Source organism: Coptis chinensis, chromosome 9 (assembly GCF_015680905.1).
Source record: "Coptis chinensis isolate HL-2020 chromosome 9, ASM1568090v1, whole genome shotgun sequence".
NCBI classification, from domain to species: Eukaryota; Viridiplantae; Streptophyta; class Magnoliopsida; order Ranunculales; family Ranunculaceae; genus Coptis; species Coptis chinensis.
Genome location: NC_141464.1, coordinates 52,088,034 through 52,160,122, shown reverse-complemented (window position 1 = coordinate 52,160,122; position 72,089 = coordinate 52,088,034). Strand labels below are relative to the sequence as shown.

Here is a 72,089-nt window from a genome sequence, read left to right as displayed (position 1 = left end):
CCGTCGTAGTTGTTGAGTTCCACTTCTACGAACATAAGGTTGTCATCGGGGACCAAAATGTTCATACCATTCAACGAACTAGTAAGTCTAGCAAATGAAATAAAAATAACATGAATAGGAGAACCTGGTGGTGTTGTCATTTCTATTCTGAAATAAAAACACACCTTGTTATTCATTAAAATAGAAACAAATTCTGAAATAAAAAAATTCACTCACAAAATAATATGTGAACTTGCTACTGTTTGAGAAAGAATGGGCGTCGAAAGTACCTTTTCCGTAAGAGACAGAACCAAATTCCCGTTCTCAATATGCAAAAGTTACTAAACATAAGACTTCTAGGAATAGGACAAACCCTTTGAATATTGTTTCGTATCTTTAGAAACTATTTGGTTTGAAAGTCAGGAGAAAACAATTCTCTAATAGGTACAAAACCTTTTAGTATTTGAAATTGTCAATTTAGCATATGCACTTCGTACTTTCTGACTTTTGGTTATGACACATGTCATTCATTGAGTAAGTCTAGCGGTTAGGACATTAGACTCTCTGAATTTGTACCATGAACCGTCTTATTCACAACAGTTGCCCCGTAAAAGTTTAAACAGTTTATTGCCAACAGGTGTGGTACCACTTCCAAGTGTTGTGGCTTTTCACTTTAATTATACTTAATTGTACTTGCCAACATGTGTGGTCCCATGGTCTAGCGGCTATGACATTAGACTCTGAATCTAGTAACCCGAGTTCACGTCTCTTTTTACCAATAAACCCGCTTCACACATTTATGTCTAAACTTCCATTGTACCGACCAAGGTGATACCAGCAAAATAAACTTTAAAATGTCCAAACTTTATGTCCAAGTGTTTATGTACACAATAGTCATGTACAAATAACTTTGCATCTGTCTGTGGAACGTTGCACCCCTTCACATCTTTTCTACAAGTTATTGAAAATTAATATTTTCTGCCGCATCTCAATCTTTTCACTTTTCTCGTACCAACAGAAACTTAGATTCCGCTCAAAATTGTTAGTGCATTTGTACTAAACAATAAGTATAGCCAAAATTAATTCAACCAAATTAATTCAAGGAAAAAAAATTTTGTCTTAAGTTTGTAGGAAACTTATTCCAAAAATATACTTAATGTTAAGTAAACAAGAAAATCAAATTGATATAACAAATATATCATGAACAAACCTTTAATTCAACAAACAAACAAACCTTTTAGTTCAACTAATGAACTTAATTTACCAATGATTAAATCCGAGCCTAGTGATGATCACTATGTCCTTAAGACAGATTTCCCCCCTCACGATGCTTGAAGGTTGATGGGAAACTGTCTCCCAAGATAGAACGGATTTCCTTCTATAGAAAGCTAGCACTTCAATTCTATAGAATCAGCGAACACAACATAGTATTTGACTAAGAATAGAGGGAGAAGAGAAAGATCAAAACTCTGTGTGATATGGTGTTTTTTTTTTCTCTCCAAATTCATCCACTATTTATAGGTGAGTGGTGCCTTTTCGAAACAACACAGTGACTCTTGGAAAAAAGTAAGCAACTCTTTGAAAAGTCACATGTTTCAAAAAGACACACCATTTCGGCATAAAATACTGTTTCGAACCAGTGCCTATTTCGAAAGGTCACACCTTTTTGGCATGATGCACTGTTTCGAACCAGTGCACATTTCGAAAGGTCGCACCTTTTCGGCATAATGCACTGTTTCGAACTAGTGCACCATTTCAAAAAGGTTTTTCTCACTTTACGTACTGTTTCAAGAGAAACCCATTTTATCTCAAGTGGGGTAACTTGAGAGACAAATAACTCATTCATATCTCAATGGATTTGTACAAATCTATTTTTCTTTCGATCCAATCCGATTTGAAATTGATCATGTAGTTAAGTTGCAACATATACACATCTAACTTTCTATTTCATATCTATTCTATCTAACTCTACTAAAGCGTTGTCCTTTCCTGTTTTCTCAGTGTTCCACATCACCATTTAATTTCTGTTTTTCAAAATAAAAAATAACCGCAAAGTATAAAACAAAACAAAATAGATCACCATTTCGCTCTCCTCAATTTCTTTTTCAAGCGTTGCAACGCTTAAGAGAAAACTTCTCAATCCCCATCTCTGTAAATGATGTGCTATGAAAAAGACAATAGATTTATTTATAGCAAAGGAACATCAGCAAGTTTTCAAGTACATATTTTCTTAATTCCATTATTTCTATAGATATTAACTCACCGAAATGGCCAAACTATATGTTTGAACGTCTTCATTGACTCTGTTAACAGAATATGTCATCTTCAACACTCAACATCAGGATTTGTTTGTCTTATTCTCCTGATTCTTATAGTTTCGCATTCTCTCTGTTCGGTGAAATGCTAATCATTATTTTGAATGATTTTCTTTTTCTTCGCCATTCATGTCGACTTGCAGAATGAAGATATTATTTTGAAATCATTTGAGTTCTCTACAAATACAATATACTCATTGGCCTTTTTGCCATCGTTAGATTTCTCCTCAGAAGAATGGTAAATGCCCCCTCCTGGCTCCCGCCCTTTCTTTTTTACTTTCTAATTATTCATTAAAGGAAATTTATTGGTTACAAAACCATTGGCTATAAGTTTACTTCTTTCTCCTAATTCCTTACTCAATTTTTGCATTTTCTTACGCTATACTCAGAATACAATTGATTTGCTTTAGTATATACTCTGACTTCTTATCATCCCTTCATATAATGGTGGTTTCCTTATTTCTATAGCGCATTTGAGTTAATTCTTTTATGTTAATTTCTTTGTCAGTTTTATCATTTGATATTTGTGTTTCAATATTTGTTTCTGAATCCAGGTTGCTTCAAGCAGCAACGATCTATGTTATAAGGGAGGAGGCAAAAAAGTCAAGATTCATTTGAAAAAGTATCCTTGGGTAGAGTCTCAACAAAAAAAATTCTTCAGGCACAAATGATTACTGTTACAAGGGAGGAGGCCAGAAAGTCAAAGATTTCTTCACAAAAGTATTCTTAGGCAAAGATACAACAAGAGGAAGATTGAGTGTCTACATAATCAGTTCTTAAATAAAAGGTTGAGGCCAAGTTTGTATTATTCTACGCCTGTGGTTTGTTTACATTCACATATTGTTGTTCATACGCACGGATGGTACAACTACACCAACCACAAGCTAGACACATGGTTGCACCTTTGCAAATGAGGAAGTTAATGTGTCTTTGCGAGATGAACAATTTCATGGATATTCACAGAATAGTGAAAGGGACTCAAGTATGGAGAATGGGTTTTGTACTTTTTTCACAATGAATTTTATATATAGGTAACATATAAATAACTATAATATTTATTTTCATTATAGGCCATCTGTTGGGGACGCACTATTTGGGAACAACGGATCAAACATGTTGTCATTGTGGAGCATTTGCTTGGTATGAAGAAAGGAACCAAAAGGCGAAACGGTCAAGTCGTCCATCTTTTTCGATCTGTTGCCAAGCAGGAAAAGTACAGCTACCGTTACTAAGAGACCCAACTCACTTTTTGGGTAAGCTTTTACAATATGGCAGGGGAAGAAGGACGCAGGAATTCAGGAGAAATATTCGCGCTTGCAATATGATATTTGCCTTTATGCAGGTGCCAACTAGCAAAGTCGGTAAAACCTTTGGGTGATGATACCATAGGTCTGGGGCTCGAACCCTGCCAGCATCAAAAAGTTACTGATCTCATTTAAAACAGGCTTGCCAATCAATATATATATATATATATATATATATATATATATATCAATGGGCGGGGAGGTTGATAGGAAGATAAATAAAGGCGGGGACCCTATGCCTTTAGGCTAAAAGGGCAGAATTATAGGCTTGGACACTTGGTACTTTACTACCAAGTGAAGAATATAAACCCAAGTTCGCACAGTTATACATACGTGATACACAGAATGAGGTACATAACAGACTGAATTCATTCAGAAGAGATGATAGTGAAGGCAACTTAGATCCTGAAATTGTTGAAGGTCTTATAAAGGTATTCGATGACAACAATCATCTTGCACAAACTCTTAGAACGACACGAGATAGGTTTCAACAGTGTGATTTTTTGGATGTTAGGTTGCAAATTATTGGAAGTCGTTGGAAGGATGCAAGGCAATATAATTGTCCATCTTTGTCTTAGGCTGCTGCTATTATGGTGGGAAACGGTTTAGAATACAATGACGGTCGGGATATTATTGTTGATAGAAAGGATACCGGCTTGAAAAGAATAAGTGTTTTGTATCCAAGTTTTATGGCTATGCAATATCCAGTACCGTTTCCTTATGTGGAGGATGGGTTTGGTCAAACTCCCCTATCGTAACACTGGAGGAGGAAGGACTTCTAAGCGTAAAAGTAGCATGAGAGAATTCTATGTATATAGGATTCAATAGAGGTTTAACGAAGGTCAGACGTTGATTTGTGGAGGTCGGTTGTTTCAACAATATGTAGTAGATGCTATACAGTGGATGCTTATGCTTGCATTGAAGAAGATCGCTTATTTTGGTATATATATAATCAATCCAAAGTCAGAGAAAAGCTATACAGTAAGCTGATGGATGCAGTTGTTATAGGAGACACTACAGCCGCGGAAGAGAATCATCTTGCCTTCAACATTTACAGGTGGCCACGGTATAAGTTACAAAACTATTAGGATGCCATTGCCATTTGTAGGTGGGTAGGCACACCATATATTTTTATTACATTTAATTGCAATCCAAATTGGCGTGAAATAAGAGTAAAATAAGAGAGGGGTTGAAACGTATAGGCGGACATAAGGTAGAAGATAGACCATATGTTGTTGCACGTGTTTTCAAGATGAAACTGGATGCTCTTATGAAAGGCTTAAAGCAGGGTCGGTGCTTTGGTTGGGTTATTGCAGGTATTACATAATTTCTCTTTTATATATTTACTACACTCGCACTTCTTAAGATAGCATGCTATATTAATAGTAGAATTTATTTTCATGTTGTGGTATACACAGTAGAATTTCAGAAGAGGGGACTGCCGCATGCGCACATCCTATTGTTTCTTCATCGTGATGATAAGACAACTACCATTGCAGATATTGATAACATAATTTTAGCATAACTACCTGATAATACAACTGATCCAGTGGGATATGAACATGTTCAGTTCATGATGCATGGGCCATGTAGATTATTGAAGAGTGATGCACCTTGCACGGTAAAGGGAAAATGTACTAAGCATTTTCCAAAGAAATTTTGTAACTTCTTTTGATGATGTCGGGTTTGCTCTTTATAAAAGAAGAAACGATTTGAGAACAACTACAAAGAGTAGGGTTCAGTTGAACAACGATTTCGTAGTGCCCTATAATAGAGACTAGGTCATAAAATTTGATGCTCATATCAATGTAGAAATCTGCAACCGGGGGAGATCTGTGCAATATTTATTCAAGCATATAAACAAAGGCAGTGATAGAGCTACAGTTGTGGTTGAAGAGAATTTGCCTAATGTTGTGCCAGCGGAACAGTCTATCGTTCAAGAAGTGGATGAAATCAAAACTTATCTTGACTGTAGATTTGTATATGCTCACGAAACATGTTGGCGAATATTTGATTTTCCGATTCAGTTCCGTGAACCGGTTGTAGAGAAACTTTCCTATCATTTAAAAGGTGAACATATTGTTATCTTCCGTGACAGAGACCACACAGTTGATGTAGTCACAAGGCCAGATGTCGAGAAAACTACGTTTACAGAGTGGATGTATATTAACTCTTTGTATGAAGATGGTAGGGAACTCACTTGTGTTGAATTTCCAATCAAATGGGTTTTCCACGAGGATGGAAAGATATGGACAAGAAGGGAAAGTGGACTAAAAATTGGAAGATTATATTAATGCCCATCCAACATCCGGAGAAAGATTTTATTTTCGTTTGTTATTAAATGTTGTTAGAAGTCCACGGTTCTATGAAGCTAGCTATATTTGAACAATAAATGGTGTGACACATCCTGATTTTAAATCGGCTTGCTTAGCTTTGGGATTGTTAGAAGATGAACAGGAATGGCATGAAACTTTGGTCAAGGCAGGTTCTTGGTCTACAGGCAGTTCTTTGTGTGAATTGTTTGTTATGTTTTTATTATTTTGTAAAGTCACAAATCCAGTTGAACTTTGGAGTAGGCATTGGGAACTGTTGTCAGATGATATTTTGCATAAAGAACGGAGGGAATAAGGGGATCTTTCTTTGCAACTTAGTGAGGCTGAAATAAAAATTTTGGTGTTGAAAAATATTGAAAGAATTCTGAGTGGCCATGGAAAAAAAAATAAAAGACTTTTACATGCCATCACCAAATTATTTAGCCTATCAACAACCGCATAATAGATTGTTGAGAGAGGAACTAAGTTTTGACAGAGATCTTCTTGCATCTGAATTTTCTCAGGGCTTAATACTCAACAAAATATTGTTTTCGATGCTGCCGTTGAAGCTGTTTATTCAAAAAAAGAGACATGTTTTTTGTCTATGGGAGTTGAGGAACAGGAAAAACTTATCTGTAGAAGACAATAATATCAAAGTTACGTTCTGAAGGAGACATAGTTCTGGTGGTGGCGTCCTCGGGGATAGCTTCTCTTCTATTAGTTGGGGAGAACTACACATTCAAGGTTTAAAATTCCGGTCATAGCTGATGACAATTCATGTTGCAACATTCCAGTTAAGTCACAATTAGCTCGCCTAATACAGAAAAGTAGCCTCATAATATGGGATGAAACTCCTTTAAACCATAGAAAATCCTTTGAGGCAGTTGATAGAACTTTAAGAGACTTGCTGCGGGAATAAATCCTAATTCAGAAAATAGGCTTTTTGGCGGGATAACAATTGCTTTCGGTGGAGATTTCAAACAAGCTCTTCCTGTGTTTAGGAATGGAACCCGAGAAGCAATTGTTGGAGCATCTATAAATAGATCCGACATTTGGGAGCAGTGCCGAGTTTATACATTTACCATGAATATGAGATTAAGAGACACCGGAATTGACAGTGTTGGCGCGGAGTTGATGCAAGAGTTAAGAGAATGGATATTGAGACTTGGAGATGGAAAGTTGCTTGCAATTCGGATGTTCGAGGATGAGGATGAACCATGTCATCGTGTGATGGACTGAAAATATTGATCAATAATTCTAACAGTGAGCAACTGGGTTATACAAAAAATATTGTTTACAGAGAGGCTTTCAATAATTTGCCTACAGGTAACGCATTAGATACAATACAATGATTTTTAAATGTTTTGTTTATGAGCTTGACAACCTAACATAGTAATATTTTAATACTACATTCGTGGATTTTTTTTGTTTTACAGGTTCTGGATGTAGTGCCTAACTGCCTACAATGAACAATCACAACCCTCACACTTATGAATACCATTGGGCTTCGTTTGTTTTGTTTGAAATCCCATAATATGTCTCAAAGGTATATAATTCACGTTTTAGATATTGTAATCTTTCTTACAACTTATAGTGAGGCTTTATTTTTCGGTAAATAGCTTGTTGTAATTTAGCTCACCGAATTTATTAGTGATTACTCATTTTAGGAATGTGAGTCCTCAAATACTGAATTTATGTTGCTTGCAGAAACTCTGGGGATTTGATTTCAAATAGTGCAAGAAGACAAATAGTATTGGATTTGATTAAGTGACAGAAGTATTAGAATTTTGGAAAAAGTGAGACCCATATGGAAATCTTGGAAAAAGTGAGACCCATATGGAAATCGGGATGCAAGACACTTATACTCCAATGATGTGGTGTCTTTTTTTGGTTTGTCATACGGTGCAGAACTAAACCTATGGGTTTACATAGGTTATTAGTCACTCATCATCTTGGTTAATTATTATTTTTCACCCAGAAGGCTGAATTTTTTTATTCCTTTGCAGATGGCAGAAACCTTATGATCCTAAGGTGTCACCCTTAGAGTCACCTTTACGATCCTGAAGGTGTTCAATATGATGCGGACCTTGAGATAACTTGCTTTAATGATCTCATTCAAGAGGCTTTGGTCTTGCTTTGTGGGGAAGAGCACGAGCATTTTCTTCGTCTCTATTGTCGCCTTACAATTTTCGTCTAGGGTGTCTATTGAAATTCTATTTATATAATCTGAAAATTTTATTTGTCAAGTTCTATATGTCGTCTAATGCAATATAATTAGAAATCAGGTGACATAGGATCATTGACACAATATAACTCGAGATTGCCAGAAGTTTAATTACCACAAGAGGATTCCAATCATCAGTGAACGAGCGCCTGGTGTTGTATATAAGGCACCCCTCAATTCTGGAAAGGCAGCCGCGATCAAGAGATGCATTGAGATAAACCAACTCAATCCCATCAATGACCACTTCAACAAGGAATTAGCGGCAAATGTGGATCGCTTCTAAAGTTATAATTGATTCGACTTACGTCTTTTTGTTCTGCTGCAGCGCAAGACCACTCCGCCATTGTTTTCACACTTGCAGACACTATACTTTTCACAATCCATTGTTTAAAATATGTGTGGTGCTCCAACATCATTTCTTGGAAGGTAGTGGAATTATAACATCTTTCTTGGTAATTAATGAAGTTGCATTTCCTTTTACCGAATACTTTCAACTATGTTGTCTGGCAGTCTTTACTCTGTAGAACATTTTGACCGATTGACCCAAAATTTAATTTCAAATAGGTTAGTATGAAATATATTCATTAAAAAGTTACTTTGAGATACCATAGTATCCATTGTCTTCATTTCAATCAATACTATATATATCTTTTCAATAATTAATCAATAATACTATATACGCCTATTACTCTTCTGTGCTTACGTAAATGTTTACTCTGCTAATCCAAATAGACTTGTCCGTGCACCGCACGGGTGAAAAGACTAGTACTAACACTAAATCATAATTACATATAGTTTACAACTAAATCAAAATCCATGATATTAACTAAGTCTAGTTTGGCCAGCATTTCGTGTTATGTTTAAGTTATTACTTCATTAACATGTTTGGAACGTTACTTGAATTGTACTTGTTTTGGACAAAAATGAATTAACATATCTTTTTGTTTGATTGGAAATGAAGAGAGCGAGTGAAAGAAGCGTCATTAACATGTTAAAAATGCTTACTGAATCAATGCATTAACAAGTTCAAAATGGTTGATGAATGAATTGCATTAACATTTACAAAAAAAAAAAAAAAATTTTTGATTTGTTGTCCAAATTTTTTCCAATGCCAAAATTTATAATTATTTTCCGAATTTCAAAATTTTCAAATTCATTTGTAAATATGAATAGGAAGGATTTTGAGTTCCAAAAAAAATTGATTTTTTTTCCAAAAGCCTTTGATCCAATCCAAAGTCACCCCAATTGACTTAATTTAATAAGGTCCAATCCAAAGCCTTTGATCCAATTCAAAAGCATGGAAGAAAACCTCTTTATTTTATTATGTGGCTATTAAGTACCTAAAACACGAAATATTTGGATAAATATATGAAATAGGTTCCATTTACTACATTTTTTATACCATAATATTTGGATAAATATATCAATGCATTAACAAGTTCAAAATGGTTGATGAATGAATTGCATTAACATTTACAAAATTGTCGCGAAAAAAAGGGTTTTCCGACTTTTTGGATTTGTTGTCCAAATTTTTTCCAATGCCAAAATTTATAATTATTTTCCGAATTTCAAAATTTTCAAATTCATTTGTAAATATGAATAGGAAGGATTTTGAGTTCCAAAAAAAATTGATTTTTTTTCCAAAAGCCTTTGATCCAATCCAAAGTCACCCCAATTGACTTAATTTAATAAGGTCCAATCCAAAGCCTTTGATCCAATTCAAAAGCATGGAAGAAAACCTCTTTATTTTATTATGTGGCTATTAAGTACCTAAAACACGAAATATTTGGATAAATATATGAAATAGGTTCCATTTACTACATTTTTTATACCATAATATTTGGATAAATATATCAATGCATTAACAAGTTCAAAATGGTTGATGAATGAATTGCATTAACATTTACAAAATTGTCGCGAAAAAAAGGGTTTTCCGACTTTTTGGATTTGTTGTCCAAATTTTTTCCAATGCCAAAATTTATAATTATTTTCCGAATTTCAAAATTTTCAAATTCATTTGTAAATATGAATAGGAAGGATTTTGAGTTCCAAAAAAAATTGAATTTTTTTCCAAAAGCCTTTGATCCAATCCAAAGTCACCCCAATTGACTTAATTCAATAAGGTCCAATCCAAAGCCTTTGATCCAATTCAAAAGCATGGAAGAAAACCTCTTTATTTTATTATGTGGCTATTAAGTACCTAAAACACGAAATATTTGGATAAATATATGAAATAGGTTCCATTTACTACATTTTTTATACCATATTATTTGGATAAATATATCAAATAGGTTCCAAAAAAAACACACACACACACACACACACACACACAAAATGAGTTAATTAAGTGCCAATCATTATAAATACAAACTGGTAAGTTGATCGGGATTCTGCTCTATACTAAACTTCACATAAGAGGTGTAATGTAATGAGTTTCTATGTTAAAGTGTAGCACATAGCAAATGTTAAAGTGAAAAAGGAAAAAAAAAATGTACATAGTGTAAGGCACATATATTGATCACCAATATATTCTTGATATGCGTCGTTGTCGTTGATTAATTAACGTATACATACGTATTAGATCATAGCAACGGGGTAACCCGGCCAAAATGCATGAGTTATACATGGAGCACCAAAGGTCGATCACCTTATCAATGGAGCACTTAATGTCATTTAATATAGCTACCAATGGAGCACTAAAGGTCATCCAAGGGATCAGAGCTACAAAGGACAAGTGGAGTTCCAAGGGCAAAAGGAGGAGACATCTTCTCCATTCTCCACCACCATGGAAACTTCTCCAAGTTCAATCTCTACGGAACTACATTTGACTTGAATCTAGCTAGTTCGTTCAATTCAATGAAAGAACTAGATATATATGTAGGCAACTTCACATAAGAAGTCCAATCAATACTATCAATCAAATCATTTTGGTTATGTAAAGGATAAGCGAATTTTACACATTTACACATAATTCTTTGATTCACATGTTAATAAATAATTCCCATGGGAAACCATGTTGTAACTAAAATGTTCTTCAAACATTAGCAACCAAGAGACTCCAATATCATTTACTATAATCATATATTTTTGTACCGGCCGATTTCACCATGTTGTGGCAAGTTTTGCATTTGAAGATTAAAATCTGGAAACCACTGGGACTAGCACGCACAACAAACCCTTGTCGCCCAAAAATATGAAGAATGCAGCAATACAAATATCCTAGTTCCAAAAATCTTCTCTTGATCGGAGAACACATGAGATTTTATTATTTCATCACAAGAGATAGTGTTAGTATAATACTAGAGATTTTAAAAACTAAACAAACATGACTATTGAACCAAAGATAATCCCCAGTTTGAGCAGTAACATGAAATATAATTATAGCAAGTACTTCAAATGGTTTCAGACTTCTTCACCAAGCAATTATCCAACAGTTATCAGGTGGAATGGTTCTACAAGAGATAGCTTCAAACTTTCATGTTTACGAGGAATCCAATCCAAAATCGTGAGAACCATTAATTCCGCTGCGCGTGGTTTTCACGATTTGTAGAAATATTCATTCTGAAATAACGGTTCCTATAATTGGTATCGGAGCATGTAGATTTGTTGGTAGATGTAGAACTGTTCTAACATGGTTTTGCAGGCATCTAGACCAACTGTTATGGTCAGAATGATTTTTGGAAAGAAATGGGTCGATTTTTGTTTTTATGAAAAATTGATTGGTTTTACAGTTTTTGATTATCAATGGATGTAATTTAAATCACGGTATGTATCGTGTTGTTGTTTTTTATCATTGATGTAATCTATTGTGAGATCAAAAGATCAAAAGATCAAGGATTGGATTGGTCGAGATCTGAAAAACTGAGTTTTTTTTTTCGTGGAGCTGGTCGTATTTGAAGCGCTGGAAGTGAGCCCGCGTGCCTTATCTGAGCATAAGGGGCCTTGGTCACTTTAACGCCAGAAAGAGAGAAATTGGAAGTGACCACGCCAGCGCCTTATCTGAGGCAAAAATGGAGCTGGTCGTCTGCGATCGCTGGAAGATGAGAGCGCCCGCAGCGTCTTATGCGAGCATATTTTGGAGCGTGGTCGCGCCCTTCCACAACGAAAATTTTTTTTTTTTCTTAGTGAGATGAAATCTGTTTGCTGTTCGGGGGTCTATGCGATGATTTCGTGAGGTTTCCAGTGAAGGAAACAAGCCACGATTTCTTAAAAAAAATCGGCCATAACAGGATGGAGCAATGAATATGGGCCATAACAGTTGGGAATTTATTTTCCATTTTATTGTTCATATTTGCTTATTCTATATGCATGTTTTTATTTATGGATGTTTGTTAAAAACTAAGGCCACTAGAATAATAGATAATATGGACATAGACCTGACCAGTAAACAGAAAGATCCTCAGTTCTAAATAACTAAGTGGGAGCAGGAATTTGTTTCGTATAAATCCCACGGTCTCCATTACTGGTTTGTTGGTAATGTAATTATACTTGCGCGTTGGTTTTAGTGTCTTCCTCCATATCGGATGAGTCTAATTTCGGATTACCCGAACAAACTTCTAAAGGACAACTATATGAAGTTATTAATGTATGGATTCACTTCTCCATCTGAAGGGATTCATTACAACTAATGGATTAAGAAGTTGAGTAATGGTATACACTTAGATGCAAGTAATGGTATCCTCCCCATCGAAGTCACTGCTATTATTTGTAGGATTAAAGAAGGTCAGCATTTTAGTTTTACTTGTCTAGATGGCATGTGTCCACTCTAACGAGTGGTGTGCTGTTAAGTTGACGAGAAGTAGAACTAATAGGAAAAACCTTTCTACACGAATGAAGATATGGTAAACGTCCACACTATTGTGGCTTACTACATCTCGGTGTGTAAGGTGCTGACGGGTTAATTAATTGATTTTTAAGTTAACTTCAAAAGTATTTCCACGAATGTAGAATGGTAAACGTCCACACTATCGTGGCTTACTACTTCTCGGTGTGGAGGGTGCTGACGGGTTGATTAATTAATTAATTTTTGTTATTAACTCAAGAAGTTTTTGCCCTATATAATAGTTATTTTATGTGATTCTCAGGTTTTCAAAATGGTTACTTTCAATCCACTAGCAACTATTCTTAAAGAAAATAAACTTCTTGGCCCTAATTACATAGACTGGAAACGTAACTTGGATATCGTGTTGACTGCTGAAGAGTACAAATTTGTACTCAATGAGGAATGCCCACCTAAGCCTAACGATAATGCTGGAGAAGAGGAGAAAACAGCATATAAGAAGTGGAACAAGGCAGATAAGATGTCGCGGTGTTACATTCTGGCATCTATGTCAGGTGTGCTGCAACATAAACATCAGGCCATGACCACGACTTATGATATGATGCTCAATCTCAAGGAACTCTTCGGACACCAGAATAGGGCTGCTAGGCAAACTGCCATGAAAAACTTGATGACCGCAACTATGACTGAAGGGACTCCTGTAAGGGATCATATACTCAGGATGATGGCTTATTTGAATGAGTTGGAGATCCTTGGAGCTGATATCGATGCAGAAACGCAGGTCGATATCATTCTCATGACGCTACCTGAAAAATTTGAACCATTCCGCCTTAACTACAACATGAACAAAAGGTTGTATTCTTTGGCGGAACTTATGACAGAACTTCAGTCAGCTGAAAGTCTCTTTAAGCATAGTTTGTTCAGGTTTATGCTACTGAGAAGGTTTCTACTTCTACGCCTAATGGCGGTAAGAAGAAGAATTATGTTCAGAAGCATAGGAACATGACAAAGAAGGGCATGGGACCTCAAGGAGCTGTGCAAAAGCCTAAGGGCAAGTGCTACAAGTGCAAGCAGTCAGGACACTGGAAGCTAGATTGTCTTCTTCTCAACAAAGAGAATAATGGAGGTATGTCTCATGCACTAGTCGTTTAACATGCTTAGCAGTGTTATCTACCAGTACCTGGTGTGTAGATATGGAAGCCACTAACCATGTCTGCATTTCATTGCAGAGGTTCCAAGAAACTAGAAAACTTAGTGCTAGAGAGATTGCCTTATCTTAGGGGATGCTACGAAAGTAGTAGTTGTTGCAGTGGGAGATGTTTGTTTATCTTTTGGTAGAAATAAGACTATGGTGTTAAAGAATTGTCTTTATGTGCCTAATTTTAGAAAGAACTTGATTTCAGTTTCTATGTTAATGAAGGATGGGTATCCTGTTTCTTTTTAATGACAAGATGGTCATTAAGAAAAATAAACATTTTATCTGTTCTGGTGCATTAGAAGGCAATTTATACATCATTAATCTTATTCCACCCACATTGCATTAAATTATTACCCCGAGTAGTATTATTCTAGAAGTATTGAGAGGAGAGACATTAAAACTACTTCAGTACCAATTGTACAAGAATAGGAACCACAACGTGTCACCAATGACATACAAGAATAAGAGGTGCTTCGTTGTAGTGGGAGGGTTGTTAGACAACCTGATAGGTGGATTGGCTTGGGAATGTCTTTAGACATAACCACTGATAACCAAGATCCTAATCCCTGGACCTACAATGAAGCACTCCAAGATAGAGATGTAGAATCTTGGCAAAAGGCAATGAATTCTGAGATGGAATCTATGGATTTTAATCAGATCTGGGAGCTTGTAGAGCCACCCAATAGTGTAAAACCCATTGGATGCAAGTGGGTCTATAAAATAGATGTCAAGACAGCTTTATTCCTTAATGGAAGTCTTGAGGAAACCATCTATATAGAGCAACCAGAAGGATTCATTGAGAAAGGTCAAGAGCATCTTGTTTTGTACAAGAAATTCGATGGAAACGTAGTGGTATTTCTTGTGCTTTATGTAGATGACATCTTACTTATTGAAAATAATGTGAAAGTGTTGTCAGACATAAGGGTGTGGTTATCAAAGCAATTTGATATGAAGGACTTGGGAGAAGCGGGTCACATTTTTGGGATCAAAATTATAAGAGATCACAAGAAAAGGATGCTGTGCTTATCTCAGGCTACCTATATTGATACTTTGTTGACTCGTTCTAACATGCAAAACTCCAAGAAAGGTTTCTTGCCTTTCAGGCATGGAGTTCCTCTATCAAAGGATATGTGTCCCAAGACACCAAAAGAGATAGAAGACTTGAAAGCGGTTCTTATGCTTCGGCTGTAGGAAGCTTAATGTACGCCATGTTATGGATCCAATTTTGTGAGTGATAGAGGCCAAGTGAGAAAGGAGAGGTTGGTAGATCGTTGCCCACACAACGTCTACTCTATGCATAGGAATACAACAGAAGATCAAGAGGTTGTTGATTTCATAAAGCTTGGATTCTCAGAGTTATCAAGAAGCTGATTTATAGGTATGTTTTCCAATCCAAAATCGTGAGAACCATTAATTCCGCTGTGCGTGGTTTTCACGGTTTGTAGAAATATTCATTTTGAAATAACGGTTCCTACAATATTAACACGAAATATGTTAAGAACATGAGCATACTTGGTTTAATTCTTAATTTGGATGATGATGATTTTGTACACGGTGAATCTTGCGCTAAGGCCAAAATCACAAAGAATCGTCACAAGTCAATTGAAAGAAGTGCAAGTCTTCTAGACTTGGTATACACTGATATATGTGAGCTTGAAGGTGTTATGACTAGAGGTGGTAAAAGATATTTTATTACGTTCATTGATGATTGCTCGAAATTTACATATATTTATTTGCTGAAGATAAAAAGTGGTGTTTTTTTATGCTTTTAAAGCTTATGTACTTGAGGTTCAAAATCAGCATGATAGGAACATTAAAATAATTCAAAGTAATTGAGGGACTGAATATGGTTATGTTGATTTAATCTTTTTCTTGCAATCACATGGTATTATTCATGAAATGACAACTCCTTTTTCACTTGAAATGAATTGAGTAGACGAACGTAAGAATATAACACTTAAATGGATTAATTGTTGCTATGTTGCTTAGTTCTGGAGCACCCTCAAATTTATGGATGAAGCTGTTTTGATTGTATGCTATATATGTGTTGGATAGAATTGCTAATTCTAATACAAATGTTACACTTTATGAGCTATGGAAGAACATGAAGCCTAATTTGAGTTACTTCAGAACATGCAGATGTCTGGCTTTTGTAAAGAAACATGATCCTAAAATCTCAAAGCTTGAGAGTAAGGCTTCTGAGTCTGTCTTTTAAGGCTATGCTATGGATAGCAATGCCTACGTTTTTCTAGATATGAAGAGTAATGTTTTTGTTTATCATCTTATGCTGAGTTTCTTGAAGATAGATTTCCATATTTATCTAGAAATAGTGGGGGTGCTAGTAGGGGTATTATCCTCCAAGGCCCCTAATATTGATGTTTCTGACACTGACATATCTAGATTGCAAGATAGGATCATGGACACAGAAGATGAACCTAGAAGATATAAAAGAGCTTAGGGTCACTAAGGTATTGGGACCCGACTTTGTCACTGTACTTTTGAAGGAGATCCCTCCTCCATTAAAGAAGCTCTCACATCTTTTGATTTTGAGTTTTTGAGAGAAGTCATTCAAGTGAGATTGATTCTCTCATGGAAAACAAAACTTGGAAACTTGTTGATTTGCTTATTAGTTGTAAAACTATAAGAATTAAATGGGTTTTAAGAAGGAAGTTTAAAACTGATGGTTCAGTGGACAAGTTTAAAACAAGGCTTGTTATCAAGGACTTTAGACAGAGAGAGAACTTTGATTTCTTTGACACATACTCACCTGTTACACGGATAACATCCATTAGATCGAGTATTATTTTATGTTGATGCTGTTCACAATCTTGTTATTAATCAGATGGATGTTAAGACAACCTTTCTAAACGGGGATTTAGAATAGGAGATTTACATGGATCAGCGAACAAGTTACATGGAACCAGGTAATGGTAAAAAGGTATGCATATTACTTAAGTCACTTTATGGGTTGAAACAGGCACCTAAACAGTGGCATGAGAAGTTTGATAACTTTATCATTACCAGTGGGTTCAAGATAAATGAAAGTGACAAGTACTTTTATTATAAGTATTCTGATGGGATGTGTGTTATTATATACTTATATGTTGATAATCTACTAATCTTTGGTTCTAATTTACATGTTGTGAAAGAGACCAATAACCTGTTGTCTTCTAACTTTGATATGAAGGACTTAGGTGAGGCTGATGTAATGTTGGGAATCAAAATTACAAGATCATCTGATGGCATATGGTTGGATCAGTCACACTACATTGAAAAAGTGTTGAATAAGTATAACTACTTCGATTGTGTGACTGTTAGTACTTTTTTTTTTATCCTTGTGTTAAATTATTTGTGAATAATGGTGAACCTGTGAATTAGAAGGAATATGCAAGTATTATTGGTAGTTTGAGATATGCTACAGATTGTATAAGACCTGACATTGCCTATGCAGTATGTGTTATTTGCAAGTACACTAGCAGGCAATAGATTTAGATTGGAACATTCTTTCAGAAGACTCCGAGATCACCAGTGGCTATGTGTTTAGCATTCGTGGAGGTGTTGTATCTTGGAAGTCCAAGAAACATACCATTATAGTATAGTATGCTATGGAGTCTAAGATTATTGCTTTGGCTAGTACGAGTGAGAAACTAGTTGAGTACAAGGCCTTCTTACTCATAAACTAGTCTAAGATAGACGGTATTAGTTACAATGATACTTTGTTGATAGCATTACAACTATTACTGGGAGAGTCCATATTATTTTGATTTTGTGAGATCTGAAGATAACCTTGCAGATTCACAAACCAAAGCTTTGGCCAGAGATACAATGTGGACTGCTCTACTAGCATGGGACTAAAATATGAACATTTATGATGGTAACCCAACCTAGGGACTAGAGATCCCAAGAACTAGGTTCAAAGGGAAGAACAAGTCATAGAGTGTTGATTGTGAGACATGCATTGTTGTTTATTAATCATTCCATCCTTGATTAATAAAATGCATGATATCCTGAAGCGAATACATAGGTTGAGTTTTATGGAAAAACTCTTAATAAAGTTATATGGTCTTTATGGGTGGAGTGCATAGCTACAGGAGCACTCTTGATAGACTCACCTAGTGAATGTGAAAGTACAGGCCGCTTTCTATGAGATTGAGGGCTGATTTTCTAGATCATTCACGAATCCAGAAAGAGAGCACATGGCCTTTAATGTGCAGGACATGAAAGTAGAACACTGGATGTGTTATGCATGATTTTAACTTATTGTATATTTAAGACCTAAGTTTAAGACTTATCCACTTAAAGCTCTTATACTTTGAGTAATTTTCACTACGTAAATGTTTAAGTCTTGGACACCTTCATTTATGCATAACATGTTGAAACTGATATTGATTGCCTTTAAATATATTTTATATTTTGTTTTTATCAAAAATAAGTGGGGGATTGTTGTGTTATTTTGAATAAAACAAGAGGTGAACTTGGGCTCTTTGATCCCCTATCTTTTTTTTGCTAAACCTGTTTCCTGATAGGGTTAGAAACAGAATTGGATATGGATTGGGAAACAGAAACGTAGTAGACTAGTAGACTCCAATCTCTATAGGGAAATTGATGCAGTTCCCTACAAAAGCGGATCTACTAGTGCTCCACGTTTCTTGTCTCTATATTATATACTCCTCTACCAGCAACCAATACAGTATCTGCAAAACTACTTTCTAAACTACGTTTTTGGGCAATCATAAGATCAGTCTCGTTATTCTTCATTTTCTTCTTTGGTTTGTGTGCAGTAAACAAAGAAGAGTAACAATTGGCTGTTGTATCCTGGAGGTTGACGTGGTCTGTCTATATAGAGAAGAACAGACGCGAAACAATCTTAAAGAGAGCGTACTGATCCGTGCCTCAGCCTTCTTATATTCACTGTTTGTTCTTGTTGCAGAAATTATATTCCAATAAAAAGTCATGTCAAAATCATGCGACTTAATGATAATTGCGTTGCTATGGTAAGGATCATTTTATGGACCCTTTTGGCAATCATTATGATAATTCATTATAGGAGAAATAATTTATTATGAGTTCCATAATTGATTTTGGATATAAAAAAAAATTGTTTGGTCAATTTTTTTAGAAACCATTATCTCATTCTCAAAATAAGATAATTATTCATTAAAAAAAAAAAAACTTAAAAAATGAGAAACCAAAAAGTATGAAGCTTTCATTTTGAAATGAGTTGCCATATTTTATTTTTTTTGGTTTTTGGTAAGTTCTCTTTCTATTTTTGATTAAATCAATAATTAATTTGTATTTGGTTGTTTGGTATCATTTCTTTCATAAATGTTTATCTAAAAACTATTTGATTTTAAAAACATTTACTACTTTTGTTTTTCATTTTTTTTTCGGGAAAAATATTATGAACTACTTGGCTAAGATGATTTTGACCAATGTCATTCATTATCATGCAGTTTCTTAGAAAGTTATCATACTAACCCAAACTCCCAAACTGTGTTGTCTATGAACTCTAGTTTCAGTCTAATAGACTGAAAGAAGCTCCAGATGTGTTATACTGCCTTGATAAGAACTCAGCATAAAAAATAAGAACTCAAGCGATTCCAGATATTAGAATACAAGATTAGCTTGATTTATGGTTACAAATGCTTCCACTTGTTGAGTTGTACTTCACTCCTTCCTCTCCTCTAGGCATTAAGCTTTCATTCCTTGCTTGAATTGGAGACCAACAGTGCTGTGATATTCAATAAGAAAGCTACTATTCCAAAACTGATTTTGGTAGGTCTATAAAACTGATAATTGGGCACTCAATCTTAAGCCCAAAAGAACAACACAGAGACATTCATGGCACCACGAACTTGACTAGAAAACATTCATAGCCAAAACTAGTCAACTCCACCTTGCAAATCTCTCCATAGTTGATGAATTTGACGAACAATCTCATCAAGAAAACAAGAACATTGATCAAGAAAACAACTACATTGATCATATAAGAATTCCCAAAAAATTGATTAAAAAAAGTTTCCAGTATGCATCTCATTTATGACAGTTGTAAATAAACTTCTGTTATCAGGTACAACTCTTAATCTTTATGAGTCACGAGTGTTAATGCATGCAAACTTCTTCCATATGTCCATCCCTTCTACTTCATGCACCTAAACATTTCACTTATCAGCCACACTTCCTACAATCTCTCAAAAGCAAGAAAAACAATAAACAGATGCGATAAGATTAAGCATAAGTCAGAACTGGCTCAGTTGTATATTGCTCTGTTTCTGATCTTTACTAATGTAGAATGGTATACCTAGTTCTACATTAATCTAACCTTCACACAAAAGTGAGATCTGACATACATTCAAGTTTATGTAGTAGTATTGTTTGGTTCCAAAATTCCAATTCCATTGCACGCATGACTTCTGAAGATGCAAGGTGTTCTTATTCTAGCAAGATAGAGAGAATAGAAAGAGGATCCACAACACTACCACATATTTAACAAAGATAAATAGTTATGAGTGTTAATCCCTCATGGAGGAGATGGTATTTGTTCTCACATCTTTGTACAAGCATTAATTCTATATGATGGACATTTAGTTACGGCATAAGCTTAGCTTATACTGACCATGCACATTACTTATCAGAAAGATAAAATCTAATATCGCAACTTAGTTCCAGACTATGTTGTCAAGGTGTTAGTAATGCCTTAGACAACGACTTGCAACTATTTTTACTGAAAATTGCCGCCCCGATGCCACCTTTAACAAAATAGGTTCCAGCCACATTCTACCAAGTGAGTAGCTAGAGTACCTTATATTTCGTTTGTGGCTGAAGCATAGGTAATACTAACTGCTTCATTTACATCCTTAAATAAAGTAGTGTCAAATCATAACGATGTGCCACACTATTACAGATCGAATTTAATATCGTTACCACCTCTATAAGTATTGCTAATACGTGATTTAGACATGATTAAATTGTGATACAGTAATGAATAGTAAAAGCATTACATTTAGGTACCTTCTGGAAGCCAACCGAGACCGGGTCGAGAAACAGAAAGCATGGAAGTCAACAATGCAGAAGCAGTAGCAGTAGTAGTACAATGAGTTAATTAATAGGGAGGGTATTGAGTAGAAGTTGGAATGGAGAGTGTGCGGATTTTGATGCGGTTCGGAAAGTGGTTGAGCGAAGAAATGATCTGGCGCACGAGGTAGCTATGGCCATTTTATTTTTTGTTTGCGGGGAAAAATTATTAATGACTAGCATTCTGGCACGGCGCCGATGCGCCGTTACATCTTTATTTGGTGCTTATTGTAAAAATTAAAAAAAAAAAAAAGTTTCCTAACTTACAATATAGGGACTTATTTGTAATTTCGACAAATTAAAGGGAATATTATATAATTTATGGTAAAGTATAGGGATGGACTGTTATGTAATTTAAGTAAAGTATATGAGCTGTTTTGTAAATTAAAATAGTTAGATGGCAGTTTTGTAATTTGTTGATAATATAGGGACAATGTGCTAAATCAAGAGAGAAGCGTCTAAAATTTATCAGTCAAATGCCAGTCTTACCTTTACATAACATATCTTATTAAATGGGCCGGATAGGTTGACAGTCGAAAATCTGACAGCAATCTTATAGCCGAAACTCACCGTTGGATCACCCAATCTAAATTAGAAATCAAAGGCCCAAATATTGCCTTAACTAAATAGAACAGGGGTATTTCGATAAATTACTTTCGTTCTCTCCCAATTTTCATTTCTATTTTGAGATCAAAACCCTTACATTCTCGCTCTCTCTCTCCAAAAACCGAAAATTTACATTTAAACTATCAAAAATCAAAATCAAACCGAACCCAAAACAAACTCTTACCTTCTCGCGCACTCTCACTCTCTCCTTCACTACTGAAATCAAATCCAAAATCAAACCCAAAATTGAAATTCTAAAAATCAACTTTAACAGAGCTTTGTGAATAATTGATTTTACATTTGAATCTTTTGATTAAATAATTTAATCAAACCGAAATACGTGTATAATGGAGTTAATGGCAGAAAATATAGCTATTAGTATAGAAGAAGACGTAGTTGTTGGGTCTTCTTCCAATAAATCCCCGGACAGAGAAATGCATAAACTAGTTGCTCCGTTTGTAGGTATGGTTTTTAGTAGTGTTGACGACGCAAAGACTTACTACAAACAGTATGGTCAACAAGAGGGATTTGAGACTCGTGTTCGGTCGACGGATTTGAAAAAAAGCGGTGTGGATTTGGCTACGGGTTGTTTAATGGTTTGCTCTCGTGAAGGGCTCCATAACAAGAGAGAAGTGGGAGAAGTGGGTGTTTCTTGAAATACTAGCACTATCAGGTGTAGTTACCCTGCTAGATTGCGTGTTACGAAAAGAAAACATGAAGATATATACTATGTAAGTTGTGCTGAAAATGACCATAGCCACGGTTTGGTTAGTCCAGTAAAGAGAAATTGCATGAGATCAAACAAAAATATGCCTGAAGCGGCGAAGAAGTTGACTGAAATTTTTGGTGAAAATGGTTTACCAGTCGGCAAAGTTGCAACTGTTTTTATTGGGGAAGAACTTGGGTTTACAAAGAGGGATTGCTGGAACCATCATTATGGTTCGACCAGAAAAATGCCTAAAGAAGGTGATGCAACTGTCGTGCTTAACTATTTTATGCAGAAGAGTGCCGAGAATCCCAAGTTCTACTACGCCATTAATCTAGATCAAAATGGGATTGCAGTAAACTTTTTCTGGGTTGATGGGAGGTCTCGAGTGCAGTATGAGTATTTCAGGGATGTTGTCTCTTTTGATACCACATATCGCACCAATGCATACTCTATGCCTTTTGCCCTTTTTACTGGAGTCAACCATCATATGTAGTAGATTCAGTTTGGTTGTGCATTGTTACTTGATGAGACAGAAGATACATTCATATGGCTGTTTAAGGTCTGGCTTGCAGCCATGGGTGGTCATGCGCCAACGGCAATCATCACTGACCAGGATAGAGCGATGATTGCAGCTATTGCCAAAGTGTTCCCTGATACTCGTCATCGTTACTGTCTTTGGCATATTATGCAAAGATTTCAAGAGAAGCTGTCATTTACTAAAATTGAGACACTGGTAACTGACTTGAATAACACTATTTCTTTCCCGTATAGGATTAGTGATTTTGAAAGAAGATGGTATACAATAATAGAGAATAATAAGTTTGTCTGAAAATCATTGGTTGACAGAAATGTATAATATACGGGAGAAATGGGTGCCTTGTTATCTCAGTGACACATTTTTTGCCGGTATGCATACAACTGGGAGAAGTGAATTGATGAATTCTCATTATGACCAATTCGTAAATTCGATAACTAGGCTGATGGAGTTTGTACATGGTAATGAGAGGTCTTTGGCTTTGATTACTAGGAATGAAAGAGATTCTGATTACCGCACCGAGCATAGTTCACGAATTGTGCCTAAAGATGCTTTTCTCCTTATGCATGCTGCGAAGGTCTATATAATTAATCCATTCAATAAATTTAAGGAGCAATTAGAAAAGGCAAAGACGGAGTACAAATTTGATGGGGACGAGATTGTCAACAATGAAACCGGAAGCTACATAGTGAAATTTAGAGACCCGCAGAAGAAGTCCGTTTGGAAAATATGTTTCAATAGAAGAACCTTAGAGGGAGACTGTGAATGTAAGCATTTTCAGTTTATGGGGTTACTTTGTGGTCACATGTTAAAGCTTTTTCAGCGTTACGAGATCGAAGAGATTCTAATGCATTTTCTTTTGAAGCGGTGGATGCAAAAGGCAAACACGTATAGAGCGGAGTTTGATATTGGATTAGTGGTCGGCCATGAAAACCATGAACCTTTGAGAGTGGCTCATTGTATTAAGGTTGCTTCTCAAGTGGCTTACGATGCAGGGAATACTGTTCAGGCTTATTCATATTTTATAGAAAAGATGGGTGAAATGGCTATTGGAGTTTCAAAGTTGAATGAAACTTCGGAAGGAGTCATGAGATAATAAAAGAGCCTCGGTTGAAGAGCCTTCGATTAATACCTCACAGGTTAATTGATTTTAATGTTTAATTTGATATAGGTTTAACGTTTAATTTGATATTAATATTTATTTCATTTTGACTTTTAAATCTTTATTTCAGATATTGATTTTGAATCCTAACATTTCTCAAACAAAAGGGAGAAAGAATAACGCGGAGAGATTTAAATCCCCTAGGGAGATAGCCCTAAACAATCTAGGAAGAATGTGTAAAAACTGTGGAAAGATTGCTAACCATGACTCGAGAAATTGTCCAGAGAAAAAGAATATGTAATCTGTGAAATGTAAGTATTTTTGGTTATTGATTGCATTTTCATGGTCTATTATTAAGGATCTTGATGCAAATTTGAAGTCCGTCGAGTTTTGAGTTCATCCCGAGTTTTTTGAGTTTCTGTCGAGTTAAGAATCTTGATGCAAAGCGAGTTAAGGATAATGATTATTAAGAGAGTAGATAGAAATAGTTTTTGTTCGTAGAATACATATCTTGTTTTCTTTTGAACTTGTGATGTGGATGTTTGTTTTAATTATGATTGAGATGGGAAATGATAAACTAGATCTTTGAGTTGAATTGAATTGTTGAAACTCCATTGCCCAAGATACAAATGAGGGTGCACCATGGGGGAAAATTCATTGACTATAGTGACTACTGCTAAAGATTATATTAATGGGTCTGATTATTGAATTTTTAATGTTGATGCAAAAAATTTGTGCTTGGTTCGATTGAATGCATTGATTCTTACGCTTGTCCCGAACCCATTTCGTTATGAACTTGAGATTGGTGGTGACCCAATATATTGCTTAAATGGGGATATACTAAGTATAAAGAATGATAGTGATTGTATGATGTTTGTGAAGGATTCTAATGTTGATGATACTGGGTTTTTGAATTTATTTGTGTAATTTGTTGTTGTGCCTCCTAAAAGATTTTCAATTGGGGATGGTGAAGTGTTTGAAGCAGTATCTGAAGGTAATAAGGTGGAAGAGATAACAGGGGGGTATCTCAAATTGACCCATGAACATTTAGTGTTCATACTCCTAGTGGACTATGAACACTAAATGTTCATACTCTTGTTGGAACATTGAATGTTCATAGTCCAACAAGAGTATGAACATTCAGTGTTCATAATGTATGAACACTGAATGTTTATAGTCCAACAAGAGTACGAACATTCAGTGTTCATGTTCATAGTCCACTAGGAGTATGAACACTGAATGTTCATAGTCCAACAAGAGTATGAGCTATGAACATTCAGTGTTCATAGTTGATGTAGTACAGTTTGCTAATGCATATGTCAATGAACTTAGCATATGATGTGTATGTCAATGAAGTTGGCATACGTCAATGAACTGGAAAAGTGGGTAACAAAGTCGGAAAGACATGGACATGGACATATTTGATTGAAACGTCAAAATAAGCATAACCCACGGCTTTGCCGTGGGCACCACCCTTTTTGGACCAAATACTGAAACCTTGAGTACACATCTAACATCAATCTTAATCTTGATGTAACCTTTTCTTAATCTTACATCAATCTTTGGACCCAATACTGAAACCTTGAGTACACATCTTTTGTTAGTATGCCTTCAACAGTTCAGGAATCTCATGATGATGATACCTTTGATTGCATACTCCTAATCTTACCACATTACCTACAACCATCTTTGTCATCAAACCCTCGGATACCACAGTTTGAAGAACCTCTTCTTGGGAATATTCTCTTTTCTAAGCGATGTCCTAAAACGGTTGCATTGTTAGAATACACAATTTGATGAAACTGTCAGGTTTACAGAGTAGAGTTCCAGGGCTCAAAAATGTAAACTTTGAGATATACCATTTAAGCACACCATAATTATTATCAGTCTTCGTCCATACCTTCCTCTTCATTGTCTTCTCATCTTCGTCTTTGTTACCATCTTTATCCTCCTCCTCCATAATGTCTCCTTCAGTGTTCACAAATTGAAAATGGGTTCTTCAAATTTGGGTGCTGAAAATCGAAAATATGGGGTTTCGGGATCTTTTGATTTCAAATTTGGGTACGTGAAATAGAATAGTTTGTTGGGAGAGAGGCGTTTGTTTTGGGTTCGGTTTGATTTTGATTTTTGATAGTTAAAATGGAAATTTTCGGTTTTTGGAGAGAGAAAGAGCAAGAAGATAAGGGTTTTGATCGCAAAATAGAAATGAAAATTGGGAAAGAAAGAAAGTAACTTACCGAAATACCCCTTCTCTATTTAGTTAAGGCAATATTTGGGCATTTGATTTCTAATTTAGATTGGATGATCCAACGGTGAGTTTCGGCTGTAAGGTTGCTGTTAGATTTTCGGCTGTCAACCTTGTTGGGGATTATACCAATACCAATCGATTTCCCCACTACACAGATAACTTGTATATGGACACAAATCAACTCTGGACAAAATCTAAATATCAACTACAGCCTATACTAACATGCCCAACTCGCTAAACAACTATCAACAACAAATAATAATATAAAGCAGTAAAAGCAAACCGACAACACAAAGATTTACCGTGGTTCGGCCAATGATGCCTACTTCCACAAGAGCCAGTTCTTTATAAAGTGGGAATGAAGATTACAATATCTCCTTTCAGTCTCTCACCTTACTAGATCACTCTTATCTCTTTACAGGGTTGTATCTCTGTAAAGGTTATCTCTCAATCTTGATAGCTTTCAAGATTGGGTTTCTCTCTCTTTGTTTTTGGTCTGGTTCTTAGTCTTAGGTTTTTCAAAACCTTGATTTTGGTTTTTATCTCCAAAAACCAAATTTCCCGGTTACTGTAGCGAAGCCCACGAAAAATTAGACCTGGGCGCGGGTGCGTTAAGCGCTGGTCGTGCCAAAACACTGAAGACTGAGCGCGGGTGCGCCCCATTTGAGTACGGGTCACGCCCAAACACTAGAGTCACGAGCGCAGGTGCGCTCTCTCTGAGTGCGGGTCGAGCTCTGAACACTGGACTGATTCAAAGGCACGAGTGCAGGTGCGCCTCCTCAGAGCGTAGGCGTGCTTTGACATATCCAACGCCGAATCAGCTCCGTTTCTCTCCAGCTCTGTTTCTCTCCTCATGTGAGGGATAACTCCAACAATATCCCCTTCCCGAACAGTGAGGGGAATACCTCCATGCAATTTCCAAATCAACAGGAGGAGTCTGCTACCATTCCGGCGGTAGCACAACTAATATCAAACTTACCTTTCGGTAAGACTTTGGTCATCATATCCGACCCGTTCTTGTCGGTATGGATCTTCTCAATACGTAACTGCTTGTCTTCGAGTACTTCTCTAATCCAATGATAACGCACATGTATGTGCTTGGATCTAGAATGAAAACTCGGATTCTTGCTCAAGTGGATGGTGCTCTGACTGTCACATAAAACTACAAACTGTTTCTGCTTTAGCCCTAGTTCGTCGAAGAACCTCTTCATCCATAGCATCTCTTTGCAATACTCAGTGGCTGCAATATACTCGGCTTCTGTAGTGGAGAGAGCAACACACTTTTGCAACTTAGATTGCCAAGAAACTGCTCCTCCTGCAAAAGTAACCAGATAACCGGAGGTAGACTTCATCGAGTCAACATCACCGCCATATGCGCATCGATTAGCAGCATTCAAGTAAGGGCTTACTTCCACCAAAACACAAACACAATTTGGAAGTGCCTTTGAGATATCTCAATATCCACTTAACACCTTCCCAATGCTCCTTACCCGGATTTGACAGAAATCTGCTTACAACCCTAACGGCGAAAGCAATATCCGATCTAGTACACACCATGGCATACATCAAACGCCCTTAATGCTTGGATGCATAAGGAATCTTTTCCATCTGACTCTGCTCATGCTCACCCTTAGGACACATCTCTTTGGTCATGCGGAACTAGCCACCAAGTGGACAACTTACTGGCTTCGCTTGATCTAAGTTGAATCTCTTCAACACCTTCTCAATGTAGCTTTCTTAAGAAAGCCACAACTTCCCACTCTTTACGTCACGAGTGATCCCGATCCCAAGTATTTGCTTTGCTTGACCCAAATCCTTCATCTCAAAGGACTTACTCAAGTCTTTCTTCACTTGGATATCTTGTTGATGTTTGGGCCAACTATCAACATATCATCCACATACAGCAATAGCACTATGAAATCCCCATCCGGAAATCTCGAACAAATGCACAATGATTGGAAGCGGACTTCTTGTATCCTTGCTTCCGCCATAAAGGAGTCAAATTTTATGTACCAATTGTCACCGGTGCTTGCTTCAACCCATACAAGCTTTTTATCGACTTGCATACTAGGTGCTCCTTGCCTTTGACCTCAAAACCCTCGGGTTGGTCCATGTAGACATCTTCTTCAAGGTCTCCATGAAGAAAAGCTGTCTTAACATCTAGCTGCTTCAACCTCTAGGTTCATACTTGCGGCCATACCCAATACCACCGGATAGAAGTCATCTTCACTACAGGGAGAAAATCTCATCAAAGTCAATCCCTTTCCTTTGACCGAATCCCCTTCACAACAAGGCGAGCTTTATGCCTTGGGTGAGGATTGTTCTCCTCATGCTTGACTTTGTATATCCACTTATTCTTGAGAATTTTTTTCTCCTGTGGGTTTCTCTAACTAACTTCATAAGTGTGATTCTTATGCAAAGAATCCATCTCATCATGCATGGCCTTCAACCACTTTTCTTTGTCTGTACCTTCAAGTGCCTCTTGATAGTACATAGGTTCTATACCATCCAATAGTAGCACGTACGTGTGTGGTGGATACCTGGTTGAAGCTAGTCTCCCTCTGTCAGACCTCCTTGCCCCATCTGCTGGTGCCTCAGGAGGATGCACTTCTGCTTGCTCTGGTGGTGGTTCATGCATCTCATCTGCATCTTCTATACCAATAGGTTCTATCACATCATGAGCAATAGGATTCTCATCATGAGCTTCAAACTCATGGTTCTCTGCATTCTCAATGCCTTCTGCACGTTCCATAGTAGGAACTTCTGGTTCTGAATCAACAAGATCATTGGTGAAAGCCTATAGCTTCTCACTCTCCTCAAAGTCTGCTATGGTTTGGTCTTCTAAGAACACAACATCTCGACTTCGGATTACCTTCTTGTTAATCGGATCATAGAGTTTGTAACCAAACTTTTCATCTCCATAACCCAGAAAAATGCACTGCTTGGCTTTGTCATCAAGCTTGGATCTCTCATCCTTCGGAATATGCACAAATGCCCTGCACCCAAATACCCTCAAGTATCCATAATCAACATCTTTGCCTGACCATACTTTCTCTGGATAATCACTATTCAGAGGCTTTGCCGGGCGACGGGTTTATCACATGCACGATCATGCGCATTGCTTCTACCCCAAGAGCTTCTAGGTAGCTTAGAGTGAGATAGCATGCATCTCATCCTCTCTACAATGGTACGGTTCATTCTCTCTGCTATTCCATTCTGTTGCGGTGTCTTGGGAACGGTCTGCTCATGACGAATCCCATCACTCTGGCAATACTCTTCAAATGGCCCAATGTACTCACCCCCATTATCTAAGCGAATACACTTTAACAACTTCCCAGTCTCTCTTTCCACCATGCTGTGGAATTTCTCAAACACGCCAAGTACTTCATCCTTGGTCTTCAGACTATAGGCCCATATCTTTCTTGACGCATCATCAATGAATGTCAAGAAATATGAAGCTCCCTGGTGGGACTTTACTCTCATAGGACCACATAAGTCTGTGTGCACTAGTTCAAGGACAATGTCCTTTCTGTGAGACGGGAATCTTTGGAAAGACACCCTGTGTTGCTTTCCTACCAAACAATGAGTACATGTATTTAAATGTGTACCTTTAATGTCTGGCACGGCCTTTTGCTTAGCAAGAACTTCCATCCCTTTTATGCCCATGTGACACAGTCTCTTGTGCCACAGTTCAGATAATGAAGCTTCTTCTTCTGCCGCATTTGCTTCTGCTTTACACAAACTAGCTTGTGTTTTGTAAAGAGAGCAAGTTTTCTTTCCTTTGGCTGCTACAATGGAACCTCTGCTCAGTTTCCATACCCCGTTACCAAACGAGTTTACAAAGCCATCGTCATCTAATTTCCCAGCCGAAATTAGGCTTAACCGTATGTCAGGGACATGTTTTACATCTTTGAGTGTCAAGGTGTAGCCGACATTGGTTTCTACATGAACATCTCCAATGCCTATAATCTTCGAGACTCCACTGTTACCCATTCTTACTTCACCATATTCACCACAGCTGTAGGTAGTGAAGAATCCCCTGTGTGGTGTGGCGTGATAGGATGCTCCTCAGTATCTATCACCCACTCGTATCGACATGAGGTACTAAGACAAAGACACACCACAATCGACACAATTCCCACTCAGGTCGCCGACTAGTGGGGGTAGTATCTCACTTTGTGTTTCCGTTCCTTTGCACCATGTCTTCATGTACACGGTTATTCTTCTCATCCCTCTTCGATTGTTAATTGACTCATATCCGAAGTGGCCTTTGGTGGCACAATAGTAACATTGCCTCTCGACTTAGGAGTTCTAGCTTCACCCCTAGATTTATACGTCATCACCTCTAGAACGAGATGGTTTTCTGTTTCTACCTCTCTCCCGTTTCTCGTGAAAGGATCTCGAGTGAGAGGAGCCGCTTTGCACTCCTTCTAGTCTCCTCATTCAACAAAGACGTGGTAGCCATCTCCATGGTAACAATTCCATCCTTGGCTCGCTCCGTAAAGAAACTGCTAATGTCTCCCAACTTTTGGGTAGAGAGCCTAATAGAAACAAAGCCTCAACTTCGTCTCCCAAATTGATCTTCATCAAATGCATCTGATTGATGATATTCTGTACTTCATTAAGATGCTCAGACATTAAAGAGCCTTCTTGGTACTTCGTGTCTGCAAACTTCTTAACTACTAGCACTTTGTTTGCACTCGACTTCCTCTCATACAGGTCTTCGAGTTTCTTCCACAGACTGAAGGTTGTAGTCTCTTGGGACACATGGTGAAAGACATTGTCGTCAATCCACTGTCGAATGTATCCAATCGCTTTTCTATCAAGCTTTTTCCACTCAGCCTCATCAGTCTTTTCTGGTTTTACTCTCTTATTCTCAATGGGAAGTGCCAAGTCCTTGCAGTATAGCAAGTCTTCCATCTTGGCTTTCCAGATGGTGTAGTTCTTCCTATTCAGACTCATCATACGAGTGTTCACGGAATGGTCCATCTCTACAAGTTATTTAACCTCAAATCTTCTCTCAGGAATTTCGTCAAACACCTTCTGACCAAGATTCGGATAACATCCCTTAGGCTATTCTAACCAAGGCTCTGATACCACTTGTTGGGGATTATACCAATACCAATCGATTCCCCCACTACACAGATAACTTGTATATGGACACAAATCAACTCCGGACAAAATCTAAATATCAACTACAGCCTATACTAACATGCCCAACTCGCTAAACAATTATCAACAACAAATAATAATGTAAAGCAGTAAAAGCAAACCACAACACAAAGATTTACCGTGGTTCGGCCAATAATGCCTACTTCCACAAGAGCCAGTTCTTTATAAAGTGGGAAGGAAGATTACAATCTCTCCTTTCAGTCTCTCACCTTACTAGATCACTCTTATCTCTTTACAGGGTTGTATCTCTGTAAATGTTATCTCTCAATCTTGATAGCTTTCAAGATTGGGTTTCTCTCTCTTTGTTTTTGGTCTGGTTTTAGTCTTAGGTTTTTCAAAACCTTGATTTTGGTTTTTATCTCCAAAAACCAAATTTCGCGGTTACTGTAGCGAAGCCCACGAAAATTAGACATGGGCGCGGGTGCTCCCCATTTGAGCGCAGGTCGCACCAAAACATCGGAGATCGAGCGCGGGCGCGCTCTATTTGGCGCTGGTCGCTTCAAACATCGGAGTCACGCGCAGTGCGCTCTCTCGAAGCGAATTGGTCGCGCTCTGAACACTGGACTGATTCAAAGGCACGAGCGCAGGTGCGCCTCCTCGAGAAGGCCAGCCTCGACATATCAACGCCGAATCAGCTCCGTTTCTCTCCAGCTCTGTTTCTCTCCTCATGTGAGGGATAACTCCAACAAACCTATCCGGCCCGATATACCCGCTTATTAAATATCTACTTTTTAATAATAATTGTAATAATAGAAACTGTATATGTGTATTATAGGAAAAGACCACTGTTCACCAAACCATCTTCTTTAAAGTAGTTCGTTAGATGAGTGAAGTAAGGCTAAAACCCTGGTGGGTAACTTCTTCATTGGGCCAGGGTCCATACTCGGCCTTCAAGGCCTACTATAGTACTCTGTGACCTGTGTTCTGTGTTGTTGTTGGCAGGGAATCCGGTCGGGTTCGGTTTGATTTTCATATCCGTTTTAAAATTCGAGTAGGGTTCAGATACAAGTTTTGAGTGTTTTTTTAAAAAATTTAGTGGTATCCAATTGGATTTGGGTTCAGCTCAGGTTGAACATTTCAGTTTGATTTGGATTCGGATATGGTAAAATTATTCGGGTTCGGATATGGCCATATCCGACCCATTCCCTGCTAGTTGTTGTGCTCTATGAGCCGTCACTCTAGTGCCCTAGCTTTTTCAGTTTTTCATAAATGCTCTGGGTTACTAAAACATCATAATGATCATAGAAGTATAGAACCCCTTAGTTTTTTGCAAGGTGAACAGTGTTCAACCTTGCTTGTATAAATATGTGCTGATAACTAATGGAGTGTATGGTGAAATATTACAAAATACAACTAAATTTTCTGACTACATGCTGAACTTTTTCAATGATCAAATAAATGGCACAAAAATTTATAAACAATTGCAAGAACGAACTTTTCTATATAATAATTGTATACGTAAATGTCACAATAGTTTTTGAAACATCTCAGATGGCCACGTTGAGTGAACGGCCGATGGGTTGAGTCATCATAATTAACTACAGTAGCATTAGCGTACGGACTGAGACTTTCATGGTAGTGGCCGCATAAGAAAATAGAGCACTGGCTGTTACTTTCGATCATGTATAGCCCGTCTGATTTCACCTTCCCTTCTTTTCACTATTCGCCTTTTAGACAAAATATACGTAATCAAGCAAGAATATAATAACAATAATTTTGTAATTAAACTCACATTTAAAATGATAATAAGTTTAAGAAGAAAATTATCGAGAGCCAAGGCAATGTGCTATGCACAGTTGTCCTAATGCGAATTTCTCACCTTGTATCAGTAGTCTTGATATGACTTATGAGTGTGTGTTGAATAAAATTCACAGAGGAATCAAGACATTCTACTATAAGTATCACCCATGTTTAAGAACTTTTAAGAAACAAATATACTTGCGGAATTTATTTCTTACATCATTCAGAAAAGATAAAATTTAAACGCTAAAGCAATGGAATCTACGGTTTATTCATATTTAGCTACCAAAATTGATAGATATAAACACCAATGCTGGTGGTTTGATAGTAAATCTTTCGGAAATTCTGTTTTTACTTATGAGGTCCATGCAAACTTCCTTCATGTGCTCATCCTTTCCACTTCATGCTCAATGGACACTTCATTGTTTATCAACCACACTTCCTGTTAAAACACTCCTCAACGCCAAGAGAAGGAATAAACAAAAATATTCTCAACGATATGCCGTAGGAGAATTTACACCTATAAAATTTTATTTCATTTTGCACATTTTTACCGATTTTTCAACCAATTTCATTCAACGTAAATTTCTAAAAACTGCAATGTAAGCAATAATAAAAACTAAAATAATTTACAATGGAATATAAAATAAAGGAAAGCATTCCATTAGCTACCTTCGAGAATTCAAGAGTAAGTATGTCACACCCCAAATTTCCAGACAATATTTAAAACAATTATATTTAATTATCTGAAACCCGGGGTGAAACAAAACCCAAAACCCTGTTATCAAACACCATATATACAAAAACTGAAATCAAAAGAAACGAAAAGGAAAAATCCTTAAATCACATTATTAAACTATAAAGAAACTAACCAACTCTTCAGAAAATCTTAAACCAGAAGACTCCAAGAGCAACTCCAAATCACGTCTCCTTATCCATCAGACTCCACCATCTCTCGTTTCCCTAAGAACACACCCACGTTGCAAAACAAAGCAAACATGGGTCAGCAAATTGAATTTGCTGGTATGAGTAGACTAATAACAAAATATATATAATAATATTTTAAATGAATAAATATAACATTACAAACAATTTCAACTTGGAAGACAATATAGTTCCGTTTTCCAAAAACGGCGTGTAGTTTCTTCCCAAGTAAGATTTCACCCCCAACATACAAATTCCAAGAATCTCATATAACAGTACTCGTCATTCCCACTTTTCAAAATAACTAACAATATAATACCACTACATTCCATTTATTAACTGCACATATGATAACCTAATTAAAAATGAGTTTGGTATACCTTACCTTTAAGCCAACACGTCGTCTTATGGTAGGATATTTACATCCCTGCAGAAAAGATTAATAGATCCTACCCTCCTGCAAAACAGAGTTAGACATCACAATAAAATGATTTATCTCAGCCAATCAAAATTCCATTCATAACCAAACCTCATTTAAGACATTTAAGTCTAATTGATATGACCTGGTTCGTCCCGCATATTCGGGGAATACCACTTATCATAATACCTATACCAAGGGTAGTCATTCATATGACATCATTACGTCATAAAGTTTCTGCGTGCATAATCATAGATCTCAGACTATCACAAGTCATTAATAGTTTCGTAATAACATATCAAGTTATAGTCAATTCACAGTCACATAGAACTCACAATCATTTACTAGTATTATTCACCGTCACACTTCATATCCATAACATCAAACAAGTCATATACTTTTACTTTAGTATCACTCATCTACTTATGAGAACGAGGAAAAGTCACAACCAAGGAGTACATTCATCCCTTGTGAGTATCAACTTATACAAACCATGTATATATTTATCATAAGAAATCATATATATCACATACAATAACTCCATCACACGTAAAATCAATATTTTTACTTTGCTTATTAATTATCTTGTTGACTCCTTTATTCAAAGACACAGCCCAACCTTTAGTTCCTCCTCCACGATTTGCACTACACACATTTGTCAAATCACACATATCCGTCGCACTCACACACACGAGTACCACTACAAGACATATGTCCCAAGCGGGATATCGCCTCCAGGAAACATACTTTCATCTTGTAAACTCGTAACTTGTGAGTCACAGCCATCTCTGGGCTTTCGATACACATAATCACAAAGCCTCCTTTGGGCATAACAAAATATCAGGTCATTCATGGCACATTCAATGAATACCTTAGGTCATTTCCGCCACATTCAAGGAATACCCATCATAACACTAACGGGTCATTCATGGCACATTCAATGAATACCCTGAGTCATTCCCGCCACATTCAAGGAATACCCAAACCTACATTTCCGTACATTCAAGGAATACGACCAACTCGCAAGGCGAATACCTTAGTTCCTCTCTAGGGCAGTCCAAACTATTGGGTCATTCATGGTACATTCAATGAATACCCATCTATCACATGACATCACAAGTCATAATATCTCATTACCAAATCCTGAGGCATGGAGAGTTCTAAAGATGTGGGCGACACATTAAAACATTATTATCACTTATAATTATACTAGCATTACTCATGTCAAAATAGACCACACATGCAGAGAGTCATTTTCGCGCGTCAAGGCAAATCAAGCACTTAAATATCATTGAATGTAAATAGACTTATAATCAAACAAATACAATTTATCTAACCACACTCATATATACAATATCATAAACAAATAATTCATTAGCCCAAATTCAAGTCCACACACACTAATGTCCAAAACATATCCACATATACTAAAGTCTATATTCATATACAACTTCTATCTCACACATATATATTTATGTAGTCTCAAAACAACAGTAATTTCTAACACAATCACATAGTTATCACACAAACTAATATATATATTATAGATATAGTGGCTGCACTTTTGTTCAAAGCTGCCTACGTATCCAAATCTTTCTGGATTGGAATCAAGCTTTCGTAGTTCTTAACATCCACATAGTCAATGCTATAGTTTTTCCTACATTCATTCAAATGATATGTAACTTAATTATTTAGAAACTAAGGTATGTATACATACTTTTTCATGTAGGACTCGAAGTCCCAACCTCAGCCTATCTAAAAGAAAACTTAAGTTGAAAACGGTAAAAATCCTAATCTTCAGCAAATTAACTTTCTGACGGACTATCTTCCGAATGGCTCAACTCTTTCCACAAGTGTCCAAACGAGACAAGGCTTTTTGTGTTGAAAAGATGACACACAGAACTTACTTTCTCATGTTTTACAAAAACACTCAATCTCATTCTAAAAATGCCAAAACTATGCCGGAATACAGTGCGAAGAAACTGATTTCTGACGCATTGTTTTCTGCCAGTCAAACTTCCAAACGTCATAATTAATTCCACAGGCCTTCGAATGCGATGAGACCAATTGGAATAGAAAGCAGACTTCTAGATCTTACTCTTTTATGTTTTATAAAAATTCTAACTCTCACCCTAACTATTTTAAAACTGTACTTGAACACAGTGCGCAGAAACTGATTTCGGATGCACTGTTTTCTGTCAACCAAACTTCCAGACCTTATATCTATCACCACAGACCTCGGAATACGATGAGGCCAATTGGGTTGGAAAAAAGACACATAAAACTTATTTTTTCATGTTTTGGCGAGAGTTTGAATCTGAACCTACCTATGTGAAAACGTGGTTCGAAAACAGGCACAGATCCGGATTTCTGCAGTCAGAAAATTCTGACGTGCTAACTTCCGAACACCGTAACCATATCCACAAACCTCGGAATGCAACGAGGTCGATTGGGTTGGAAAGCAGACTTCCAGACCTTATATTTTTATGTTTTCCTAAATTTCTAGTTCAAACTATAACTAAATCAAAATTGAACTCGAAATCAGACCAGCGCTAATCTTTCTTAAAATTTCAGCAAATCTATTCGTACCTTCAATAATGTTTTCACATCAGTTATAGCTATACTGAACTTTTACATACTCATAAGAATCAAAGATTCAAATATATATTAAGGGCTTCCAAATAATCAATGCCCTACAGACCACCAACGACAATACACGCAAACCCATATATACCAGAGTGTAGAGAGAATCCATGTCAGACCAGAAGTAAAACTATACTCACATGTAATCAATTCCTTGGATCTATACGGACACACTTTTTCTTGTATTTTATAACTGTTTTATACTTTTGTAGAATCTATATTATGACAGTCCATTTATGCTCACCTTTCATTATTTGAATAGTATATTATTCCACCTGTAGCTATCAAGTAAATCAAACAGTACCAAGTATCTAATATCATCAGTCTCAGAAAAGTCTTGAAGCTACCAATATATCAAATATCATTAATGACCGAAAAATGCTTAAAGCTATTAAACCTTAACCTTAAGCTTAAGCTTATAACTTCATTCTGAACATAAAAGCCCGCCCAAATTCTGACATATAAAGTCAGACCAAGTCAAACAAAAACCAACAGGTATCACTACACATGCCTAGCCATACAAACATACCTACACATAAAACAAAAAGCCTTGGTGCCAATATATATCACCTTCTTAACAATTAAATACCAACCCATACATAGTCTTTAAATAGTAGTATCAAGTCCAAAAAAATCTAAGTTAAATTTCTTACGCATCAAAAACCCATACATAGTCTTTAATTTTTTAACCTCTATCACCAACCTTGATAAACAAGGTGAAGTCCAAAAAATCTAAGTAGATAAAAACGGGATGTTGGATTCGTGCGGAAATCCTTACTCGGATCAAAACTTCAAGTCTATGATTGACATCCCGTCGAAAAAAAATTGTTAACAACGGAATCCAACATGTATTTTAGTTAACAAATCAAATATAAAAAACAAAAACTTGGTGACCTTGTGAAGTTCATTAGTAATGCATGCCGAAGTTTATGGCGATCCAAATAACTAACATTCTTGAGGAAAGTAGGTGATAGTTTCCAAAAATCAAAGAACCAATTTGTTAATAAAATATATTTTAATCAATATCAAGATATAAAAATAAACTTGGTTGTTTAGAGTTTAGGTTACTCACAATATCAAGCTAAGTTTTATTTATCTAAAGCGAAAAAACCAACAAAACCGAAATTCATTTTAATCAATTCAAGGCGTATATGAAGGTTGTCTTCTTCCTTCGGCTTTTATCTCTCTCACAACCGTAATCTCTCTCTCTCTCTCTCTCTCTTTTTAGATCCTGTCTATTTGTTTTTCTCCTCCATTTCAAAAACCCCAAAAAACTAACAAAAGATGGAGAGTTCAGTTGTAACCAAACCCTTCTTACTCTCCCACATTTTTATCTTATCTTATTTTATCTTTATCATTTTCTTTTCTTTTTAATATTATTATTACTTTTTAAATCCTAATAATAGGGGAAAATAAAGAAAATTAATGGGGTGTTATAAAGTAGGGCTAGAAACCGAAAGCACAGAAGTCAACAATGCAGAAGCAGTAGCAGTATGAAAAGGCATCAATGATTCCACACAACAACTCATCTCAACAGGTGATCTTCATACATAGAAACACATTAAGAAGATACATATATGAAAGTATTACATAGATAGAGAAATAAAGAGGTAAAAGTATGATTAGTTTTTTGAATATGAGAGACCTGAAAATGCCATTTGTGAGAGGTTTTTGCTTTGGAAGTCGAAAAGGAGAGGCTGAAGAACGAGATGCTTTGGATGTGCTGCGGAGAAAGGATCTAGCGCAAGAAGCGGCTGTGGACATTTTTTTTTGGGTCTGGTTGAGTATTGGTTGGGAGGTTTTGTTCCCTGAGAGTTGAAACTTGAAAGTGTAAATTAACCCCTATTAAGGTTTAACTAGATTTTTGAACCGTTCGTGGAGGACCATTTTTATATAATTTTTTTTAATTTGGATGCATGGGTGGATGCATGGGTTCCACCATGCACTCTTCTATCAGTTTGAGCACTGGAGCTAGAGTAACTTATACATAGGAGACGAAAATGAGCATTATACCAAGTTAATAGTAAAAAGAAAATTTTAAATTCATATTATAAGAGCTGAAAATATTCTAATTGAGCTACTCTCCGAACAATCGATTGAGTCCCCTTTAGGGTTTGTAGTAGCTGCAGTGACCTTTTAAGTTTTGAGTCAAATGACAAATTGTATCCACTATATGCCACCCGGCCTATTACTTCCCCACATGACTACTACTGAAAGGAAGTGTGCAATCACAAATGTACAAAATATTGTAACAATGAAAGTTCATGAACAAAACACGATAATGACTTGGGCAGTAGAAGATGGAACAATTTTTTTAAGGTAATTGTATAGCATTACCAACTCTACATTTTCATGAAGTCAACTTCTTATTTTAGTTGTTAAATCAAAGCTCCAGCTTTTGTGGCCCTTTTTTCACCATCTTTAGCTTTCTCAAGTTCTTCTTTTAGGAATTTTACCTCAGACTTCAGCTCTTTCATCAATTCAGTGCTCTCGTTGGATTTTAACTCAACATTGGAATCAAGTAAGGCCTTCACACGACACAACTCCGTAGAAAGCAATTCCACTTTCTCAGCATGAATTTCTGCAATCTTGGTCGCATCATCAACATGGCTCAATGCTTGATTATTTGCATCACTCATCATGGCCGGCATCTCATGTTTCATTCGTTTAAGCTCCTCTATAGTGGACAGAAGGGATGTGACATCAACAGCATATTGGAGTCGGACAGTAGTGATCTCATTCTGCCATTCCTCTTCCCTCTTTTGTGTTGCATATACTCCTGTGAGTAGCCCAGAACTTCTCAATCTCGGTAGTCTCCTCCACTCGTTTTTGAGAAACTAAAGCTTCCCAATCTTTTCAGTAGCCTCCTCAGCCAATTTCTCCGTGGCCTTCAACTCCTCAAGAGCTAAAGCCTTCTCTTTCTCCACAAATGCTTAACTGATCTTTCGAGTTCTTAAGTTCCTCTTGAATCTGACTCAACTGTGCCTGCATATTTGATCCTTCCGACGTGCGAGGTTGTGTTTTTTACACAAAACATAAATGTACAAAAGTATACTGAAAAATTAGACAATGTAAGACTAATAAAGTATCAGGATTGTAATACTTACTTTCATCAACTTACATCAGGTGTAAAAGGTAAAACTGATCTTGGGGATCTATCTATGATATGAATATATAGACCCCCTTAAAAGCAGTTAGCTTCATAAGTAATGTGTGCTATGATATTAGCATGCCCCAAGTAATGTGTGCTATGATATTAGCATGCCCTCAAAGCTACTGCTTATTCACTATTTGAGTCATTGGTATATGAATATACAGACCCCCTTAAAAGCAATTACCTTTATAAGTTAAAATGTGCTATGTAATCACTTGAATGGACAGAATAGACGATGTCTCTGTTAGTTATGTTTGTATTGAAGCCTTAGAACTAATGACTCATAACTTAAGCTACTAAATCTGGACGAGGAAAAACTACTATGGACTAATAATCTACAAAGTAATGTGCCGATGCTAACAGTGCATGTATATCTACATAAGCTATATGACTAAAATTAATTAATTAGGTGAATGTGCTATTATCAAATAGAGGTAATACAATTAAGCTTTATAATTGCTTAGAAAAAAATTATTGATTTGGGTACCGTACTATAGTGGATTTTATAAAATGGGTATTGTATTATTTTTTTGGCAAAATAGGGTACGTTATTTTTCAAATCTTGCAAAAATGGGTACCGTCTATATATATTGTAATGTATATATACGTATTTGATGATTTGGCGTACATAATGTGTACACATGGGCAACTCAGTCTCCACGTAAGCAGGCATGCACGAAGCACGTGAGTCTCATACCATTATTTCAAATCGCAAAATCAAACACCCACACTCTCTCTCTCTCACGCGTTATCTTTGGGCTTTCTCAAAGCCCATGTTCATCTCCCTCCAAAATCCCAAAATCCCGACCCCAAAATCCCTAAAACTTCACAAACCCTTGTCTGAAGAAATTTCAAATTCAGCTGTTCTTGTGGAAATTCTTGTTGAAAGAAAACCTAGTTTAACTATCTAAATAGGTAAGTTATATTATTATTACTTTTCTTTGTGTTTCATTTCGATATTTGTATAGGTTGATATAATAATGTTTGTTCTTTATTTAATTTGAATTCATGTTTATTTTCTTTTCAGTGGAAACTAATCATGAGAGTATGATGATAGAATTCCACCATTCCGGGGGATTTAAATCCTCACCAATGCTAAATTACAGTGGTATAATAGAGTATGTCACAGAGTTGGACTTTGATAGGATTTCTTATTTTGAACTTTTGGGGATAGTGAAGGATGATTTGAATATACATAATTTATCTAACATGTATTGGGCACCTCAAGGTAGAGTTTTGTAGAATAATATCCACCAAATCCTTAGTGACAGAGACAATTGAAATGGTTGAGTATGCCAAGAGAACAGGTGTAGTTGAGGTGTATATTGAGCACAATGAAGTTGTGCCCCAATGTCCTATTATAGAAGCGGATGTGAGTAGTGATGAATTTGAGACTGTAATATATAGAAATGGAGGATGAATCTGATCAGTCTGATGCTGCTAGTTTAGATCATATAAGTGATGTGGATGAAGAATTGCTTGAAGTAAGAACATAATAGTTGGTTAGTATGAAGATGAAGAAGAAGTCAAAAGTTATTGAGGATGTGATTGACAATTTGGATGACAATGTGAACGTTGAGGATGTTCCAACTGATGGAGGTGGTCCAAGTATTGAGGGGTTAGCACCAATGGTGGATGGAAATGAAACTGATTATGCTAGTAGTGATGATCATGATAGTCCTGAGGTTAGTAGTGAAGAGGATGAGATGAGGCCTAGGTTAGCAGCTAGAAATAGAAATAAGTTCTCAATATTTAATACCAAGACTGAGATAAAGAAGATTCAGCTTGAAGTTGGGATGAGATTTGGTCATAGAAATGAATTGAAAGGTGCTTTGAAAGATTAAGCTATTGCTACTGGGTGCCTAGTTAAGTGGTCTATCAACAAAGCAAGTAGGATGCAAGCAAGATGCTACCCAGAAGGTGGTGAATGTCTTTGGAGACTGTGGGCTAGTCCTATGCAGAATGAAGAAAATTTCCAAATCAAGACACTTGTTAATATGCATAAATGTTCAAGGAACTTAAACAGTAGGCTTGCTAACTCTCAGTGGTTGGCTAAAGCTTATCACTACAAGAAAAAAAAATTTATATCACTGTTAAAAATAGTGACAAAAAGTCTTTTGTCGTCACTGTTTTTTTTTTTCCAAAACCGTGACGGAGTGGAGTCATTTTTTTTTCCCCTCAAAACCGTCACAAATATTCTTTGAAGAACAGTCACAAATAATTGAAAACCACCATAATATAACCAACTTTAAGTGACGCTTTCTCCTTGAAGTGTGATAAATTGTATCCAAAACCGTCATAAGAAATAACATTTTTATAACTGTTTTCACAAAACCGTGACAAATGGTTAAAAATTTTACAAAAAAAAAAAACAAAAAAAAATCAGTAAATTGGTTTCGCACTCTATATCTCTGCTAAATCCCTATACAACCTTAACAAAAAAAAAGTCTTAGCAAATCCGTAATCCATTAAATTTCCAAATAGCATTCACAAACACTAATTCCATTGAACCAATCAAAGCTAGACTTAGATAACAATTACATTTATTTAAATAAATCATTCTAGCCCACCGGAGTCGTCACATGAACTCAAATACATTTATCATTCGTTTTGAGCGTAGTCCACAACAAGTTCTAGTAAGAAGCCAACAAACTCGTATCATTATTTCTCAGCGTACACCTCTAACACAGCTACAGTACTCCCTAGTACCTAACAAGGTGGGGAATACTCTTAGTATAGCTCCTACATCTCACTTGTGATATTCATCCTGCAAGTAAAACATTTAGCGAGCGCAAGTCAAAACTTATATAAAGCGAGTACTTTCCGTACTAAAATATGTCAAGAGGAAGAAGCACCATGTGAAACAAATGAACAATACATTGTCAAAGTAGTCAAAAAGACAAACTACTTGCATAAACCACTTACTAAGTTTGGGCAATTTTATATCGTAGATATTAAAGTAAACAGTACTATCAAATCATGTTGATGCAAGTAACTTAGCATGCACTCTTACAAAACCTTAATGATATGCCAGTGTAACTCTAAAATCATGGACAACCACTTTCCATTAAACTAGGGAATGAGAAATATACCTTGTCGACGTCAACTAGAGGGACCTTCAACTGAAATTTAGGATCCAACCAATCACGTGGGTCCAAGTTCACCTGGAGTTGGACAGAATTGTATAGAGAAATTCAGTGCAACAGACATCAAAATGGGACTGCACGAAGGGAATATTGCATAGATGAAAGTAAGAATGAAAGGCTGCAAAAAGCTCAGGTCGGTTAACATTCCTTATTGAGGCCAATAGTCACACAAGCCAAATGCCCCATTTTTATGCTAGTCAGCTAGTGGCAATTCAAAATTTTCAATATAAGTACAACTTATGAGTTATGACCTATTTCAGCGAACAAAAGATTTCCCTGCCATATATCACAAAGAAATTTCTGATCTGATGGTTTTAAGGCCATTACCACTGAAAATGGTAACATTCTTCATATTATGTGACTGCCTTTTCAGATACGATCAGAAAAATTGGATTGCCAATTTATGGAGAACTAATGGTGTTTTATTACACAATCAATTCTACCGGAGAATCTATTATCTGTAAATTAACATTAGCAAAATAGCACTTCATTGTTGGAAAAAGTATTTTGGAATATACCTTTTCAGCAATGAAACACATTCTAGGTGTTGAACTTGGTTCCTAAATTAGCCCAATACATAGCCACACTGGAGGAAGGGTAGGGCAATTGTATAAAAATTTAAGCAGGTAAGTGCTAACTTATGGATTACTTGTTGGGTACTACTGTACTAGTTACACATGTTTAATTGGAAAGAGGAGATTTACATGATAACATGAGCTTACATTTCCATTGGATTCAGAGATAGAACCAAGTCCTGCCTGATTGTTCACAGCCTCAACATCACTGGAAGTAGAACTTTGGGATTCTTTGTAACCCTTAGCTTGGTCACCTTCAGAAAAGCACGTTCTTCCACTTGTGGAGGCAGACTATCCAGAGCAAAACTTCCTCTCTCCAGAGAAACAATTTTTGGGGACATATTCTAATTCTTCATGTTCATAAATAACAATGTCCTGGCTCATGTCAAATGGGGGCTCAAATGCCTATGTACAATAAGATAGAACCATTAACAAGTTAACAACATACCAGATTCCTAATGAGGGAGGAAAGAGACATTGTTTGCTATAAAATATTATCAAAATGCAACCCTACTATAAATACAAAAAAAAACACAATGATCTGAGGAAAACAAATGACAGAAGAAACTTAAATACAGAGTGGGCTAGAGATCACCTCAAGCATGTTCTGGATAAAAAATGAATTTACTGAAATGCACCTGTCAATTTTAACATCAGGGTCTGACAAAGATTAATGGTTCTATATAATCCTATTCTGCTGCAGTAAAGAACATAATGCCTTCATAATAGCTTATAATGCTTTGTAACTGTGTTATCTGCATGATTCGAGATAGAAATCACACTTGTTTGAAAGACCTCAAGTCCTTCAAGTTTCTATTTATCCATTCAAAAAACATTGTATCATGTCAACAATGTCCTTCAAGTTTTGACAAGTTCTCAAAGTTTGTGTGTGTGTGTGCTTAAGACATAATATACACTCTAGACTCAAAGTTTAGCGGGACACTAATTGTGACTTGAGAAAACTACATACCGTCTAAGTTGTTGACACTTGGAAGGATAATGAGAAAGGATAGTCTGCACAAGCACAAGAAATGAAAACTTAACAAAATAAGAATCAAACGTGAAAGGTTATTCTAAGCAATTAAACAAATGAATATGAATAAAACTCGTTAACTTTACAAATGGATACCTTGTGAGTAGGAGGAAGCTTTCTATAAGACCTTTCATATCTTTTAACATCTTCTTCTGCAGCGTCTGAATAACTGAACAAACAATGCATATTGAGAAAGAATAATAGTCACCATCATACAAACATGCATCTATACACAAACTCACAAAGTCACGTTTCAATTTTCAATGGCCAAATCCATCTACAGACCATTATAGGTTTACAAAAACATTGTCAATTTTCGCCCATGCTCTACGGAACAAGGAAAAAAATAGCCTTCAATCTCCAACTCATATTCTCATCATTACCAAGTACAACATATTGAAAAAAAAATCGAAATACACAATACAAGAAATTAATAATAATAAAAAAAAAACTAGTTGTTGTTGTTTTTTTTTAGTACGTACTTGAGGTAAGCACTGATGATTCTTCTTAGTGATTTAACTTCCATAGCTTCTTCCAGTTTACTATGAGTGTGTTGATTATCAGGGTTATAATACAACTTACAGGGAGGGTTTATGGCTAGAAATCAGTACGCGAGAAACTTTAAAGTGGTTAGTGTGATGTGAGAGGTTTGGTACTTTGGTGTTGAGTGTTTCATTTTTCCTCATATATCCACTGCTGGTGAGTGTTTCATTTGGAAATAGAAAGAAACGGCATACGAGATGATGATATAAAACTGGATCTTGATCGAGATGATGATTTTGAGGAAAAAAATAATTCAATTTTAGGGATTCTGAAATGCGTATGAGAGGTATTTGTGAGAGTGTACCTTCTTGGAGTGGGAATGAGAGAGGGATAACATTTATGTGGGAAGTTAAATTAGTTTGGGTGCTTGATACTTTGAAGAGATATGTCGATGTTTAATAACTCTCGTAATCGATCTTTTTTTTCCGCTTATTAGAAAGAAAGTAGTTGTTTTGCTTTTTAGATAGTGCGTTAATTTCAGTTTTTCACTAGATTTTGGACCCGGGCATACGCCCGGGATCTATTAAATATTTTGTGTGCTGAAAAGGCTTTATAAAATGTCTCACACAAATTTTCGAATCAGAATATATTTTTATTGAAAATAAATTGAAATATGTTAATATAATTACCAACATAAGACTTAGAAATTAAGAGATCAAATTGAGATAGCATCTTCACTTTATGGTTTAGGATATTAATCCATAATTTTCAAATAAAATTATCTTAAACTCGATCTAGCTTGTATAATAGTTTTTTTAGATTTATGGTGATTTAGCAGCAAATTTTCAAATCAAAATATATTTTTATTGAAAATCAACCGAAATACGTTAATGAAAGTGATTATGGTGCATAAAGTACTAAACTAACTAAGGGATCAAATTAAGATAGCCGAAAGCAAAGAATTATGGTGTATAAGTACTTGGAAACTAAGGGATCAAATTGAGATAGCCTCTTCACTTTGTGGTTTAGGATATTAATCCGTAATTTTCAAATAGAATTATCTTAAACTCGATCTAGCTTGTATAATAGTTTTATTAGATTTATGGTGATTTAACGGTAAATCATCACCGCCAAATTTTACGTACTAATGTGTACAAATCACTAAAATAGATTGATTGTTTCCATATCCTCAAAGAATACACTACTCCCACTTGAAAAGATTTATCACATGAACGTGTCCCCTACTTAGCAGGTGCCGTTATATTAAATTATTCTAAAAATATTAAGCAACTATGCATAGCTATGAGATATGAAAATTATATTAATTACTCAATTAAATTTTTGCACCACTCTCTATAAAAAGGAAGCATCAAACTTTGATAAAACTCATCGACTTCTTTTCATTGTTAGTTTTAACAATAGAAGTTTGATTGAAGTTTTTTGAGAATGTCCAATTTGGTGAAGATAATATTGAAGCTACTTGAATAGCAATGCATTCCCAATCACAATAAAAGAAGTATGATAAACATTACTTAAAATGCAAAACTATATTTGTCGAGACATTTATTCCCCCTACATATAATACAAATATATTTTAGGGTTATTAGTTGAATGCATTTGCATCAAGTTTATGATTTTTCATTAATTATTCTTTGAGGTTAGTTTAATGTAGTACGTTGCATCCAGTTTCCAAATTCTCATTAATTATTCTTTGAGGTTAGTTCAATGCAGTTGCATTAAGTTTCCGATTTCCCATCAATTATTATTTAAGGTTAGTTCAGTGCAATTGCATCCATTTTATAATATCCCGTTACTTATTCATTAAGGTTAATTCAGTACAGTTGTATCCAGTTTTTTATGTTTCGTTAATTAGTATTTGAGATTACTTTATTGAATTTGCATCCAGGTTCTAATCTCTCGTTAATTACTCTTTGAGGTTAGTTCAATACATCTGCATCCAATTTCTGATTTCCTGTTAATTGTTTTTCTAGGTTAGTTCGATAGTTTACAATTTCTATACAGTTTGCATACATGTAAGAGTCTGTTTTTTTAAACTCACTTTCATTTTGGGTTCCTAATTACTCGTAATTACTCATGTGAGAAGGCTAAAAAAACCGACATTTATGCTTTGAGGTTAGTGCGATGCAGTTACATTCGACTTTCAATTTTCAGTTAACTATTTTTTGAGGATATTTCAATGCATTTGCATCCAATTTCTTATTTCCCGTTAGTTAATATCTTATTTTAGTTTAATGCAGTTGCATCTAGTTTTTGGTTTTTTGTTAATTATTCTTTGAGGTTAGTTCAATGCAGTTGCATCCAATTTCCGAATTTATGTTAATTGTTCTTTGAGGTTAGTTCAATACATTTGCATCAAGTTTTCGATTTCCCGTTAATTATTTTTTTAGGTTAGTTCAATGCAGTTACATCACATTTATAATTTCCCGATAATTATTCATTTAGGTTAGTTCAGTGTAGTTTCATCCATTTTTCAATGTTTCATTAATTAGTCTTTGTGATTAGTTCATTGCATTTGGATCTAGTTTTCGATTTCCCATTAATAACTCTTTAAGGTTAGTTTAATACATCCGCATCTAGTCTCTCGATTATTTATGCTTTGAGGTTAGTTCGATGCAATTATATCCGGTTTTCGATTTCCGTTAATTATTTTTGAGATTATTTCAATGCATTTGCATTTAGTTTCGATTTCCCACCAATTATTCTAAAAGGTTGCATTCGGTTTTTATTTTATGTTAATTATTTTTGAGTTTAGTTCAATGTATTTGCATCCGGTTTCCGATTTCTCGGCCTATTAATTATTATCTGAGGTTTGTTTGATGTATTTGCATACCGTTTTCGATTTCCCATTAAATATTTTTCAAGGATTTGTATACAATTTCTAATTTCCCTTTAGTTATTATCTGACGTTAGTTTAATGCAATTGCACCCAGTTTTCAATTTCTAGTTAATTACTTTTTTAGTTTAGTTTATTGCATTTGCATAAAGTTTCCAATTTCCCGTTAATTACTCTTTAAGCTCAGTTATGCATTTGAATTCAATTTCCGATTTCCTTTTAATTATCCAATGTGGTGTATAATACCAACTTCTACTGATCCATCTCAGAGTGTCCTTGCAAACATGACATAAAAAATAAATTATGTTTGATTTACTATGTGGGATCATGAAGATTACCATTACCGGTTCGATTTCTCATTAATTATTCTTTAAATTATGCATGACTTACTATGTAGAATCTTCAAAGATTATCTACGAACGGGTGTTGTTATATTAATTATTTTGAAAAATATTTGTAAATATGCAAAACTTTTATATATTAATATTATATTGATCACTCAACCAAATTTCTTATAACGTGAAAACCTTATTCTCCATTAAAAAAAAATAACTCATGTACCTTTAATAAAACCCTTCAACTTCATTTTGTTGTTTAATAATAGAAGTTTGATTGAAGTTTTGTGAGATTGCCTAATAAGGTGAAGTTCATATATATTGTAGCTACTTGAATAGCAAAGAGTTTCCAATCATACGGAAAGAGATAAGATAAACATCATTTTAAATGCAAAACTATACTTACCGAGACATTCCCACAACATATAACCAAACTATGTTTTGAGGTTAGTTTAATGTATTTGCATCCGGTTTCTGATTTTCCGTTATTTATATTTTGAGGTTAGTTCAATCTGATTTGCATCCAATTTCCAATTCAAGTTATTTATTTTTTGAGATCGGTTCAATGCGATTTGCATCCAGGTTCGATTTTCGTTAATTATTCTTTTTGATTAGTTCAATACATTTGCATCTAATTTCCAATTCTCTGTTAATTATTCTTTGAGGTCAGTTCAATACATTTGCATCCAGTTTCTGATTTCCCATTAATTATTCTGTGAGATTAGTTTAATGCATTTGCATCCAGTTTCTGATTTCTCGTTTATTATTTGATAAAGTTACATTTGCATCTAGTTTCCGATTTCTCATTAATTATTGTTTGAGATTAGTTCAATGAATTTGCATCCAGTTTCCTATTTACCATTAATTATTTCTTGAGGTTAGTTCAATGCATTTGCATCCAGTTTATTTTTTGAGATTAGTTCAGTGCAGTTCCATCCGGTTTCCGATTTCCCATTAATTATTTTTTAATATTAGTTCCACGCATTTGCATCATGTTTCCAATTAATAATTAATTTTTCTTTGATGTTAATTCAATGCAATTGCATCCAGTTTCTGATTTTCTATTAATTTAATCTTTGAGGGTTAGCTCAATGCATTTGCATCCAGTTTCCGATTTGCCGGCAATTATTTTTTTATGTTAGTTTGATGTATTTGCATCCAAGTTTTGATTTTCCGTTAATTATTCTTTGAGGTTAGTTTAATACAGTTGTATCCATATATATTCCAATTTTCTATTAATTACTTTTTAAGATTAGTTTAATGTTTGCATTTGCATCCAGTTTCTGATTTTCCGTTAAATATTATTTGAGGTTAGTTCGATACATTTGCATCCAGTTTTCGGTTCCCCATTAATTGTTTTTTTTTTACGTTAGTTTCATTCAGTATTATATATATTTTAAAATATTTGTCATTATTGCTTTGCCGTTTGTTTGTTGTTTTTTTTTTTTTTTTTTTTATTATATATATTTTGTGATGTTATTTTTTGTATAATTGTTTTTAACTATGTTTTGAGGCCATGTTAAAGATATATTCGAAATAAGTCGGTGTTTTATTATAGACACTAAAATTGTATGATTTGTAGTAAAGAATTAGTTTATACAAATTACATATTTTTTAGCATTTTTTTTTATTTGATCAAATATATAAGAATTGGAACACTAAAAGTGTTTGATTTGTAATAGAAAATTACTTTTTACAAATCACCTATTTTTTAGCAATTTTTAAAAATATTTGTCATTATTGCTTTGCCGTTATTTTTTTTTTTCATTTTCTATTATATATTTTGTGATGTTATTTTTTGTATAATTGTTTTTAACTATGTTTTAAGGCCGTGTTAAGAATATATTCGAAATAAATCGGTATTTTATCATAGACACTAAAATTGTATGATTTGTAATAAGGAGTTCTACAAATTACTTTTTTTTTTTTTTTTTATTTGATCAAATATATAAGAATTGGAACACTAAAAGTGTTTGATTCAAAATAGAAAATTACCTTTTACAAATCACCTATTTTTTAGCAATTTTTTTTATTTGATAAAATATGTAAGAATTGGAAATACACTCAAACTCTCCAAATATAATAATTATAAATACACTCAAACTCTAGATTCTATGTATGTGAGATTGTAGGCTATTAGAAAAGACTATCTTTCATATTAGAGTGTCACATAGGAGAGAGAAAAAACTAACTCTCTCGTATTAGAGTGCCACATAGGAAAGAGAAAATCCTCAATTAGAGGTCTCTGCTTTAGTATATAGATAGTAGATAACTGATATAATGACCAAACTGACCTTGTGCTATTTTGGTTTTGCAGGGTCAACCGCTGGTCAACTAGATGATGGGCGGTCGGGGGTCTAAGGGATACAAATTCGACGGGCGGGTGGTTGAAGTGTCATGTCTTAGTACCATCACCCGCCTGTTGGGTCGACTTTACGGGTTGGTTTTGGGTGGGTCATTCGGTCGGGTGGAAATTATCATTTTAACCCAATTTCAAAAAAAAACTTTCTAATTCGCAAGTAATATATTTCCAATTCACAACATAGAAAAAAATGGAATCAATCAATCAAAAATAAAAAAAAACTTGAATTTGAACCCAAAACCATATCGTCAGAATTTGAAACTTTTTTTCGTGATTTACTATTTGTAAATTGATTATTTTCCATAGCATGATAAAATGAAGATGGGAGCGAGGATCTATGGTACAAAACAATAAAATATAAACTAAAAGAATTCGAAATTAATATAAGGATGAATGATTCATCTTTTCCAAAATTCGAAAGGTGAATTTGAACTTTTGATATTTGCCCAATGTTCAAATTTGAATACGTGAAATTGATGTTGAAATCATAAGTTTGTATTCATATCTCTCAAATTCCTACAAAAGTTAAAAGAAAATATAAACAAAATACAAAAATATTAGAGTTAGAGTCTTGAAATTGTGCGGGTCAATGAGGTTGGGTCAACGGCTTTTGACATGGTGCGGGTCGGACGGCTTGACGGGTCGGGTTTGAGCATAAAACCTACACCCATAGCCCGACCGCATAAAAACGGTGGCGGGGCGGGGCGGGTCTGTTTTCAGGTCGGTGCGGGTTTGGGTGGCGGGTGAAGATCGGGTACCCTACCGGATGATGGGTCAACGGGTTTTTTTTACACTCCTAGACACGAGTCCTTGAAACAGTCAGTTTTAAGATGCGAGATTCACAAATAGTTTTCCACACATATACACCTTCTTTAGAAAAATACCATTTGTTACCATTTCGAAATTGATGCACGTCACTAAAAACTTTTTAAAACAGTCACAAAAACTCTTTTCTGCTATTTGTGACCATTTCGAACATAACAGTCACAAATAACATTTTAAAACAGCCACAAAAACCCTTTTTTGTACTAGTGTATCATGATAGAATTATTAGTAATCCAAGTTGGAAGTTAAGTGATTTCAAGTTTGAAGTGTTGCAAACTTACAAGTTTAATGTATCAGAAACAATGTGCTTCAGGGCTAAGAGAAAGTGTATGGGGGACATTGAAAAGAATTTGGTTAAGATATATTCCAAAATTAGGAACTATGGTTTTGAAATATTGGAGTACAGTGAGAATAGATGTAGATGAAGTTGTAGGATTAGCTCAACCTATTTTTAAGAGAATGTACATTTGTTTTGATGCATGTAAGAAGGGATGGGTGGAAGGTTGCAGACCTGTCATAGGTCTAGATGGTTGCTTTTTAAAGGGGTATTGCAAAGGGCAACTTCTTACTGCAGTTGGGAGGGATGGCAATGATCAAATGTTTCCCATTGCTTGGGCTGTTGTTGAAGTTGAGAATGCAAGCAGTTGGAGATGGTTTCTTGATTTGTTGATTGATGACCTTGGAATTGCCCATGGTGTTGGTTTGACTCTAATCACTGACTAACAAAAAGGTTTGCTGCAAGTCATTAATGAGTTGTTACCATTTGCAGACCATAGATGTTGTGCAAGGCATATCTATATATGCAAACCTGAGGAAGAGACAACCAGGTAAATGTATTTTTGTTTTTACAATTGTTGTTTTCATATGCAATTTAAATATTTTTGTTTTTACAATTGTTGTTTTAATATATGCAATTGCTGTTTTTACAAGAATTTAAAATTTTAAATGTTTCTAATTACAAGGTGCAATTTACAAGAGTTTGTTTTAGCAAGCTGCCAAGGCAAGCATTCCTGAGGAGTTTGATCTTACCATGGAAGAGATAGCAAAGCTGTCTGATGAAGCAAATAAATATTTGACTGAGCAGCAAGATGCAAGATGGTGGTCTAGAGCTTTCTTTTCTTTTGTGCTCTGTTGTGATGCAATTGAGAATAACATGTGTGAGACATATAATGGTGTAATTAGAGAAGCAAGGGGGAAGACTATAATTGCAATGCTAGAGAATATAAGATTGCAATGTATGGAAAGGATGTATAAAAAGAGAATTATATACAACAAATGGCAAGATGTGTTGTGTCCAAGGGCAAGGGCAAAACTTGAAAAGAACAAGGATGATGCCAGGAATTGGGTAACCATTTACAGTAGGGCCACAACTTTTGAGATTACAAGACGTCAAAGCTATTCCCAATCATAATGTGTTGATATAGAAGCTAGAACTTGCACTTGTAGGATGTGGGGGTTAAATGGCATTCCCTGTTAGCATGCCATTTCAGCCATATATTACATGAAGTTAAATCCAGAAGATTATATGGTCATTGGTACAGAGTGGAGTATTATATCAAGGCATACCAGCACTATGTGTAGCTCTTGACTGGTGAAATGCAATGGCCAAAGAGCACTTGTTCTATTTGCTTGCAACTTAATGCCACCAACTGTGCAATAAGAACCATCTGTGCAATCAGAACCATCTCAGACAACCATGCCACCACCTAGTGTGCAACCATCTCAGGTTAGTTGTTACTAAATGAAATTTCTTTTTAAATTTCTTTAGTTTATTAGGTTATTGGTTTATGATGGTATCAAGTTAGTTTATTAGTTTGAATTTTGTTCTTTTAATTTTTGCATTGTTGGACACTGGTAGTGAAAGTGTTAGTACAAGGGGGAAGAGAAAGAGTAAGAACATACCATCACAACCAGAGTCCACTCCTCAGCCAACCATGCCACCATCCAGTATGCAACCATCTCAGGTTAGTAGTTATCCAACTTGTGTTTATACTACTTATGTTTATCCTTATTATTTTATCCTTATATATTGCAATATATATTATAGGACCAAACCAAGAAAAGAAAGACTTCTGGGAGAAAAGAAGTGCCTCCACAAGGTTATAGCCTATATATATATCAGAACACACTGGCAGTCATTTCATTTGTTCAGGAAGCAATACACCACCAATCAAAGTTTATAATGGTTCAGGTTCAAGATTGTCTGCAGCTTCTTCTTCTGCAGCTAAAAATATGAATGTTCCTATACCAAAAGCATCTGGAACTCAAGGACAATCACTGAATGCAAGAAATAAGACTAGAGCTGGTGCAACTAAGACCAAGACAATCACTAAATGCAAGTCACCAACAACAAGGTCAATGACAAGTAAACAAGGAGCTACTGCAACTAAGACAAGAGCTGGTGCAACTAAGACTAAGCCAAACACTGTTAGGCCAATTTGGAAATTAATGTAATTTTGACTGAATTTCTTTTGACTATGGAAATGAATGTAATTTGACTATGGAAATGGATGTAACTTTAACTAAGATGTTGACTTATCTTTAAGTATGGAATTGTGGCAATTCATGTAATTTAACTATGGAAATGAATGTTGGGCCTGGATTATCTGTGAATTTCAATTGGATTCGAAATTGTTTTGGAACTGCAGCACACTACTAGATTAGGGAACTATTTTGGATAGCTTATAGTAAATATTTGGTGCTTTGTAACTTGTGCTTAATCAATGTGTTAGTTGAGTAGTAGTGTCTATTCATTTCACATTCATTTCTTTACAGGTACCAATGCATGCCAATGGTTCATTTCGTATTCATCTCCTACATAAGAACATCTCCACTCACACCACTCTCACCTCTCTACTAACACTTTTAGAAACACTTGATCACTCACTCTCAGGTTGACATGGTGAAAGGAGCCGTGAAGAGTGTTCAAATGGACACTTCCAAGTTATCTCAGTCTTATGATAAACTATGTAAAATCATGAAGACAACACAAGGAAGGAAGGTGTTCATGGAAATGGTGTACCTAGATGGAGACCTACATATTGGAGTTTGTCCTAAGTGTCAGAGGTTATGCTACATTGAGGTGCTTGGGGAAGAAGGAAAACCAGAAAATTGTCTTCCCTACTATTTTGTGAAAGAGAAAGATGTTGTTCCGACTGATAATGATGAGCCACCACCAGGATTCCAGAAGTCTACTGTGTCACAGAGGAGATCCACTAGGCTTGGTGCAAGCATCTCAAGCACACCAGCCCCACCAACCCCAGCAGCAGGGCCATCTAAAAAACAAATTAAAGAAGTTGTTTTAGCACTGTATGCTGGAGGTGTGTGCATGAAAACTAAAGGAAAAACTATGGGGAAGAAGTGATGATGTCTAGTATTATTGGAGTCTAGTATTGTTGTCTAGTTTAGTTTTTTAAGAGTCTTTTGTTAAGGAATGTCAAGCAAACTTGTATGTTTGCTATAGTTTGGTATGTTAGAATTTGGTTGTTTGCTATAGTTTGGTTGCATCTGTCAGAATTTCCTATGTTTTGCTTTATGTTTGTAGTTCATGGATAATACTTAAACTAGAACTAGTATGTTTCTATTGCAACTATCTGTCATAAAACTTTTGCATTTGAAGCGTAATCCCATTGGTATCCCATTTAAGGAAAGGATGAAAGATGGAGGAAATGTCAGTGTCAGTAGAGAGAGACATATTTGACTTGTATGGGAACTCTGTTTCATCAAAGACAACATGCCTAGAAACAAAAAGTCTGCCTGTAGTATGATCCAGACACCTATAAAAAATGCAATGTTTATTTTTGAAGTATTATAATCACCTGTAAAAAATGGTGGAGATGGAAACATGTATAATAGTTAAACTGACACCATTTAATTATGTATGTCAGAGGACTTGGTAGCCCATTTGGCAAGATCATGTGCCTCTTTGTTTAAAATTCTACTTAACCAACTAAAACATACATAATAAAACTTACTAAAGTTTTGGATAATGGATCTAACAATATTCTGTAGGGGCCAAGCAATACTGGATTCTGTAGGGGCCAAGTTCATTGCCACCTTAGTTGCCAAAATTTAACTTTCTTCTGCTGTAGTGGCTCTGAATCTTCTTATTGCAGCAGCTATTAGGTTTCCATCTTCATCCCATGCCATAGCTGCTACTGCTCCTAATTATTTTTATCAAAAACACCCATGCCATAGCAGCAGCTATTAGGTTTCCATCCCATCCCATGCCATAGCAGCAGCTATTAGGTTTCCATCTTCATCCCATGCCATAGCTGCTCCTGCTCCTAATCTAGCATTCTTATCAAAAGCTCCATCAATTATCCCACATTTATATAAGGACACACATGAGTTTGGGAACTTCTCATTTCCTGTACTCTATTATTATTTCTACTACTATTAGTATGTACTTCATTTGAATGTAAAACAGAAGAAGAACTAGGGTTATTAACATTTATAGCTATAGAGTTTCTATTATCCCACAAGGCTTGCAGAAGAGTACAAGCATATATCCCAAGGTTAGCTATGGTGTCATCTATGCAAACCTGTTGAAATTTAGTACATTGAACTGTCTGTCAGACTTTAGTACAATTTAAATTTCATATGTTTGCTCTCTCTGTTAGAATTTTAGTAGAACTAGCACTAAGTTGCTTCTTTTGTTAACAACTTGAACTAGAACTAACACTCTAACGGTTGGAACAAAAGTTGAACAGAACTGAAGCTAAAACTCAAACAAGTTTTTTTTTTTTTTTTTTTTCTTTTTTTTTTCCAATAATGGATATTTCATTAACATACAACAATACAAGGTGGAAGAGTGCTCAGATTTGCAGCCTTAGCTAGTTCATGAGCCTCCCCAATAAAAGACCTACTTAACCAACTAAACTTAAAACATACTAGATCAGCCAAAATATCTAAAATGTGATAGACTACACTTCTAAATGGACACTAACATTCTTCTAGACATTTAGTTATGATAATACTTTGATTGTCTCCAAGGAACTCCACATGCTGACATTCCAGGCTTGTGGTAAGTAGACTAGCCACTTCAGCAACAACAACCTCTGCTTGAAATCACCTCTGCTTCATGAATTCTCCTCCCTCAGTTTTTGCAACTACTCCTGCTATTGCATTTCTATTGGACATGCTCATCCTTTTATATTTAGCGTTGAGAATTCAGATAGAGTCATTTTTAAGGTAACAAGGGGTTCCGTTGTCAAAATGGTTCTCTTATTTCTTAACTCCCTCTTTAGTGCATCTTCAAGCCATTCAAATTCCCCACAACTCTTGCATTTCAAATACTTTTTCCCAATATTCATTCCATACTTGGTAGTCTTAACAGACCTCTTTCCCCTACAATCATTTCTCTTGCAGTCACAATCTACCTATGGGCACTCCTGCATCCAATGGCCTGCCTGACCACACTTAAAGCATTCATTTCTTGATGAGCTTGATCCAATCCCAAACTGTCTTTCAGCAACAGCTTCATCTAACCACTGCATATAACTTGGACATGATTGATGTTGGCACTTCAAGTACTCCCGTCTTGAATTATTTATTGTTTGCGATATGCCCAACTTTCGAATCCCATCACATGTAGATTCCTTACAGGGAGAGTACATAAATTGACACTCAATAGCTGAGTGTCCAACCTCATCACAGACCTGACATTCAACCTGTGGTGAACAAATTCAACAAAACATGTACTAATTACTTACTGAAGAAATAAAAGTTAACAACAAAATTTGAAACTAAAAGAATGTATAAAGCAATCACAAGGACAAGCATAAATATTATAATCATATTATAAACACCTCATGTATTCATTAGAAACTAATAGACATTTCAAACTAATAATGCATATGCTTCAATATTACAATTACTTTCATTTTTGCAAGTTCTTTTTGGAAAAAGAGAGATCCTGTTTGCTTTTTGGTTTGATCTTTGAATAAAAGCGTAGTGAGGGTTTGTGAAGTTTTAGGGATTTTGGGATTGGGATTTTGGGATTTTGGAGGGAGATGAACATGGGCTTTGAGAAAGCCCAAAGGTAACGTGCGTGAGAGAGAGAGAGAGAGTGTGGGTGTTTGATTTCGGAAATTTCTTGATTTCGCGATTTGAAATAATGGTATGAGACTCACGTGCTTCATGCATGCCTGCTTACGTGGAGACTGAGTTGCCCATGTGTAAGCATTATGTACGCCAAATCATCAAATACGTATATATACATTACAGTATATATAGACGGTACCCATTTTTGCAAGATTTGAAAAATACGGTACCCTATTTTGCAAAAAAAAAAAATAATACAGTACCCATTTTGTAAAATCCACTATAGTACGGTACCCAAATCAATAATTTTTTCTAATTGTTTAAGACGACCAAGAATCAGTAAATACATCTCATTGCGAATGTGCTATTATCTAGCAAATTCATTGTGTCGAATCACAATGAGATCATTAATTAATGAGAGTTCATACGCCTAGATATTAGTAGTTGTATATGGACAGGAACTTTCAAATTCTAATACAATTCAAGAAGGAACTCATTCTTGCTACCTTTTGAAAGTAGCCTTACTTTTACAATTGGTACTAAGTCGGATACAATGGGTGCAAAGGACTTAATCAGACAGAACTTGATAAAATCAACAACATAATCAAAGACTTTTACTACACAGTTTACATAATCAAAGACTTTTACCACACAATAACATAGTAAACACAAAGTCATTATACTATGTGAATAATACTAGTCTCAGAGGATATGACAGGAAGCATGGCACTCCGAGATGCTCCATTAAGCTAGACATAAAGAAAGCTTATGATATAGTTAGCTGGGATTCTATAATGGCGATGCTCAGGATATTTAATTTTCCTCCGATCATGAGCAAATGGATTAGTATGTGCATGACCACCCCTTCATACTCAGTTATTATTAACGGAGCACCTGAAGGATATTTTGTAAAAAGGAGAGGATTACGTCAAGGAGATCCTCTATCCCCTTTTCTCTTTGTGCTGGTCATGGAGATTCTTAGTTTTATTTAGGAACAGAGCATAGCAAATAAAGCCATTTCTTATCATCCAAAGTGCAGAAAAGTGAAACTTTCTCACCTTGCCTTTGCCGATGATGTGCTCATGTTTTGTAAAGGAGAGAGTTGTTCAGTGCAAGCTATTAAGATATGTCTTGAAGTATTTGGAAAAGCTACAGGCCTAAAGATCAACAGCCACAAGACTTTTATTCTTGTTGGAGGATTAAACGCTCAGGATGCCTCTGCTTTAGTTGATATTTTGAATGTTGAACTAATCAAGCCTCCAGTGAGATACCTCAGGCTTCCCCTCATCTCGACAAGATTGGGCATTAGAGAATGCCAACCTTTAGTTGAGAATGTTACGACCAGGATCAACAATTGGAAATCGAGACTCCTCTCTCGTGCAGGAAGGCTGATTCTCATCAAATCGGTGCTACTAGCTTTTCACACTTATTGGTCCAAAACCTTTATTCTTCCAAAAATAGTGCTGGAACAAGTTGAAAAAATATGTGCCCAATTTCTATGGACTGGAACTAATGGGAGGAAGGGACATTATCAAGTGAGTTGGAGTAATGTCTATCTCCCTAAAGATGAAGGAGGTCTAGGGATCATGAATCTACACAGATGGAACAAGGGGGCCTATTGTGGTCTCATATACAAGTTAGTTACAAGAGAGGAAACAATATGGGTTGATTGGACATGTCAACAACATATCAAGGGGCAATGGTTCTGGTCCATGAACATACCAAAAGACTGTTTGTGGACATGGAGAAATATTCTGGACACCAGGAAAGTGGCAAAGAAGTTTATCAGATATACTATTACAAATGGGGAAGAGACACTCTTATGACATGATATATGGTGTTCTAGATCTCCTCTGATTGAGGATGCAGAAGCAAAAGCAGAATGGACATTCCCCTTGAAAACAAAAGTGAGTGCTCTTATCTCACATGACAACTGGAATACAGAAGTTCATAGTCTTCGGTCACAATCACTGAAAGATGTAGTATTGGCAATGGACATCAATAAACACTTGCCTAAAGACAAGATCATCTGGACTCCTCACCAAAGTGGTCATTTCATGTCAAATAGTGCATACGCAGCACTAACACAGGAAAGGGAGAAGAAAAGATGGTCTGGAATGGTCTAGGGAAGATGGGTGCTGCCACGCCATTCATTCACCACTTGGCAACTTTTTTCGAATAGCATACCTGTCACACCCCGAATTTCGACAAAATTCGGAAAAACATTATTTGTTCCCGACTCTTCGATTTCCGAGGTGTGACACACTCTCAACTTCCAAAAACCCATAAACAGTTTTAAATATGCGGATAATTAAAAACCAATAAAAATTTCAATTAAACAAATGTCCTCTTCATCACAAAAATTTACAAATAAGATTAGGTTACAAATCTCTTTTCAATAACTCCTTATTTAAAATTACAAATGAAAGTATAAATACATTGTCTAGACTGAAAATCTATATCACCTTAAGGGAAAACAAAATACATCCTGAAATGCAATGCTAACGCAAACCACACGCAGCAGCCAACCTTCTTCAACACTAAACCTGTCAAAACTTATCAACTATGTTCATTGAATGAACACACCCGATAAGCAAACATGCAAATCGGGTCAGCATTATAAACAATGCTGGTGTGAGTAGTCCTCAAATACAATATATAATATACATATATATACACAATCCATACGGCAGTTAGTTCCTCCACCGAGGCGCCTTAACTTTCAACGACTAATACAACATCCTTAAGTACAATAATCTAGGCAGGTAGTTCCTCCACTGAGGCGCCTTAACTTCCCACTAACCACACAACAAACTATACGCATCATAAATAAGGCATTTAGTTCCTCCACGAGGCGCCTTAGGTTATAACTAAACTACTAACTAGCCAAACATATACAATCATCTATCTAGAGATATATTATTTACCAACATATTACCATAATTATATTAGTTTAGACTTTCTTTGTGTGTCCCTAAAATCACGTCAGATCTATGTCTTACCTAGTTTCCTGGCTACCACAATCGCGCTACCCGCCGAACATGTACATCCACATGCCTCCCTTACATAATGAGCCACTATGTGCGTAACTACCTCGAAGCGGGATGCCGCGACACCGTAAATCCTCACACGGAAGCCAAATCTATGTAAAATCGCCACTATTCGGCATAAAATATCGTAGCGTCATCGTTCTATTTTGCTTAACGGAATAATCAAGCCACTATTCGCTCGCCCGGAGGGCCATTCAAATTTTATCAAACGCCGGAGGGCCAATCACATTACTTACGCCCGAAGGCCATTGGATTAGCGAAACGCCGGAAGGGCCAATCACATTACTTAAGCCCGAAGGCCATTCGGATTAATCAAACGCCGGAAGGGCCAATCACATTACTTACGCCCGAAGGCATTCGGATTAATCAAACGCCGGAAAGGGCCAATCACATTACTTACGCCCGAAGGCCATTGGATTAAGCAAACGCCGGAAGGGCCAATCACATGAGTTGTGGTAGTCGGGTTCTAGGATTTTCGATTCGTAATTTATCAGGTGTCATTCATTTATGACTCATAAACATTTCACTATATCACGTGCATGTCAAATACATTATTGCACTAAGCCACAATATTTAGAAAATATCTCAATTATATCTCATAACCACTTTCATTCTTTCACGTGCCAATATATTATTGCACTACGCCACACTCCCGTGGGCAAATATTCACCAATACTACTACCTCATAGTAGCATCTCACATATATACTAATGGAGTGTTTATACATTTATTTCTCCCAAACATATTGCATTATATATATATCCCAATATATTATATAATATTACAATATCCACGTCAAATCTTAATTAGATAATGACCACCAAATTTATACAATTTACAACATAAAATGCAACACAATTAAACAGTCCACAATCCACAATCAAAGCCCAATATATATATATGCTTTACACACTACTCACGTCAACTCTTAATTAGATAATGACAAACCATGTTATATAATGTTCAACAATATATTATTACTATATTTATCCATATAATCAAATATGTGAAAAACTGGAAAAAGTCAACATTCTATAGTCAACGGTCAACGGTCAAAATTAACGATCAAAGTCAAAGTCAACATGTCATGGTCAAAGCCAACATGTCCTGGTCAAAGTCAAAGTCAACATGTCATGGTCAAAGTCAACATGTCCTGGTCAAAGTCAAACTGTTGTTTTCTTGTTCGACAGGTTCAGGGTCATAGCCATGGTTTATGGCTAAGGTCAATGTGCATGGCTCAAGGGCTCATGACCAAGGTAATGGTTCGGACCCAACTTGCCAAGCCCAAACCTCAGAACCCGGCCCCAAAAGTTTAAATGTTGAAAGACCCAATTGGATCTCTAAAAGTCCTATGGACTGGCCCCAAGCAATATTAGAAACTGGCCCAAAAACTTTGGGGACCGAATCGCCAAAAACTTTTTAGATCGAATCGCCCAAAACAGTTTAAACTAATATGGACCGACCCAAGCAAAACAAAATAAGATCGGGCCCAAACCAAAACAAAAATAGAAATGGCCCAACATAACTAATGTGGTCCGGCCCCTAACAACTTAACTAAAATCCGGCCCAAACTAAATATTAGAAACTTAGTTTTGGCCCATAGAACTAAACTAACAAAGGCCCAACAAAAAGGCCCAACTAAGATGAACAGTGTCATCTTCTCTAACAGCTCCACCACCACCAGCTCGCGCGCCGCCAGCCACCCCTCATTTCCTCCTTCCAGTGGTTTCACTCCTCTTTGAAAACCAAGCAACATTAATTAACCCACACACCTCAAATCCTTAAATCCTCACATCCCCAAAACTAGATCTGGAAACCGTTTCGGCCACCATTAAAGCTTGTTTCAAGCTTCGACAGCCCCACACACTACACTACCCCATCATCATCAAACCTAACCAACAACAATATCAAATGATTCAAACAACGAAAATCACACATCAAAAAAACCAAACCCTCAGTATCACAGTAATGGCGTTCGACGCCATTAAAGCCTCCCTCAAAGCTTCCCACCGCCCTCACTCGACAGCCCCACACACACAACCAAACAATCCATTCAATCCGACGAAATTTAGAATCACAAGGACAAGGTTTCAAACCGCATCAGTACCGGCGATGCCATTACTGCCGGATACAAAGCTTCGACAGTTCTATCAAACCAACAAATCTCCAAATCGAAACAAACAACATGAGTTCACACAATCATCATGCTAGGCGACGCCATTAGCACCTGTTCAAAGCTTGAACAGAGCTTCCACAGTTTAATTACAAAAAACGAAATTCAACAAAGTTAAATTATACCAATGACACAAAGTCCAATACAACAGGTTTTAACGATGCTACAGGACGCCGAGTAATGAACAGTAAAAATTTAATGAAAACAGTGGACAATAAAACGGTTTCTGTATTCCGGTGAAATAGCAAAATAGCTACTCACCTGTATGAACAGCTCCACCGCTCGAGCAAACGAGCTTCAATCTCTGCCTCCATTTTTAATATTTTTCTTATTTTTCAAAACCCTATTCTCTAGAACAATGTGTTTATATACTTGGGTCCGAAACCCAAGCCCAACCCAGACTCGGGCCCAAAAACCAGGCCCACGTATCCCGAGTCCAATCCGACGAATTTTAAAAATAAATAATTAAATTAATTAATTAAATAGATAAAAACGTATTTTAAAAATACGGGCGTTACAATACCTACACAGGATAGATTGGTACAGAAGCGTATCATCAACCAATCCTCGTGTTGTTTATGCAATAACAACAGAGAACATTCATCCCATTTGTTCTTTTAGTGCTCCTATTCAACGGAGATAATGGCTCGGATCAAACAAGTGCTTGGCATTTACACAGGCGATAGGAATGCAAATAGAGAATGGTCTTCTATCATGAGGCTATGCAAAGCTCAAGATGTGGGAGAAATCTACAAGGTATTCTTCTGTGCGGTAGTGGACAACATATGGAAAGAGAGGAATGCGAGAAGATTCCAGTAGTCGTCCAAACCAGTAGTCACAGTATTCAAGAAAATGATGCACGATCTCAAGAATTATTTGCAAGTACTGAATCCTGACATCAGTGACACTAACAAGTCTAGACACTTGATGAGGAGACTCAAAATACATGTCCAGCTCAAGCAACAGAGAATCACCAAATGCTCATGGAAGCCTCCACTCGATGACAGAGTCAAAGCAAATACGGATGGAGCGTTAAACAGTAGAGGTCCAAGACATGGAGGAGTGATGAGGAACAAAGAAGGAAAAGTTCTGACGTGCTTCAGTGGAAGTGGAGGGATTAAGTTTGTGCTATTCAAGGAGGAACTCAAGGCTATAGAGGTATATCTAAGTAGATGTATACAAGAAGGGTATAAAGAAGTTGAGGTCGAATCGGATTCCTTGAGAGCCATCAACGCCATAAACAAGGCCGGGAAGCTACCATGGTATTGCTTGAATGTGATCGCGTCTATTGAGATGAGGAGGCAAATGTTCAGAGTTATTACCTTCTCACTTGTGCTCTGAGAAGTTAATAGAGTGGCTGACTACCTAGCTAGTCTTAACCAGGAAAATAGTTGTTCTACTATTCATTTTGGTCCCCCATTAGACCAAGTAACACAAAGTCTTGTAAATGAGGATGCAAGTGGCCAAATGTACTTAAGAAAATTTTGATGAGGAATACAAGTGGGGGTCTGCCTAACCCTAGCTTATTTGTTGCAAAAAAAAACTTAACACCACTGGCAATAACATTGTAACAATCAACAATCTCAACATAACATATTTTAAAATCAAAATAACTAAAGAGTAGAAAACTCCAATTACAAAATTTTATTTACTCGCTTAGTTATCGTAAAAATAATATGACAATTGACAACCTCCCAACTTTAACTGAAGAACGGAACATAGCAGATTGCAGTTAGCATAACAAAATATTGGAGGCAACTTAGTGACCAAGACCATTGGTCTATCGAACCCTCTCACAAATGATATGCGGGCATACCTCCTTCATTATGCCGCCTACTCTCTTTATGGTTGGTTTACAAACCCACAATTGTCTGAAATACAAAGTAACTAAATACTTGTACGCAACTGCATAACAATTAAAAATGCAATTTAATCTCGATCCTAAAAGTTGAAAAGTTACCTATACATTAACTTAGTATAATGAGTTATACTACCCATGTAATGTTTATTTGATAAACAATAAAACAATTAGCTGCTTTGGGCTAGCTTATTATATAGTTAATACTGCCTAGCTATAAGTTAATTATAGTATTACTGGTTGGTTAATTTAATATGTGAAATAACTACACCTGTTGAAGAGACTTGGAGCAGTAGAGAAGAAGGATACATAAGCAAAACACTAAAGAGGAAGGAGAAAGCCTGCGTGCGTCTTCTGTTAGTATGTTTGAAACGATTAAACGAAGGGATTTTTCTGAGTACATTTCCTAAATATTGTTTCTGAAAGATTGTTTCCTATTTGAGTAAAACGATTGTTCCTAAGAGTTAAGAGTAAGTCGATCAAATCTAAATTGTATTATTAATCGTGCACATAGCCAAAGTTGCAGTATAAGAAAATATAGGTAAAGAGGAACACCATGTCAGCTGCATTCAATGACTTGTATCATAAATACCCCATAGAGTGTTTTCCACTATACATTCATTAGAGGGGCAAAGTTCAAAATAGCATCATCAACCATACTAAAAAACATTGCTAGCAAGTCTAGCTACTGCTTGATTCGTTACCCCCTAACCCATGATGAATCATGTAACTGCTAGCTTTCTACTTATATATTTTACCATATTAAGACAATACGAAGGTGCATGTCATCTGCCATCAACTATGTCACGCCCCAAATTTCATAATGACTGATTACCAAAGACACATGGTATTTACAGTCATTATGAAACTCGGGACGTGATCGGACCAACTAAGCAAAACCCAAACTAAACAAAGATAGAATAATCTTACAAAAAATTCGGCAGAGTCTTCTCTGTATTTTCAACATTTCATAAACTTTAATCCTGTCATAACCTGAAAATTATAACAATATAGATATTTCATTGTTTAACCCAGTTACTTAACCGTCTCGACGAATCTCAGAACAGTTAAATAACCCTTACACCTCGAGACAATTTAGCTCTTTCCCTTAGAAGACATTAGTTTCTCTAGCGTGTCTAAAATGTACTAAAATCATTGTATAATTTACATCGTGATTGTTATTTTCTCTATACAGTGCGAAGCGTCCTTTTATCAAAGTTATTCAACAAATAAAATAGATTTACCTTGTCCAAAAATCTTTATATGGTAATCCACCCCTACAAAAAGGTTAGTATACTTACCATCCTGCAAAGCATATTTATATTGAGTCTGAACTAACCTCCACATTAGTGAAAATCACCTTCAAACGACCATTAGTGCCTGCTTCCCTTGCTTATAGTTCTCCAACTGAAAGCATGAATTTCATGAATCCTTGTCAATCTGAAGAAGCCTATATACTTATGGTTATAGGATCAAAATCACAGCCATCTACATGTATGAAATTTCAAATTGGAACCAAAATAAATGTAAATGATCGAAATAGCAGATGAAAATGGTGAAGGAAAATTATAACAGGAAATATTTAGAAAGGTAATTTTCAAGTGAAGAGCAAAGTACTTAAACATTTAAGTTAAAAAAATTAAAGTTGGTGTGAAGAATTCAACCCCAATGACAATTAAATAGAACTCAAAGTCTATAAAAGTTCCGAGTATCAAAAATCCTTAACTTAACCAAGTATCAAAAGCTTTGTAGACTTTTGGTATGCATTAGGGGTTACACTAAAATTACGAAAATTAGGTGTTTCTACAACGAATTAATCATATACCCTATAATAATACATGTGATTTGCATAGAATATGTACTTAATGAAACATTAAATAACTACACAAATTAGTATTTAACTCAAACAACATGCAATGAAGTATTGCTTTCTCAACAGTGGGAGCATACCTAACAATGCAGTATGCCAATGATTATAGGCCCCTTCACACAATGAACTGTTTGTTTTTCAGAAAAAAAGAGGCGAGAACATGAATTATATTTGTAATAAAGCATTTGACATTTTATACCTAGACCTTTTCACTTTCTTCAAGAATGCTTGCAACAAAATATTTGTAATCATGAGTTCGATGAAAAATAGCTCAATCAGTATACATTTGATTGTGTTTGGACTTTCAGGTGAAAACAAAACACATAAGAGGATATTACTTACTTGCGAGTACATATCTTCTAGTGATGGATTGAGATGAATTGCGAAAAATATGTGACTAAACTTTGTCTTCTATGGGAGAGAGAAGAAATTGATACTTGCTCTTTAACTACGGGAGAGGTAAGTTTCAACGCTAAACCTTTGCATTGTAAATATAGTAAACTACTAACCAAGAATTCAAATATCTCGAAGCTTGAAGCCTTGATGTCGAAATTAGTTCATGTGGTGTGAAGTTTACCTTTTGAGTCGATACTGAGCTAGAATGTAGTGCTTATCAGCAACACATCTATTGGTACCCGTCAAAGCATTCAACCAAATTAGCCCAACTTTGGATGAATTCAAATGTAAGCAATGATGAAATTTGAAGTTACAGAGACACCGAAAGAGGGATAGATAGAGTATTAAAAATGAGTAGTAGCGTAGGAGAAAATTTAAAGTTCCATAGACTCCCGAAGTGCTTAAAAATACAACTAAACTGCCAAGTTCAAAAGACCAATTGAATTTGATAAAAAAAAAATTAGTTGTTCATAAGTCATAACTACTTTACTTGCAAATCTTACCCCTCATTATTAGTGATCATGTAAAGGTATATCTGTTCTCTTTTTCGGGGTTTTGTTTTTTTATCTTTTGTTTGGGTATTGAAACCATTTACCATGTACAGGAAATCCACACAATTCTAAATGCAAAGCAAAGGAGCTCACAAATCAAGAAGAGTAGAAAAATAAATTCTACATGTTGGAAATAAATAGAATTGAATTCAAAAGTTGTAAAGCTTGGAAAAATACCTGTTGGATTTTACAAACAGTCTCTTCAATAAAGAAAGTGATTTAATGGTGTCGGAGTGCTCGAGATGATTGGTACCATCTGAAAGATAACATACTGGCAATAGGGCAGTGAAATTAAGGAACCGAATAGAGAATGGTTTGAGAGAGGTGAGAGAATGAATTGACAGAGGGTTGTTTTGTTAAAATTTAAACCTTTTTATCACTAATCCAAAAAATTAATATGATTTTAGAGAGAATCAATGAGAAGACACGAACAGAATATCAAAGGTCAAAGAAATGAAATGCAGAAAAACAGGGAATGGATATTCAAAAAAATCAAATTTCAATTGAGAAACATAAATTATGAATCAAATAAGAACCCCCGTTAGATCAAATGGCGCAGAATGAATCGAAAATCAAAAAGGAAAGAATGGGTATTCAAAGAAACTGTCTATTACATGAATCCATTCCTGAGCAATGTCTATAAAACTATAACCACACGATAAATAAGAAAACTCGAGTGTACCTGACAGCTATGGTTCTTTCTTGTGTAACGTCATCTACTTAGGAATCTAGGTTAGTTTCCATGAATAATGTTCTCAAATGGTTGGTCTCAACTCTATAGTGAATTGAATGAGCAATCACTTGTACCTGCTTAACAAAGTCATATCATCTGAGGACTATCCTTCCCTTGAAGAGCATGGGTGGCTTGATTGAATTTATTTATTTAAAACATGTGAGTTTTTGTCTAGACTAAACCAAGTTGTCACGACTTAATGCCAAAAAGACATTTTGAACCTAACAATTCAACTTCCAATCCACTACAAATATCAAACTATAAGAACGGGATTATATATGCATTCTCCCTTTATAAGTACCATCACAAATTTTATCTCTAAGTACAATTTCATAGAGTCGAATGTTAATGGAGTAAAACATTTGCATAGTTCTCATAGTGAGATTAACTATTAGTCTCTCTACAAAGGTACACCGTACAAAAATTTAAACACTGTCAAAATGCATTGTCCTTTCAAAAGAACCCTTAGCTTGCAAGAATAAATGCACTCCATTGAATAGCATGCATTTAACATAGATTGACGTGCATGGTACTAATATTGGGTAAAAGTTTTCTACTTACGACTAACACAATGACCACAATGTTATTTAGAAATATAGTTTTTTTTGGGTAGGTAAGCGAGGTTGTTAGAGAGGTTCCCTACCCCTTTTCATATAATAATAAAATGTTGTCATTACTAATGAGGTGATTACCCTTTGAAGCAGGGACCTTTTTTGCCTTCCTTAGTGCTGAATAAAGAATATCAAGTGGAGACTTCACCATAGGTAACCTTTGAAATGCACCAACAGTTTCCATTGTTACAGGAGTTGTTTCCTTGATAAGAATATTGAAAGGGAGGATAAACAACTATATATATATATATATATATATATATATATATATATATATATAGTCATATTCATACAGAAGCAAAAGCTCTAAGTCAAAAAGATTTTGTTTATTCTATGTTACATGGACACACCTTATTTACTTATATATATAGAAGAGAATACCTGGTTAGCTCGGGTGACAGGACGTAGCTTCCTTTCACAATTTCATAGGTGGTTGTTTGTACTTTCCTAGAAAACATTACGGGTGTAGGTCCTTTCGAAAATAAACCTGCATTTTGATATCAGCTTAATAACTCACAAAACAATGTGGTATTGAGGTGTGTCCAGACCAGTGATATTTGAACAAACATTTGAGCTACAGAACAATAAGCTTACTTTCCTTGAAAAAATGGGCAAATGATATTTGAACTTAAAACAAATGAAGAAGGTAGCCTACCTTTGGGAAGCATGGAGCTTCTTAGAAAGAGCTTGTTGGAAGGAATATGCCATAGATGATGCATGATTTCTCTCACTCTCGCTCAGAGCTATAGATAATAAGTGTATTGGTAAGAAAATAAGTACATATTTTGAAAAAAAGCAACAATTTGTGTCCGTGTTGCCGATTGTGGCCCCAATTAATTTGTGTCGACCGGTATCTAATATAGGTCGTCAATAGCTCATAAGGCCATCACTTTTACCAAAACAAAAGAAGAAATCCCATTACTTCTGGGCTGACTAAATGAGATGCATTATCATTTTGCTACTCCAATAATGAGCTATATTAATATTCATGACATAAGATAAGTATGAGAATTCATTAATAATAAAATAAAACTGGACTTACTTCTTCGCAGATTTGTTAGCAGTATTACTTCAAATCAATCTGATAAGAAAAATCCCTTTAGCGGAGGACGACAATGAATCCCTGGTAGATTATATTGAAACAAACTTGATGACTTGAGCTGCCTCTAACCCATTTTCTCCTTTCTTCTACACTTGCTCGCTGTGAAAGCAAAAAAAAAAAAAAAATCGAATTTAATAGAATCAATTTTCAAATCAAAGAGAGAAAAAGATTTGTGCATCGTGTTTTCAAATGTAAATCAGTAATTTAAATAGAAAAGTGTAAATATAGTAAACTGCTAACCAAGAATTCAAATATCTCGAAGCTTGAAGCCTTAATGTCGAAATTAGTTCAAGTGGTGTGAAGTTTACTTTTTGAGTCGATACTGAGCTAGAATGTAGTTCTTATTAGCAGCACATCTATTGGTACCCGTCAAAGCATTCAACCAAATTAGCCTAACTTTGGATGAATTCAAATGCAAGCAATGATGAAATTAAAAGAAATTTGGAGTTACAGAGACACCAGAAGAGGGAAAGATAGAGTTAGAATTGAAAAACAGTCAAAAGAGAAAGAAGAAGAACAGTTGATTTTCTAAGAATATTACTTGCATGAGTTCGTTGAATACATTTGTGCATTGACAATCATATGCAGATTGACTTCTAAGACTTTCTTCAAACATTCAATATGCTAATAGATAGCCAAGTTGTAATTGTAATCCAACCAAATCTCTCTCACACCAAATAACCAAATGAATATCGAAAACTCTTCAAATCTGAAAATTCGAGATACGTGAATGAAGTCATGAATACCCATTTTAGAAGAATGAAAGAGAGTGAGAGTGTGAAACAAAATAGGGAATCAATTATTTCTTATCATCTAACCAATTCACATACCCAAATATACTACTCATTAACAAAAGCAAACATACCATCTCACAGAGAAGCACTTAAATTCATTGTCGTCTCTCTAATTGGAATTTCCAAATTTCCAAATTTAGGGTTTAGGGTTTAGGGTTTGGAATTTCCAAATTTCCATTCTACTTTTCTCTCTGTCTCGAAAAGAAGAGAAAATTGGAGGTTGCAATCCTTTTCACCTGTAATATTAACAAATGAGAGTTAATATTATACCATACCAGATATATGAGCTATGTATATTAGAAGCATGGAGCACTATTAACTTCTAATTGTGTTTCTTGGAAAGACAAAAGCTAAATGTGATGGCTTGGTGGACGCATATGATGCCTGGATTGTTCATAGATGTTGTGGCTTGGTGTGAAGAGCGTAGACATGAGAATAAATTATGCTCCCCAGGCATAACGAAAGGAAAGTTTAGTTAACATAGATAATCTATAAGGTCTTGAGAATAGGCTTGTGAATTTTCAAAACTTTGTTTCTAATTTTAACCATGATGTTCTTATTTGGAATTTGACTTTCATAGTGAGTGAACCAAACAATTGTTGCTTACCTGATATCTTAAACAATTTCAACACCTATATGTTATGAAAAGAACAATTCAAATTGCAAGGATTTTAAAAAGGAGTAACAAAATTGAATAGATTCAGTGCCCATCTTTTTATTCGGTCTCCCTTAACTTGGTTCAATGTCTTCACCGTACACACTATCGATGCTTAGCTACTGAGAATGAGACCATAGTCAAAGGAACAACGATAATAAGACAATGAAATTATATGCATTACGCACAACTGTACAATGA

The 72,089-nt window shown here is 35.7% G+C and overlaps 1 protein-coding gene and 2 long non-coding RNA genes across 6 annotated transcripts; all 3 read right to left on the bottom strand.

Annotated features, from left to right (window-relative positions):
* Window positions 1–19,657: 19,657 nt before the first annotated feature.
* On the bottom strand, window positions 19,658–21,403 carry LOC147476596 (uncharacterized). Its single transcript, XR_015208207.1, has 2 exons — window positions 21,124–21,403; window positions 19,658–20,300 (listed from the first exon to the last, which is right to left on the bottom strand). It is a non-coding gene; the product is annotated as an uncharacterized LOC147476596 (long non-coding RNA).
* Window positions 21,404–42,886: 21,483 nt separating this feature from the next.
* LOC147476595 (uncharacterized) lies at window positions 42,887–46,055 on the bottom strand. Of its 2 annotated transcripts, XM_086584731.1 has the most exons (7): window positions 45,674–46,014; window positions 45,288–45,360; window positions 45,129–45,172; window positions 44,754–44,796; window positions 44,306–44,563; window positions 43,530–43,601; window positions 42,887–43,204 (listed from the first exon to the last, which is right to left on the bottom strand). In XM_086584731.1, exons 1-5 carry the CDS (start codon window positions 45,715–45,717, stop codon window positions 44,450–44,452), a joined length of 318 nt encoding a protein of 105 aa, XP_086440857.1. In that variant the 5' UTR covers window positions 45,718–46,014; the 3' UTR covers window positions 42,887–43,204; window positions 43,530–43,601; window positions 44,306–44,449. The 2 variants fall into 2 exon arrangements, 1 of the variants encoding a protein (XP_086440857.1); XR_015209304.1 differs by lacking the exon at window positions 44,754–44,796 and having other exon boundaries at window positions 45,674–46,055.
* Window positions 46,056–60,429: 14,374 nt separating this feature from the next.
* On the bottom strand, window positions 60,430–71,716 carry LOC147476594 (uncharacterized). 3 transcript variants are annotated; one of them, XR_015209215.1, is made up of 7 exons: window positions 70,680–71,712; window positions 70,380–70,538; window positions 69,993–70,080; window positions 69,719–69,824; window positions 66,516–66,583; window positions 66,107–66,169; window positions 64,268–65,223 (listed from the first exon to the last, which is right to left on the bottom strand). It is a non-coding gene; the product is annotated as an uncharacterized LOC147476594 (long non-coding RNA). The 3 variants fall into 3 exon arrangements; XR_015209217.1 differs by lacking the exons at window positions 64,268–65,223; window positions 69,993–70,080 and adding an exon at window positions 60,430–60,658 and having other exon boundaries at window positions 70,680–71,710; XR_015209216.1 differs by lacking the exons at window positions 64,268–65,223; window positions 69,993–70,080 and adding an exon at window positions 60,430–60,658 and having other exon boundaries at window positions 66,107–66,583; window positions 70,680–71,716.
* Between the last annotated feature and the right edge of the window lie 373 nt (window positions 71,717–72,089).

Excerpts from the sequence above, each read along its gene's own strand:
- LOC147476595 (XM_086584731.1), bottom strand. The coding sequence starts at position 45,717 with ATGGAAGTTAAATCACTAAGAAGAATCATCAGTGCTTACCTCAA. Across the intron at positions 45,361-45,673 it reads ATCATCAGTGCTTACCTCAA|TTATTCAGACGCTGCAGAAG; the intron begins GTACGTACTAAA and ends TTGTTTGTTCAG. Across the intron at positions 44,797-45,128 it reads AAGTGTCAACAACTTAGACG|GTGCATTTCAGTAAATTCAT; the intron begins GTATGTAGTTTT and ends TAAAATTGACAG.